This window comes from Alnus glutinosa, chromosome 11 (assembly GCF_958979055.1).
Source record: "Alnus glutinosa chromosome 11, dhAlnGlut1.1, whole genome shotgun sequence".
NCBI classification, from domain to species: domain Eukaryota; kingdom Viridiplantae; phylum Streptophyta; class Magnoliopsida; order Fagales; family Betulaceae; genus Alnus; species Alnus glutinosa.
In genome coordinates this window covers 17,277,370-17,349,458 of record NC_084896.1, presented here as the reverse complement: position 1 = coordinate 17,349,458, position 72,089 = coordinate 17,277,370, and the positions used below count along the sequence as shown (strand labels likewise).

The 72,089-nt window shown below is 37.7% G+C and overlaps 2 protein-coding genes and 1 long non-coding RNA gene across 4 annotated transcripts; 1 reads left to right on the top strand and 2 right to left on the bottom strand.

The window, feature by feature from the left end:
- The first annotated feature begins 17,600 nt into the window (after positions 1-17,600).
- LOC133881765 (metacaspase-1-like) lies at positions 17,601-38,618 on the top strand. Of its 2 annotated transcripts, none has more exons than XM_062320792.1 (5): positions 17,601-18,131; positions 18,258-18,588; positions 19,077-19,197; positions 30,843-31,037; positions 38,463-38,618. In XM_062320792.1, exons 1-5 carry the CDS (start codon positions 17,693-17,695, stop codon positions 38,520-38,522), a joined length of 1,146 nt encoding a protein of 381 aa, XP_062176776.1. In that variant the 5' UTR covers positions 17,601-17,692; the 3' UTR covers positions 38,523-38,618. The 2 variants fall into 2 exon arrangements, with proteins under 2 accessions (XP_062176776.1, XP_062176777.1); XM_062320793.1 differs by lacking the exon at positions 38,463-38,618 and adding an exon at positions 32,961-33,091.
- Positions 20,178-20,991, bottom strand: LOC133881766 (uncharacterized). The gene is made up of 2 exons (XR_009902586.1): positions 20,515-20,991; positions 20,178-20,437 (listed from the first exon to the last, which is right to left on the bottom strand). It is a non-coding gene; the product is annotated as an uncharacterized LOC133881766 (long non-coding RNA).
- A 9,895-nt stretch (positions 38,619-48,513) lies between the features above and the next one.
- Positions 48,514-54,254, bottom strand: LOC133880830 (uncharacterized). Its single transcript, XM_062319796.1, has 2 exons — positions 53,395-54,254; positions 48,514-49,015 (listed from the first exon to the last, which is right to left on the bottom strand). Exons 1-2 carry the CDS (start codon positions 54,191-54,193, stop codon positions 48,675-48,677), a joined length of 1,140 nt encoding a protein of 379 aa, XP_062175780.1. The 5' UTR covers positions 54,194-54,254; the 3' UTR covers positions 48,514-48,674.
- Positions 54,255-72,089: the final 17,835 nt, after the last annotated feature.

The following is a 72,089-nucleotide window of genomic DNA, read 5'->3' as shown; positions in this document are numbered from 1 at the left end:
TCTTAAGCCTTCTAAAGGTGTTGGATAGTAGGTTGAACCAAGGGGGGCAGCAGTTTAAAGCAAAACAGAAAAAGTTCCACTCTTTTTCTCAAGTTAGTCGTGTGACTCTCCTAAGAAACATCTCTCTCTTTTGCATGGATTTTTGAGTTTCTGAAATAATACAATGAGGGCCAGTATTTCAAGGAGGGCCAGCATGCTCTCTATTTATAGAAGACCAAAGGTGGGGGGGTTCGGAGAAGAAATCAAGCCAGGTAGAGTGCTAGAAAGACAGCTGGAATTTAAAAAGCAAGATAGCCTCCATTGTTGACAAAAAGTCTCTTTCACACTCAAAAGTCCAACTTTTTGTCTAACTAGACCTAGCTTTCAACTGGATTGCCTAAACTAAATAAATATCAACTTGTCTCAGTTCTGGAGGCAGTTAGGACCGGCCACCTTGGTCTTTTAATTCATTTCTGCTAAACATTTGACAGTTAGGTCATTTGGGCACCAATTTTGGCCAAAAAGTCAACTACCACCAAATTGAATTCTGACTTCACAGAATTCATGTATTAACTACATATAATATATATTGAGTCATTATAAGCCCCAAAAATACATTTATCACGTCCAAATTTATAAGTCAAATGTTTAGCAAAAAGTGCCACTTGGCACCTAAATAGTCAACTATAAATTTAGAAAGTCAACCAGTGGACTTTTAACCAAATTTTATCATGTGGTAGATATTTCTATTGTTAGCATAACAGGCTTTGAATCGACTAAATCTGAGTTTGTTTGACCTATTTTTGGTTCAGACAAAGTTTTAAGTTTAAATGCTAACTTTATGTTTTAAGGGTTTTAGGACTTGATCATTTAGCTTTTTAACAACACTCTTGATTAGGTTATAAAAACTTATGGATATTGTATTCCCAACAATATCAATGAGTTCTTAAGAGTTTGAATTTGCTGGGCATTACATTAATTGTGAGAACTTCGAATTAATATTGATGAACATGGAATATGTTGTTATGATTTAGTGGGTGTGGATTCCAAAACCTTAGTACCTTTTTTTGTTTTGTTTTATTTTATTTTATTTTATTTATGTTTGATTTTATTCACAAAAGCAATCTCTCAATTTTTTGAAATTATGTTTAGACATAAATTTTCCGATTTATACTAGGATTGCTTTATAATTTGACTAGGAGATTGAAGTACAATTTTTATGGGATCTCTAGGGATTCTAGGGTTTGTTTGCTCCCTATAAATAGACTGTTAAGCCACAACAAAAGGGAGGAGGAGTCCAGAAACAAATTCCACATATTTTCTCCCTTATAGTTTAGTTTTTCTTTAGGTTATGTTTTATTTTTCATAATCATGTGTAGTTAAATTCTAAACTAAGGTTGAGGATGGAGCCTCATCCATGAAGAACAACAATACTTCCATGTAAGTCTTTATTATCCAATTTTATTTGGTTTAATTTTTCCAATGTTTTACTTATTTTCAATGTGTGGAATGATTCTTGGATATCTTTTGTGATTCAAGGATACATTTGATGATTTGAGATAATTTCACATAATTGATTGCTTGGCTTTTATTTATAAAACAATTGGATATCCCTTGTGATTTATTCCACGGATACAATTGATGTTTTGATTTAAATTGGATATCTTGTTGTGATTTACAAATACACTTGATAATTTTATTTAAATTGGATTTCTTTTGTGATTTGTGTAAAGAATGGATACATGGGATGATTTTGATTAAATATTTGAAGCATATTAAAACATACTTAAGATTTTAATTGTGAGAACTTCGGATTAATATTGGTGGACATAGAGTATGTTGTTATGATTTGGTGGGTGTTGATGAGTGCCAAAAAGTGTATATTTGGACCCCTTAATTTACATTAGTTAAACCTTTAGCTTTGTTATTTTCTAATGCTTTGGTTAGTTTTAGTGTTTTTATATTTTGTAGGACAATAAGAGAGAAATGATTAAATTTACCTCTTCCTATCAGCTTAAGCTTTTGAGATAAGTGGTGATTTAACATGGTATTAGAGTCAAAGGTGTAATGACCCACCCCAAAGGACACAATATTGTCCGCTTTTGGCTCCCCCGAACTAGACTTCTTAGGAGGTCACCCATCCTGGTACTACTCTCGCTGAAGCACGCTTAACTGTGAAGTTCTGATAGGTCCATGGCCTAAATGGCTTTAAAACGCGTTGTGTAAAGAAGGGTACAAATATACATATAAGCACATCCCAATTCCCATACCCAGGCGATTTTGGGATGTCACAAAATATCTTGAATTCAAACCATGTCTCATTCGTTTACCTCCCATTTCAATTAAATATTTCGCATATTGGGCTTCACTTATCAAAAGAGTTTGATCCCACACGTGAGGGAATGTTCAAGTATTGATTAAATGATTAAATTAACCTCTTCCTATCATGTTAAGTTTTTTGGACAAATGGTAATTTAACACTCGCTCCAAGTTGTATAAGTTTGTTCGCTTTGGGTTAAGCCCACATTGTTTGGTTCTTGGGTTTTACTACAAAAGGCCTCATACCATTTAGCGAGAGCATTAGGGGTGTAAACCCAGAGCTGATTCCTAGCTATTGGCCAGTAACCGAGAACGGACTCCGGGGTCCCTGGTTATTGAGTATCAATAACCGAACCAGTTACTTGAAAAAAAAACCGTCTATTAGATCTGGGCCATGAACAGGCGAAGAAAAGCCACCAGAACTCTCCAACTCACTGATGTTGATTAGATCTGGGCCGTGTGAGTACTAACCAGTTCATTGATGTGGATTTTTTTCTACTTCAATAATAATACCACTCGCAATAGAACGAATCGTTGTAGGATAATGTCTATATTGAGGGTGTCGATCCACAGGGAATGTATTGGTTGCATGCATCAAGCTTTAATAAAATCGGTCCAAATTTATCCTTTGGAAAGTATGTTGTTTTTTAGTGATTTTCAAATTGTAAACTACTAACAGAAATTAAATTCTAAAAAGTAAATTAAAGTTGTATGAAATGATATGGGAAACTAGGGAATTGATTTCACCACTATCCTTGTACCAATGGCTATCATGTTAACATGGGACGTTCATTTTAGTCATGATATTACCCGTGTGTGGTTGTCAATCACACAACAAAGTGTCAAGAAAATACCATCATTAAAAATAAGCATACCCCATCTTAAGACTAGTACGGATCATCTACCTAAGCTAGGGTGTAGCATCATCCGTCTATCCTAGGCATGAAGTATCAAATTTATTAACTTAGTTACATGCAAACAATGATTAAGTGTAGCCCATCTTAAGATTAGTACAAATCATCTACCTAAGCTAGGGTGTAGCATCATTTGTCTATCCTAGGCATGAACTATCAAAACCTCTTGTTGCATGTTCAAAGAATACCATTGCATAACCATTACACTTATCATTTTTTTGGATGACAAATATAATTTGAGTACAATCAAAATGATAAGCTTTCTAGATAAACATTTCATCATGATTGCATTTAACTTTAAAACCAATTACAAAAATGTAATTCTTATAGTTATACAATCATCAATGCCCAAAATAAATATCCCAAAATAAAACACAATTAAGCCATTGATACTTGGATAGGGTTTATCAAAACCCTAGGAGGAGCTTAGCTATGCATGGAGAGCCTTTGAAAATTTGGTGTTGAAAACACTTCCATCCCCTTGCTGTCCACCGAGAATTTCTTGCCCAAAAATTCTGCCCGAAAAAAATTCCTCCCTTACAATTTTGCCCGACTCTCTTTTATTCACTCCCTTACTCCTGATTGGTCTCCTTTGTTTTCTTTTGCTTCTCCCCGCACATGTACTGCTGTCCTTGGGTATGAATGTGTGATGGGAGACAAGAGTGGAGTGATTATTCTCTTAGTGGATGCAGCCAGCAGGTCTTGGAAGTGGGAGAGAAGTTGCTGCCCATCACGAAGTGCTGCTGCCTAGTGTGCTGTGTTGCTGCCTAGTGTGCTGTGCTGCTGTCATTGGTGCTTTGTGTAAAGTGGAGCTGCTGTCTTCCAGGTGAAACAGGCGTGCATTGCTGTCCAGGTGAGAGGAAAAGGTGCAGAATGGTGCAGGAAGCTGCCAGGCCTGTCTTGGATGGTGCATGCTGGCCGAATGGTAAGGTGCAGCCCATGCTGCTGTGCTGTCCAGCAGCTTTGCAAGGAGAGGTGGGTTCGGTTGGTGCTGCTGCCTTTTCATTTCCTTGATTGTTTATTGCAGGAGCTACAGGTCTGGCTTGGGCGTGAGGTGCTGCTGGCGTGGAGGAAGCTGCCAGGCGTGTCCTGCTGCCCATGCTGTCCATTCGGTGCTTCAGCTCCCAAGTCTTGTGCTGCTCTTCACGTGTTGTCCAAGTGCAGAAGAGAGTTGCTGCTGTCCCCTTGAGTGGAAGGAGGGATGTTGTTTTGCTGTCCATTGAGTGGATTGCTAGCCGAAAGGTGGGAGGAAGGAGAGACTTTTCCAGCAGCACTCGAATAAGTGCTAGACAAGAGTGCAATTCAGTGCATGGGTTTTGGAGGTGCAAGCATGCATTTCCTTGTGCTTCCCTTTTGGTTTCACGAATTGCTATAGCCCAAAGAACATTCTGGATTTCACCTCCACGTGCACTACTTTTGGTTGCCAAGTTCACATCCGTAATTGGGACTTAATCCCATTTCTTTGCAATTCCTTCATAAATACCATTATTTTCTTCCAATGACCTAAAAAACACTTAAATACTAAAATTCGCACAAGACATTAGAAAATAATAAAATTAAGGGTTTAACTAATATAAATTAAGGGGTCCAAAAATACAATATTTGTGACACATCATTCATCGGTGAAGATTAGATTGGTCGAAATCATCTTCGACAGTTCACTGGTGAAGATTTTTTTTTACATGAGTAGATTGCCACAGGCTCTAAGATAAGTTAGGGACTTGCTATTTAAGCTCGTGGTCAGTTTAGGTCAAGGTGCAACGATAGGGCTCATGACAGTGCAGAGTGTGATCATGGAGATTACAAGACAATGACAGTGAATGAAGAGAATATATTTTCTTCCGAATGCAAAACTAACAGGAAAAAGGAAAACCATGTTCTCTTTTTCAACACAAAGCATTCCCCACTTCTTAAATTGCACCACAGACTAAAAACGAAAACTTTTGTAAGCTGAAATCAAGAAGTCTTCTTTGTGAAGATTCAATAGAAGAAGAAGAAGGCAGGGAGCGCAGCAGTCTCGCAGAAGGGTGAAAAGAAAAGGTGGAATGTGGAAATAGGAAAGGCAGAAAAGGTTAAAGGGTAGGGTGTAGTGTTAGGGTAAAGGGAAAGGGAGTAATTTTACTTTTTTTAATATATTATATACCCAAAGCCGGTTACCCGGTTATAAATAACCGGGTACCAAACTGGTTTTTTGGTTACTTGGAGCCGGTTTCCCAGTCGGTTATAACCGGTCCAAAATTACACCCTAGAGGGCATGCTCTATATAAGCACATCCCTTTCCTACACCCAGGCGATATGGGACGCCACAATCAGTCCCTTTTGGGACCCAGCATCCTCGTTGGCTACCTTCGTAGGCTTGTGCACTCTTCCCCCATCTCAGGCTAGACTCTAGCTCTGATACCATATTTAATAGCTTGCTCCAAGTAGTATGATATTGTCTTCTTTGGACCAGGCCCGCATGATTTTGTTCTTGGGTTTTAAGCCAAAAGGCCTCATACCATTTAGAGAGAGTATGCTCTATATAAGTGCATCCCCTTTTCTAGACCTAGATGATGTGGACACCACAATAACCCCATTTGGGACCCAACAACCTCACTGGGGACCCTTATGCACTTGTGCACGCTCCTCCTATTTTAGGCTTGGCTCCGCTTTGATATTATATAACAACCTAGAAAAAAACAATAGCCACATCTGCGCTATCACTCCAAAAGGACTGATCAATTTGGAGCTTTCCTAGAATCCCTTATAAAGCCCAGTTTCACCTAGTAACTAGGTAATGTGAGACTTAGCACCTATGAGTATCTTTATAAATCACTCACTCTATGTGAGCTATTCATCTCTTCCCAATATGGGACTAGGGTGTTACAAACTCCCCTCTTAAACCCCTGACGTCCTCGTCAAGGCCACGTCATGCGATACTCCAGTACCACATGACTTAGCGTTACTAGGTGGCTCTGATACCATTTGTAACGACCCAAGTAAAAGCGCTAGCCACATTTACACTATCACCCCAAAAGGATTAGTCAATTTGGAGCTTTTCTAGAATCTCTTATAAAGCCCAGTTTCACCTAGTAACTAGGCAATGTGGGACTTACCACCCATGAGTATCTTTATAAACCACTCACTCTATGTGAGCTATTCATCTTTTCCCAATATGGGCCAGAGGTGTTGCATACCATATGTAACAACTAGCTCAAAGTGGCATTATATTGTCCGCTTTGGGCCAAGCCTGCGCAGTTCTGTTATTGGATTTTCCCAAAAATTCCTCTTAACTTTAGAAAGATCATGCTCTATATAAGCACATCTCTTTTCCTACACCCAAACAATGTGGGACGCCACAATCACCCACTCTTGGGATCCAACATCCTCGCTGGCAATCTTTATGGGCTTGTGCATGCTCCACCATCTCAGGCTAGGCTCTGATTCTATTACCATTTTTAATGATCCAGAGAAAAGCGCTAGCCACATCTACGATATCACCATAAAAAGACTAATTAATTTCGAGTTTTTTTAGAATTCCTTATAAAACCTAATTTCACTTAGTAACTAGCCAACGTGGGACTTAGCACTCATGACTAGCCAACGTGGGCTAGACCTTATCTTCCTAATGTGGGACATTGGTGTTCCAATAAGTTCTTACCAGTTTGGACGAAACAGTGAAAGTGGTAAACTGAAAATTTCCAAAATGTTCCATTCCAAGTCCCGTTCCATTTCAAGTTTGGTCGAAAGAAGATCAAAGCCTGACAGAATGATATGTTCCAAGTCTCGTTCCATTTCAAGTTCGGCCAATAGAAGATTGAAGCTTTGTAGATTGCTCCGTTCCAAGTGTCGTTCTATTTCAAGTCTGAACAGATGATTTTTAGAGAGCTCTGTTCCAAGTTTGGATCCAAATGGAATTCGGATGCGTTGCTCTAGAAAATCTTGTTTTCTCATCTAACCTAATTTAGTTCGGGCAAGACACTTATCAGTCCGAAGGGGAAATGTGATTTCTTCAATTTTTGAAATCATAACTCTTTCTTGAAGGCCAATTTTTCTCTAGTATATTTATAAAGACTTCTTAAGAACGATTTTTTAAGTATTCTCAAACTAGAACTTAGTGTGCTAAGAGAGAATTTTATGTTCTTAGACCGATCATGTTTCTTCTATCTTAGAGTTCTTTCTTTGTAAACCATGCAAACTCTTCATCAACAATTGAAGCCTATCAGAGTTCCAATGAAGGAAATGAAGTAGAAGAATTGTCCAGAGGTTCTGGGGGTCTACTACGGTAGAAGACAAGTGGATCACTTGCCAACTTCAAAGATTTTTTGAAAGTGTGAACATCTTGTATCCTTTATTATTCTATAATGGATTGATTTCTGAGTTGATGACCCAGAATGGTTTTTCTCTTTGAGATGCGTAAATAGTTTCCACCTCATCACCAAATTCCTTGTGTTGATTGGTTTATTGCTTTAATTATAATTGGTGAATGTTTGTGTAGTTGTTTATTTTAAAATTCCACGTTATTTTGAGTTCCACCTATTTATGAATAAAGTTGTTATTCATGGATCTATTTTTGAGTATATGACATATGTTATTTTACATCTTTAGTATTGTTCTATGTATATTTTGCATGTGAAATGCCATTGGATTACATTGAATATAGTCTATGGCGTGAGTAAAGAGTTATCACACAAGATCTTAGTCCATAATTCTTGTAGTCTTAAACTTATGGATAGTTCACAGTCGGTAATAGAATTGGGCATTTCATTTGCAAAGACTGTAACACATCGAATCTTTGTGATTTATGTTGATTAGGCGAAGTTGGAGGCTTCGGGTTGATGTGTAGGTGTTATGCACTGAACAAACCTTGATTCTAAATCCTGAGAGAATTGTTTACTAAGATGTGAAGTATACATCACTTTGATGCATTTATGGGTGAGATCAAATTGATGGTATACATACTCGATGCGTTGGGTGATCACAATTAACATTGTGAGAAAGCTTTTCTCAAGAAGAAATCCAAGTCCTTTATTAAAAGGATAAGAAATTCCCCCTTGAGATTGATTTTTTGGATTGGATAATTCTTAGTCTCAGGTCGGAGCATTTTGGTATGAGATATTGAAATATAAAGTACATGTGATATGTGACAACCCATTTTTTTTTATACAAATATCAAAATGAGTCATCACAATAGTATGACTACATGTAGCAAAGCCAACATATGGTACATACCCCATAATATGTACCTGATATAAAAAGTCACATCTATGCAGGGGAACATATATAAACATAAACTAAATAGCGGAAAGCACATCTATAAACATAGCTGTTAATTACACAAAATAACCATTACAACGTTTATCTATTTAAGGCTTAAACACAACATTAATTACATACCAAAAGAGTGGCTTCACAAGTACACGTATCACAGGTGACACGAGCCATATACAAAAACTACAAAAGGGGACCATCCCTATTTCTCAAAACCAAGTCTAAAAGGAAGGGCTAGGTTTCACCCTCGCTACAGTGTTTCCCAACTCGGCTTCTCAAACTTGGTTTTTCTTCAAAACGAAGTCTCAATGGAAGGGCTGGGGGTAGGCTATCACCCCAGTAAGGATTTCCTGACCCGAGCTCCCTATTTGCAAAGTTTTTTCTTTCATTTTTCTTTCTTAGTCCAAGTTAAATCATTATTTTGCCCCAGCTATTGGGGGGTACACATACGTACTATGAAACAAAACTCAAACACACAAAAAGAACAATCGGAAAAGCAAATGGTCCTTTTTATTCATTGTTCAAAATATTACAAAAAAGGGAGAGATACATAGTTAAAAGACGGGGGCAGCTTCGTCTTCATCCTTAAAAGACTCCTCGGGATTTGAAGGAAGCAAGGGAATCTCAATATCCTTTGGGTAATTCATGTGGATGTTGTCCTTAGGGACATCAGGGAACAGTTGTGCCCCGACCTCAGCCAATTCATCAACTGCATCCCGAGGCACAGGCAGGAAGTTAATATCCACAATTTTGAACTCCCACCTCCCTGAGAATCGAATCAAGGTCTTGAAGGCCCTGAAACCTTAATGGAAGCCTCGAGTCCACGCTTGATCCCGGAGGCAAAGCACGAAGGATAGCTGCTTCATAGCCCGAAGAGCCCCAGCCTTCTAGAACTTGTACTTTGACTTGTAATGGTTGTAGGCTCCCTCGGACTCTTGGAGCAAGACCTGGGTAGTAGTCAAGGAATCTTGGGCCTTCGTCAAGGAATCTTGGGCTTTGTACTGGGCCATCTCAGACGCGGCTAATTGATCCCTCAGGCGACCCATTTCCTCCAAGGTCCAGGCATGCTCATCAGTTGCCTTAATGGCGGCAGAGGCGACCTTCTCTGCCACAGCCAACAGTTCCTGGTTCTTCTTGGAGCAACTATCTAGCTCATCAGCCCGAGTGGCCTTCTCCATCAACTTTCGATTCTGCCTGATCAGCTCATCAGCTTGAGCAGTCTTCCCCACCAATTCCCCATCCTTGGCAGCTAGAAGGGGAATCCCTCGAGGGAATTTACCGGAGGCTCCCAAGAGACACCAACCCAGGGGCAGAAAGATTGGGGAGGCAGGCCACGGTTGGTTTTGGGGCAACTTCAGGGCCTTTTCTGGGACTGGAGAAGGGACCAGAACGTCAGAGTTCTTCACCCCGAGGAAGTTTGGTCGGTGAAAAGAACTCTTGGTCCCTGAAAGAAGGCCTGCGAGTTGCCCAACCTGGGGTTTCTTCAAAGACTCACTGACCTTGGTCTTCCCCTTGTCAAGCTTGCATTTCTTGGCAAGACAAGGCCAGACTACGAGCTAGACTGGTGTACGACTCTCCCCATTATGTTGGGACCTTGGAGCATCTTTCTGAACAAAGTCGCTCAAGTCCGGGTCGAAAGAGATGGTCACAACATGCTCTGGCTCACTGTCGTCTCGGCCTCCTAGGAGTATACCATCAAGGTGTGGAACTTGATGAATTGCAAGATCAGACTAACGCTGCTTTTGTTTAACCTTGCCTTCGGGGATTTCATAACCGAACATCTCCCGGAGGGCAGCATTGGTGACAATGACGTCATAGTCCATCTTCTCCAAATTCTCCTCAAGTCGGGAGAACTTGATGGCTGCTTTGACGCACTTCTTCTGCCTGGGGGTTAGGTGGGGAAAAAGCTCCCACTCCTTCAGAGTGCCCCATTGTCAGGGAACCATGTGATCCTCAAAAAGCTTTTCAATCGCGAGAGACTGCCACGCCCTCGAGACAAATTGTGGATTTATTCTAACAAATTGTGGCTTCACCCTGATGATGAAGGCCAGGGTCCCGACCTTGTTATAGAGGGGCCGATAAATGGCGAAGAATTCTGGGATGTTTATTTGGTTCCCGGGGTCGATCTCCGGCCATATCATGTATAAGGCGAGGACTAGCCTCCACCCAATGGGCAACACCTGGAACGGGGAAAACTGGAGGTAGTAGAGCAGCTCTCGGACGATAGGTTGGATGGGAAAGCTGGCACTGACCATTAGCATCTGCTTATGGAGACAAATATCCCCAGAGCCAAGCTCCAGGAAGACGTGCTAGTCAATCTCAAGAAAGTGAAGACACACTGATGCCGGGATGTCATTGTTGTGTCGGAGGAAGGACTCGTCCGCCATTGTATACTTGGAGCGTAACCAGCGGGCATACTCCATGTCCGGAGGAATATCTTTGGTGACCACAACCTCGTTTGTAGCCGAGGTTTCGCTGCCGTCAACAACCCCCACGGGTTGATCTTCACCACAGAAGGCGGGACTGGATTGACTTCCCCGAAGATGGCGCTGCAGGAGAATGAAGTGCTGTTGGAGGAATACATGTTTTTCGATGAATAGAAGTAGGATTGCAGAACGTGAGAGAAGTGAGAGAAAATTTTTTGAAAGCAAAGGAGAGGATTTTGGAAGGTAGGAGAGGGTATTTAAACTAGAAATCTTCGAGACACATGGCAATGACTAAATGGCTGACATTTAATGCCTCGAGTGAATACTCGGACTGTCGCATCATTGGTAGGCGTGACGGTCGGAATGCCAGGAGTCGGGTGACGTTTGAGGTATGGAGACAGCTCACTGAGAGGTGTCCGTTGGACTCCCGGTACACATGGCAGTAATATGATGGATGGTGGCAGGCAATCATTAAATAATAAAGACCCGGGCCGTTGTACCCCAAGAAGTATAACGATCAAAATGTCAGGAATCGGGTAACATTTTGGGCATAGAGACAGCTCATCATGACCTACGGCCAAACCACCTAATAATGGACGTGTGTCCCGGGTGATGTTATGGACATAGAATCCTAAGGATTACAGCTGGCAGGAATTAAAAGCATCTTCACGTGGGTGCCATGATGGCACGTTATACGAAGTAGCGACAAACTGTTTGAAGCCCTAGGAAAAACCGAGACCTGAATGATTAAAATGACAAGAATTCTCATTATCCGAGCTTTAAGCTAAAGCTCGGACAAGGGAATTGGGGGGTAACTGTTGGGAATAATCCCACTTGGCCCGGCCCATGTCAAGAGCTACGGGTCTCTGAGCCCATGTTAGCTCATGTGAAAACATGGGCTAGTGGGCCAGCCACATATGAGTCCGTATGGACGGTGATATGGTCTTTTGTTTACCAAAATAAATCAATAATAATAATTACCACTCGCAATAGGACGAATCCTTGTAGGATAGGGCTATATTGAGGGTGTCGAACCTCAAGGACTGCGTAGGAATTGCTATTAAGTTTTTCAAGTTTAAATATAACTTAATTAAAAATATGTTTGATTTGATTTTGTTTATAACTAAGTTAAATCCATAAAACGAAAGACAAAAAAATAAATATTAGACTAATGAGAGAAAGAATAGGGGATTGATTTCACTACTCACCGCATAACAATGGTCAATTATAAATTAACAAGGTAAATTCATGCTATGCATAATATAGGGCTCGTCTCACTTGAGTAGTCAAGAAATTATCTCTAAAGAATAAGTATAATCCATCTTTGGTTGGCACAGACCGTCCACCTAACCACTAAGATGCGGTACGACCCATCTTCCCTAAGTATGGATTAGCTACGTCTTAATAGGATACACATAATCAATGAAAAAGTATAACCCATCTTCGGTTGGTACGAACTGTCTACCTAAATTATACTAAACTAGGGTATAGTACAATCCGTCTTTCCTAGGTATGGTCTATCTAACCCTCTTGATCATATGTCAAATAAACCGTTGTATAACAATCATTCACATAATCACAGAAAATATGAAGGATTGAGTTCAATCAATATAAAATACTTTCTAAGACAAGATAAGAAATTCATAATGATTGAATGTAAACATTAAGATCAATTCTCACAGTTATACAACCATCATGCATATAGAAAATACCAAATTAAAATACAATTAAATGATTGTTACTTGGAAAAGGCTACATCAACACCCTTGTAAGAATTTAACCGCTCATCATGGTGCTAGGATGGCCTTCTGACCTCTTGGTAGGTCATAAGCAATAGGGGCTTGGGATTCATATGGCGTATTGAGAATAAGAGTGGATGATGAAGGAGCCACAGTGCTCACTTCCTCGCCTTTTGCCCGATGTAGAGCTTGTGGGGCCTCAATTTGCTCCTCATTCATCTCTTCCACGTGAGTTTCAACCACTTCTCCATTCTTCATTGTGGTGATGGCTTGCTCATGATAAGAAGTACTCTCAACCACCATGTAGTGTCCATCAAGATTGGCCATCGACTGTCTTTGAAGCTCTTCTTCTTCTCTATTAAGGTAGTTCATGATTTGTTCAAAGTGAGCATCCATCCTGGCTTCTATCTCGGTTAAGGATTGAGGAGTATATTGTTCCTGTTGAGACTGTTGTTGTGGAGGCCAGTAGATGGGAGATGGCTCCTCTTCGTGAGCTTCTATCTTGGCAATGGATTCAGAGTGAGTGTTCAATGGCTGACTGAGAGAGGTCACTGTCTGAGTGAGTTTCTGATTGATCTCACCCATAAGTTTCAATATCTGAACTTGAACGTCAGAATCTGACTGAGGAGATGGTGTAGCCTGAGAAGAAGGCTGCCAGTTATTCTCAAAGTCAGCACAATATGGAGATGATTGCCATTGCTAGTGGGGAGGATGAAAGTTAGATGGTGAATAGACCACTTGATCATTGAACTACGGATATGCCTAATGGTATAGTTCATGAAATTGTGGAGCATAATTTTCAGGAGCTTGAGCTTGCCACGAGATATTAAACTGGTTGCTCCATCCCGGGTTATAGGAATCACAGTACGGCTCATTCCTCGGTTTAGAGAACTGTGTATTCATATGCTCATAAGAATAGTTAGAAAAATGTCCTGCAGTAGGACAATCTTTAATATGGTGATAAAGACTATAGCAATATGAACATGGTCCATGGGGTGTTGAAATGCCTCCCCACATGAACTAAATTAACAAAAAATAAAAAAAGGGAAAAAAAAATTGAAAAAAAAAAAACCAAAATTAAAGAAACCAAAATAAAAATAAAAAATAAAAACAGAAAAGAATCAAGTTAAATTCAATCTTTAAAACTTAATAACATAACCGTTTGCACTCCTCGGCAACAGTGCCAAAAATTGATGTGTCTACCTAAATTATACTAAACTAGGGTGTAGTATAATTCGTCTTCCCTAGGGATGGTCTATCTAACCCTCTTGATCATATGTCAATTAAAACCTTTATATAACAATCATTCACATAATCACAGAAAATATGAAGGATTGAGTTCAATCAATATAAAAGATTTTCTAAGACAAGATAAGAAATTCATAATGATTGAATGTAAACATTAAGATCAATTCTCACAGTTATACAACCATCATGCATATAGAAAATACCAAATGAAAATACAATTAAACCATTGTTACTTAGAAAGGGCTACATCAACACCCTTGTAAGAATTTAACCGCTCATCGTGGTGCTAGGATGGCCACCCGTCATGTTCTTCTCCTCTTCAACTTGTCAGGCCTTCAAGAAGAATTTTCTGTCTAAAGCTAAGAACAAGCACAAGTACAAGCACACCTTCTCTTGAATCTTAGGGGTCTATTTATAGAGACTAGGAGAGGCCTAAAAGCTCTTGGAATTCCAAAAAAAATCTTCTATTGAGTCTTCTTGTCCAAGTAGGAGATTGAAACTTCAATCCAAGTAGGAAAAGGATTCCAAATTCGTCCAGAATTGCGGTCTTTTAGTGCGTGACAATTTTCGCATAGTAAACTTCCGAATTAGAGAAAAGCTGTTTCTAATATATTTGTTGTATTACTTATTAGCTTTCGAACGACACCAATTTTATTGCAATCTGATATCTGAACTAAAAGTTATGATCAAAACATTGAGACATGTGCAGAATTCGAATTTGAACCCAATCCGATTTTGACTCTTATTGGATAAATTCCGATTTAATCCTTCATTTGATTTGATTAAACTTAAACACATCATATAGGTCTTCTATTATGATTAGTTAAGCTTAAGGGATTTGATTCATACACAACACCATCACAACAACCACACCACAACCCCTCACATGAGGGTGGACCCCAATGTGTGGGACTCACCCTCATGTGAGGGGTTGTTGTGTGGTTGTTGTGTTGGTGTTGTAAATTTAACATTTTTCTAAGCTTACACATATCTTCTAGGTATTCTCAAAGTGTGCTTTAAGCCCAAAATCAATTGAATTAATTGTATCTTTATTTAAAACCTGAAAACAATAAAACAATACAAAATCAAACAAATAACAATGATAAGGAATTAGTATATATACATAAGTTATGGGGCTTGAATGTGCAACTTTCGATGCTTATCAGACGGGTATCCGAGAGTCCTGGGAAGGTATCGTCCTGGGACTAGCACAAAGGATTGAGAATCTATTACACACGATCCTAGATATTTCAAAATCGCGCCCCGTCCCTAGAAATTCGAGATTAATATCAATCTCAGATTTGTTGCCGTAAATGGTTTGGAAGGTGGATGATTCCAAGTTGAGGTAGGATTCTAGCAACGCTCCTAGGTTAAAGGAGAAGAGAAGAAGCGAAACCCTAATACGATGAAGGTATCTATCACTAAGCCTATAAATAGGCTAGGACCTCAGGTATTATAAATGGATTGATTTTATTACGCATGAATGCATTACTTAAACACTAACTTAGGCATCAAAGGGAGGAATGCCGGCCAACCCCCAGCGTATTCTCTTAAGTTTTCAGGTATAACAATCGGAGGACGAGATCACCGACGAAGAGTGAGTTGTTACGGCCATACCGAAAACTGTACCAACACGCTTGAATACATTATACACTCAAACATTGACTTAGGCATCGGAGGGAGGAATACTGACCAACCCTCAATGTATTCTCTTGTTTTTTCAGATTCTGCAGCAATCGGAGGACGAGATCACCGACAAAGAGTGAATTGTTATAGCCATACCGAAAATTGTACCAACTAACATCATTTCTTTAACACATTCTTAACACATTTCATAACTCAAGTAAAGCAATCAAACTGCAATATAATTATCTCACAAAATATCGGGATTAACATCCCAAAAAGTATTAAAATATTCCATGAATCGGTGATAATCTTTTCTTCTTTTTTTTTTTTTTTTTTTTTTTTTTTTTTTTTTTTTTTTTCGAGCTGTCGATAATCAGTTGCTGCGTGATAACATTTGACATAGGTGTTTCTAACCAGACCCATTTCGACAGAATCGAATCCTATATTTCTCACCATTTCAAGACATTTTAGTTAGCTTGGGAATTGACCCAAACTCCACCAAACTCGATTTAGATTCGATTTGTGCACCTCTCAAATCGAATCTAGGTCCATATTCTTCAAAATCGGCAAGGTCGGTTTGAGCATCACCATAAACAATCTTTTCATTCTAAAATTCAAGATGCATGTTTGGGGATAAAATCCATCATAAGTCTCACTTAAGCAATTCCGCTCAAACTGTACACTACATAGAAAATAACTGCCCATTAAGTGAATATTAGAGTAATTCTAATAGTACATTAAGTATCTATCAAGTGTCCATTAAAAAATGAGATGGTTTTCAAAATCACTATTTGATCAAAATCCTCATTTGATCAATCACATGCTCAATAGTAATTTTAAAAGCCACCTCATTTTTTAATAGATACTTGATGGATACTTAATGTACATGTAGAATTACTCGGAATATTAGCACAGAGATATGATATGTTTATAACTTCCGTACAACTATTGTACAACTCTAATAACTTTGTTTAAGATCAACCATTAAATATATAGGACCTACATGAAAAAAAAAAAAATAGATCCAATAGTTAGTTTAAAAAAAGAAAAATTGTTGGAGTTTTACAACAATCATTTCTCATTAGCACAAGCCCACCAAATGGGGAATAACTGCCCACTCTATGAAAATAACAACACTCTCAATACATGGAAGATAACAATAAATTATTAGACACGAATTTTCTACTAACTGGTTTGTAAAAAATTTATACTAATAAGTCTCTAAAAGCAACATGTGTCCTTTAAGTTATTAAATAAACATGTAAGATGCACACAATTAAAAAAACGTGTATTTCTTATATGTGAGAGACACATATTACTATTAAAAGATGTTTTAAATGAAATTTCTTGCAAATCATTTTGTATGAGATTTCTGTCCCAAATTTTTCTAAACCTAAAGCAAAATCCCAAAAAATTGGGACCGCTAAGCATTTACACAGATAGCAATTAGAGACAACAATATAAAAAGTAGCGTAGTACCCGTTAAAAGAGGGGTTTTGGTCTCCTAGCCTCCCAAAAACTTTGCACTACACAGAAAATATTTTTCAAACACGAAGCTAACTGAAGTATCGCAGTATTTCCGATCTCCTTGAGACCACACGACCCGATAACCATTTTTTATAGGTAACCCAGGCCGTTAAAAAAATTGCATCAATACAACATATTTAGGGCATGTTTGGAATTGAGATTTCGTTGAGAAAAAATGTGATTTTAAATTAAATCGTAGAAAATGAATTGATTAGGAATTGCATTTTTAAAAATTTTCAATTTAGAAATGCAAAAAATTGCATTTTCAAATCATAGGTAAATGAGTACTTTTTAACAAAACGCAGAATTTTAAAAGTTAACCTACAATTTTAAAGGCCAAAATATGATTTTGTCAAATGCTTAATTGCGTTTTTAAAAATCAAATTTTTAAATCACACATTTTAAAATTTTTATTTTAAATTACATTTTTTGAAATCAAAAATCTAAACGGACGCGGATAATCTCAGTTAAAAACCCCAGCTAAACTCAGAGAGAATCCCATTATAGAAACTTTATCCATTAAAGGAAGGAGGGAATCTGATTCTCCACCATCCCCTCAAGTGACCGAATATTGACAGGATGGAAACGATCGATGCCACCGCCCACATGCTAGCTGCTAGATCTATTTAGCACCACTGGTTTAGTATACAGAAATTAAAGCGAAATGGCAGGTAGAAGAGAAACGTGCAGTTGGTGTGGGTTGCAACTACTGGTGCCACCGGAGGCTCAAACCGTTCAGTGTGCTGCGTGCCAAGCCATCACCCCGGTTCGACCAAATGACGCTTGGGTTCAAGTCCACGACTCAATTTGCCATGCGGCAAATCGGTTTAAGAGCCTCGTGAATTCGGCGGTGGGCGCCGCTTCTGGCAATAGATATCCTGCATCGAACGCACCCGTTTATGGTCATTATCCTCAGCCACCAGGACCCGCGCCACCATTGACGCTGCCTAGCTCGCATGGGAGGAAGCGAGCGCTTCTATGTGGAGTGAGCTATAATGGACATGGGAACAAGCTCAAAGGAAGTGTGAATGATGTTCGGTGCATGAGATACTTTCTGGTCGAGAAGTTGGGTTTTCCCGGTGATTCCATCCTCATCCTAACAGGTATTAATGGATCAAATGAATTAGAATGGCAGTTCAAAATATTGGCGCGCGGCTTGAATTTCCTCATAATAATTCCAACATAATTATTCATTCTCCTTGATGCTAAATTTTTGAGCCAAAATGTAGAGGAGGAGACCGATTCATTTAGGATTCCAACAAAGCATAACATCCGAATGGGCTTGAGATGGCTGGTCCAGGGGGTTCAGTCAGGTGACTCGTTGGTCTTCCACTTCTCCGGTCATGGCTCAAGGCAGCGCGACCACAACATGGATGAGATTGACGGTTACGACGAAACACTATGCCCTGTCGATTATAGGACCGAGGGGATGATAGTTGATGACGAAATTAATGCCATTATCGTTCGCCCACTACCCCATGGCGCCAAACTTCATGCTATCGTCGATGCCTGCTATAGTGGAACCATGCTTGATCTACCATTCCTGTGCAGGATGAATAGGTCTGATACTTGCTTTATGCTCGCGACTTTGTTTTATCTATATATATATATTGCAAAAACTTCACTTACATGCACCTTTTGTGTTACAAGTTTTGCAATGTTATCTCGAATTGTCAAAAATTGCAGTAGGATTTTTTGGGTATGCCAAACTAATCAAAATACCTCTTTTTTAATAATTGTTTCTTTTTTTCTTTTTTTTTGAAAAAAAAAAAAAAAAAAATGAACATTGCTGACCCACGACCAGTCATGGATCTTGTTTTTTTTATTTTTTTTAATAAAAGTTTGATTTAGCGAATAACTCAAATGGTAAGGGTGAAATTAAAACAATTTGAAAAATGACACCCACATTGTAGCTTTTTTAATTCAAGATTAAAATTGCAAAACAAGTGACACATCATGGGATGTAAGTGAAATTCCCCTCACTTTCTTTTTTATTTATTTATTTTCTTGTTTATAATTTTGACTTGTGAAAAATTTGATAATTGTAGGGAAGGATCCTATGCATGGGAAGATCAAAGATGTATGTCAGGTGTTTATAAAGGCACCAGAGGTGGGCTTGCGATCTCATTCAGTGCCTGTGATGATCACCAGACCTCCGCGGACACAACGGTCAGTAATTACTACTTTAACATTATTTTTTTTGCATATCTTGATAGATAGATCGATCAATAGATAGATAGGTATCCCAGAAATAATCTGAATGTCTAGAATCAGAAAGGATAATCAAGAGATGTAATAGATCGACGAATCAAGAAATTTGATAATTGTAAAAATTTGAAAGTTTGTATAATTGCATATACATCTTGCATGCTCAGAACTGCATATATTTAGATTAATGAAGTCGAGAAAAATGAAAATGCTCAACAGAATAACTTACTCGAATGTACTTCTCCCAGTTGTTTCAACAAATTGTGAGACCATCCTAGGTCTTACTTTAAATCCGACACAGGACCGTACATCTGAGGTTGAGTTTGAGTAGTTTGATGATCGGTTACAGTCCTCGTTGAAGACCAGTAGACCAATATAGTACTACAAGCATAGCAGAGAGCTACCGATCAAAGTACTATCAAAAGATTGGTTGATTGTCACTTCGACCGGTGATGCATCATACAAAAACCTGAGAGTAATGCATCATAACGATTCTTCTGTAAAAAATCTTTGTTTCCCTCAACCAATGTTGCCTCTCGGAATTCTTCTAAGAAGAAAAAGGGATATTGCAGAAAAAAATGCAGGCCCCAATGGTTCTCACCAAATGCCTTCATCTCACTTCAACAATCATTCCAACGGTGGGAGAGGTTGTGGCTGTGGTGCACCTCCTAGTACCTCCTCAAAACTTATATGCCAACTTTTATATTCACTCCTCAATCAAACACAGATCTAAATTCGTCCCTCGACATGGGCTACAAATCATGTTACCTATCTTATCTTGGAAATCTCAACATTCACGCTGAAAAGTACTCTATGTGACTACCCGTTTTTACTTTATATTTTTTTTTTTAAAAAAAAAACATATATCCCATAACATTTACTAATATTTAGAGTTGCATCTAACACAGCGGGGTATAAATAATAATGTACAGGGAAACACATATCAAAAACGGAAATACATCGAATACATAACAGTTAATTACAACAAGAGTCATTTACATGTTTATCTAGTTAGATCTTATAAAACATATTATTATAATTACATACCAAAATACAGGCTCAGCAAATACATGTGCCAAGTAGGACACGAACCATAAATTAAATACCCAAAAGTTAGGATTTGAGAAAAACTTACCAAAATTTCACCAAACCAAAACCCATGACTTGGGTAACTTTAAGCAAATTCCAAGTAATCCATTACCTAAAGAAAAAAACTAGATTAAGCCCACATTTCAAGATTTTAACCAAAATCACAAAATCATGAGTTTAGTGTTTTACCTTAAAATAATCGAAGAAACGTACATCCTTTCGCGTTGCTCACGTTTCCGAAGTCGGATTTGAGTTTGGACAGGAGAGGGTTCTCATTCTTTCATAAGAAAGAAACTTAGATCTACGAAGATCCAACCATCCAAACTCAAATCCGACTTCGGAAACGTGATCTACGCGTAAGGATCTACGTTTTCACCGATCATTTTAAGGTAAAACATTAAACTCAAGATTTTGTAATTGACCCAAAATTACAAAATCGTGAGTTTAGTGTTTTACCTTAAAATGATCGGTGAAAACGTAAATCCTTACGCATAGATCACATTTCCGAAGTCGAATTTGAGTTTAGACGGTTAGATTTTCGTAGATCTAAATTTTTTTCTTATGAAAAAAAAATGACAACTCCCCTTTTTCCATTTTTTCTTCTCTCGGGGGTCAATAGAATGCCTCTTTTCGTTTTTTCTTTTGAGGGACGCACGTCTGTGCGCCTCTCCCTTTTTTTTTTTTTTTTTTTTTATTCGTGAAGGGCCAGGTGGCCCTTCACTTTCTTTTTTGAACCAAGGGAGCGCCTCTCTTCTATCATTTTTATTTATTTTTATTTTATTACTTTATTTAATTTTTCTTTTCTTTTCTGATTTAAATTCTTTAATTCTTTTTATTTTATTTTATTTTATTCTTTAATTTCTTTTGTAATTTCTTTTCTTTGAACATAAAAATATTCTCTTACATTTTTTTAAGGACACTAAATTAAGTTTAATCAATTATTTACTCAAATTTTATACTTTAATTATTAAAAATGTCTTGGACATTACACACTAAACCAGATCCACTCCGTGTTTTTTAAAGGGCAAAATTTGGATATTGAACATTTTGGTTCATCTCATTTAATTTATCCCCATGCCACTTCTGTCTTAAAAAATTGTCTACATGTTCCTAATTTACAAAGAACTTGATCTTTGTTTCTCAGTTTAATTGAGATAACAATGTTTTCGTTGAGTTTCACCTTTCCTTTTTCCGTGTTAAAGATCTACTCACGGGAGCTACTATTCTTCGCAGAAAGAATGAAAATTGTATGTACATGTTGCCCTTCAATTCTCCTCCTTATCGGATTGCATTGTTGGGTGAATGTGCTTCTCTGGATCATCGGAACTATCGACTAGGAGATCCTTTTCATCGGATTGTTAGTCAAGTTGTTCGCACAAATAATCTTCCTCACCTCGATCAAGAATGTAGTTCTTGCTATCTGTCATGCCTATAGGTTAGGAAAAAAAGTTAGGATTAAATATTCTATTGTTATATGAGTTTTAAGCTTTTTTAAATTTAGTATCTGAGTTTTTATTTGTTTCATAGGTGGTACATGAGTTAGAAATAAAAATCCGTTTGGCACCTCTGTTATATTTTCCGTCCAAATATTAATGGCCAGCCACATGTCAACCGTTGAGGTTGACACGTGCACTATATAAAAAAAAAAGTAATTAAAAATGATAATTTAAAAAAAAATTGAAAAAAAAAAAAACAGAAGATGGGTGGTTGAGCCACCCCACTTGGCCACCATGGGGGTGGCCAGCCAACCCCTTGGCCGGTCTGGGGTGGTTGAAACACCAACCACCCCATGGCAAAAAAAAAAAAAAATATAAAAAAAAATGATGTGTTTTGGCCTTTGGAGGTGCCCGAACCACTCCCATGAGCCACGGGGGTAGTTAGGCAACCCCCAAGCTAGGGCCAAAACCCATAAAAAAAAAAAATTTTAAGGAGTGGTTCGGCGACGCCCAATGGCTAAAACCCATCGATTATTTTATTTTATTTATTTCTGCCACCATGGCCAAAATGGAGGTGGCCGGCCATCCCTTTGGTGGCCAAGGGGGTGGCTAAGCCAACCCTCATCTTTTTTTATTCTACTTTTTTTCAATTTTTTTTCATTTTTTTTTAATTTTATTATTTTTAATTAATTTTTAAAGATTTTTATTATTATTTTTTTTTATATATAGTGTCACATGTCAACCTCAGTGGTTGACACGTGACGGGCCGTTAATATTTGGAAGAAAAATGTAAGAGAGGTACTAAACGAGTTTTTACTTCTAATTCAAGTACCACTTTTGAAATAAATGAAAACTCAGATACTAAATTTAAAAAGGCTCAAAACTCAAGTACCAATAAGGTATTTAATCCAAAATTTTGTGAACTACCCTTTCATTTGTCGACCTCTGTTTCTCATCACCCTTTAGAACTGATTTTCACAGATGTTTGAGGATCTTTCCCCTTCCCTTCTATTAATGGAAATCTATTTTATGACTGTTTTGTTGATGAATTTAGCAAATTTGTATGGTTGTCTCCTATAACTGTGAAATCTGATGTGCCTACAAATTTTCTATAATTTCGACATCTTGTAGAAAAACTTCTAGCTAGATATGAAAATTAACGTGCTTCAATCGTATTGGCGGATTAATGTGCTTCAATCATGTAGAAAAACCTCTCAACCCCATGGTTTCTGGGAAAGGCAGCACTCATCAAGTTTCCTGCCCTCATAGAGACCAGCAACAAGCTAGGGTATATATGTTAAAGAAAATACCGACACCTAATTGAAACAGGTTTCTCTTTTAGCTTCTGCATCCATCCCTTTGAAATACTAGGATGAGGCATTTTAACTGCATTATTGATGGTGCGCCCCACTGTCTTTTCCTTTTACTGTTTGGTTGTAAATTCCTTGTGTGTCTTGTATTTGGAAAAGTAGCAGACTAAACTCTTCTACTTGAAATTGGAGTATTTGACCAACAATATTATTATGTATATTCAGCCCTTGTGATTTTCGACAAGGGTGCCACAGTGAGAGAGAGAGAAATAGAGAGAGACCGGCCGCTATTTGTCCCAAGCAACAGATAAGTTTGTACTTTTGTTTTCTTCCTTAGAAAATAGTATTTATTGTGTGATAGTGAGATTTGAGTTTATTGGAGCTTTGAATTCTGATTTTTTTTTTTTTTTTTTTTTTTTTTTTTTTTTTTTATCTCTAATATTTTGTACTCCATCTTTTATAGTGAATTTATTCGTAATTACCTCCGCCAGTGAGCGTACCTCACATTGAACAAACTACTTAAATTTTGGTATTACTTATGTGTGCTTGCCTTATCTTATTTACTGTAATTGTGATCTTTTGCAAAACATGCATGTTTCTTAATAATCGCTTACCCTCACCAGTGAGGTGCAATAAGCCTCCATTTGGATGATTATAATTTCTTGAAAGTTTTCATGTGTGCCTATTGGCCTCACGTACACCCCTATAACAACCATAAACTTGAATTTTGGTTTAAGTTGTGTGTTTTCTTTGGCTATAGCTTTCAACACAACGGATATCGCTACTTTCATATACCCACTAGATGTGTCCTTATTTCACTTCAAGTTGTCTTTGACGAGTCTATCTTCCCATTTACTTTTCCTTTCTTTCTTTCTTTCTTTTTTTTTTTTTTTTTTTTTTTTTTTTTTTTTTTTTGAGAGAATAAGTAAAACTATATATTGATAGAAAGAATCAACTAGCTGTACAACAAAAGACTAGCTTACAACCCAAACAAAAGAAACCAGAACAACCAGAGAAAACACTCTAGGAATATCTACGCTACACTCATGGACCTAAACCAAAACACCCAAAAAAGCAGCCCTGCCCACAATAGAACAACTAATTCAAAATACAAGCATCAATGTTCCATTTGTGACAAAGAATGATCTTCTCCATAGTTTTTGGGAATTTGTCATTTCCAGAAACTTTACACCGAACTATCCAAAAAATTTGCTTCAAAACCTGCTCTTTGGTGAGAGGTTGTCCACCAACTTTTAACTCGTTTCAAGCTCGCCATAATCAATACACAGCAGAGCTCAAGATAAGTCTACAAATTGTCCCCATCAAACTCTTACCCTTCCAGGTTCTGCATCCTTCATCAATCATTTCACTCCAACTTGTATAACAATTTAACAAGCTACATCGTTGCAAACAAGTTTTCCAAACTCGGGAGCTAAAACCACAAGAGAAGAAAATGTGGTTTCGGCTCTCAGTTCTAGCCTTGCAAAAACCACAATTGACATCGCCTTTAAAACCCCAAGCAAGCAACCGGTCCCCAGTAGTTAGCCTATTATGTATATATATAGCTAATCATAGGATAAAAGCTTGTTTAGGAATAGCAAAAGAATGTCAAACCAGCAGCCACCACCTCATAGCCTCCTTTTTCTTCCTTAGGTGATTCCAAGTTTCTACACAAGTGAACACACCAGACTTGGCAAGAGTCCAAACAGGTTTGTCAATTCCACCAATTGGCACATCCATCAATCTACTTTGAATGGCAACAAGCACGTCGGCCTCCAACACCAATTACCCTGCTTAAGAACAGTATCTAGCTTAGCATCCAGTCTACTATTGGAGTCATACATAACTCTAAAGCCAAATCTGTCAAAAAGAGCTCCAAAGGGGTGCCAATTATCTACCCATAAGGGGATATTGGAACCATTCCCAACGTCAAATCTAAGAAAACCCCAAGCTAAGCTCCTAATTTTTAGTAACTTTCTCGAACACCAAGAGCTGTTATTAGGGATGCTCACATTCCAAAAGCTTCTCCCTTTCACCAGGTACTCATGAACCCAAGCAACTCATATGGATCCAGATTTAGCAAAAATACTCCAAATGTGCCTCATCATGGAAGAGATATTCAAAATCTCAACATCTTTCAACCCCAAACCCCCTTCCTTTTTAGGGAAACAAATATCATTCCAAGAAATTTTTGCCTTCTTCTGAGTGTACCAAGGTTGCACCCGCCACATCAACTCTTCCTCCCATTCCTTTTCGGGTTCCAATGCAAAGCCTCCTCCCGTGTCCCTCTACATTGTCTGGTTCTTCTCCTCGATCTTGAAAAATTATATTCTCCACCATCGTTTGGGTCTTCACCTTTGCCGATTATGGAGCCTTCTGATCCTACATTGTTCCCTTGCATGGTAACGTCATTTGATCTTTCTGAAGTAGAGCCAACTTCTTTTACTATTGCCTTTTAGTGTTTGAAATGGATGGAGACCATGAGAAATGAGTTCAATGCCCTATTGAAAAATGGAAAGTGGAATTTGGTTCCAAGAAGGCCTATACGAACCTGGTTGACCATAAATACATTTTCAAAATTAAACGAAATCCTGATGGTGGTAATCTCTCAAAAACAATTGAGAAACTGGTGCTCTTCACTTCTGGAAGTCGTGGGTTATGATACTTATAAAGAGAGGTGAAAATTATGGTTTTAGGTAAAATTTGGCGAAAATTAAAACAGTTGGCAGCTGGGTTGGGTCTACCGAGTCATAACCTCGAACAATTGATCACTAAGGTTTTAGGCTTTAAGCCCTACATTGACCGCGACCTTCTCGAGTTTTTATACTAGTGATGTTGCACGTTGCTCAATCGATTGAGTAAGGCGAAGGGATCGACCGAGCCTTTGATCTTAAACTTGATTTTCGATGCCGATTCAAGTGCAATTAAATTCCAAATCAACTCTGAACCTAATGCTTACAATTAAACATATTAAGTCACTGAATTTGCCAACTAAAAAACCTAACTGTTAGGATACACCGAATTTGTGAATTCAAACAAATTAAAAAACAGTTTTTCTCCCATTGCGATCAAACATTTTGACTTCCATAATGATTACCTTTTATGGAACAAAATAGGTAGCATCAAGTCATTGACTTCCAATTGAGAGAGTATGGTATTCTCAACAGGTCTTTTGGGAAAATGCTTTTTGTTGGAAAGTAGAGATGATATACTTTTCCTTCAACAAAGTGGTATATATTGGTTTTTTTTTTTTTTGTTCACTTTGCATTTGAAATTGGTCCCAGCTTGAGGCGGGTCTTTTTCCAGCTGGGGGAGTTTGACACAGAAGTGTCGGAAATCAAATTTGAGTATTTGATGGTTGGTTGAAGTTCAGAAATAAGATTGGTCTACCCAAGAGCCTTAGGGAGTATCCGAGAGCAACCGATCAAAGGGTTGTGGAAGATCGAAGGGTTGTGGAAGATCGGTTCACCACCACTTTTATCGGTGATGCATTATAAAAACTTCAAGAGCATCATCCAAAGTAAGATCAAAGTTGGATTGGCCAAGAATGTTATAGGGGTACAATTTAATAAGGTGTTTGACCGACACTTCGACTTGAACAAAGACAACATGGTGGTTAGGGTTTCTTCATATGTTTTTATTATGGTTTCTTCACATTTTTAAGGGTATTTTCTTCCAATAAAATTACTAGATTAGGGTTTCATGATGTAGCCTATTTGAAGACATTATTTTGACTTTTCTAGACATGTTATGAGATTTAAGATATGTTTGAATTTATTGTAGGTTTTTATCTCTAGGTATTTCTCAATTGAATGGTAAGCTTTATGACTGCTCTATATTTATCTTATAGTAATTATCGTTCAGCAATGAGCGCTTTTAACTCTGTATCCAATGGGTGAATTTCTTTATAGTTATTTTTATCATTTTTTGTTTGTGCATATTTTTATAATGATAAAAATATGCACCAAAATATAATTGCACCAAATACCCCGTTTCATTATTACCAAACAATATAATACACTTAACGTATTGAATGCAAACATACAAGCTATTGAAAGATATAGACTTTTATATTAAAGTGTTAATTAAATTAAATTTGTGACTTAACATGGTATGAGATCCAACTATTCAAAGTCTTGAGTTCAAACTTTGAGTTCATAATTAATATACGTTTCAATTACAATAGTACATGTATTGTCTTGTCCCATGTGAGGGGAGAATGCTGAAGTAATAATTGAATAATTAAATTTAACATTTTCGACCGGCTTAAGTTTTTGAAATAACTGTTGATTTAACATTTTGTTCCTTCAACCACTTTTGTTTGGTATCCAAATTCTATACAGTGTTTGAATATATGATTGTCATTGCTTGAAATCAAATCATTCTGAGTACATATCATTTCCTATCAAAACTGATTTGATATTGTAACGCCCCGCCTTTTACAAAAAGGCGTAAGTGAAAAATTTTCGATTTCCACGTGACATTACTACAACATCAAAGTTATAAATTGGTAGCGGAATATAATATATCCAACAGGCCTGGATTAAATAACACATTAGAGCTTTTAAATTAAATACCTCTAGACATTCATTAGAAAATACTTAGAACAAATACATGGAAACAGGTGTCCATAGTGACACAAGAGAATACATGGAAATTATTAGCAATCTTGTCAACATAAAATGTTATAAACACAGAAGACTACAAACAAAATACAAACTATATATCTTTAACTGGAAGACCACTCGAGCTCTAATCTTTGTCTATAAACCTGCACCAATGTATATATATATATATAGAAATAAAAACACAAAACAACCTAAGTGAGTCCACTGTTTCCCATAATAATATGAATGCTGATTTATTTAATAAAATACCACATAATGCAAATATGGTTTTATAGTCACATATATACGCAATATATAAACCGTGGTAGCTAATCACAGTCATATATTAAATGTATACCTAACCATAAAACAGTAATATGACAGTTTTAAATGCAAGGCTTAATTATCAATTTTATGCACTCCTCTCGTGAAGGAACCAACGGTCCGGATTAGCGTGTCACGGGAGCCAACGGTCCTAGTTGGTAATACCATCAACACCCCAGCTGTATTAGCCAACTCTCACATTTATTAGTTTGTTACTGGAATCCAAAGGTCCCAGCAGACTATGAGCCAAAGGTCATAACCCCAGTTTTAAATGCAAGGCTTAATTATCAATTTTATGCACTCCTCTCGTGAAGGAACCAACGGTCCGGATTAGAGTGTCACGGGAGCCAACGGTCCTAGTTGGTAATACCATCAACACCCCAGCTGTATTAGCCAACTCTCACATTTATTAGTTTGTTACTGGAATCCAAAGGTCCCAGCAGACTATGAGCCAAAGGTCATAACCCGTTTAATTAATTTAGTGTCACGGAAGCCAAAGGTTCCACTGGCAGCCATCACCCCCCGCTGCATACCAGCTTTGTTATTAACCATTTTAGTTAAAAATAGAAAACATGTAAGAACACATGCGCAAACAAATAAATAAAGCAGTAAACACAATATCATGGAAAAATCCACCAGCTTCGTCCTCAGTAAGTATAGAGATACTTACAGTTCTCTGCTACAAAGAGAGATCCACGGAATAAAGACTGCACAGTTATATACATTTGATAATATATTAGTATAAAATACTAAGAACCTATTTGAACATTTTATCCCTTTCGACTTACAAATCACTAATCCCAATTTCTAATGTCGCTTAGATATTATAACGGCATAAAATAGGTTAATTATATTACCACATATTTTATGCGGACATTATTACGGCATTTATTAATTAATATCCACAATATCCTTTTAAGTAAAACGGTATTATAAAAGCTTATCTGTTTTTGTACCAAATCAACATAGTGACTCGATTAATATAATTAATTGGTTTTATATTTTAAGAGTACCCAAGCGGTACAATATAAATAATCCTTATTTTAATCTTATAAAATTTAGGTGAAATAACAGCATTAGTGTTACTAATGCCTAAAAATACTTCAAAAGTATTTGGGTTGCGTAACGACGCTTTTATAAAATATCTCATTTTTATTTGGACATCACAACAGCGTAATTTATTAATTAAATACGCCACTTGAAATACCCTATTAAAATACAACTTACGACATTATAATATTTTATCTTGAAAATCATAATAACTAAGATATATCACAAAATATATCATTTTTAAAATATACTTTATATATATATATATATATATAGCCATCATTAAATACATACACACACATCACGCTTCACCCATGATTAACAACCACACACCCACTTTTTTTATCAAATACACACGTCTTTCACTTACACACACTCACATCTGCATACAACACACGTTTGTTTTACTTACCAAGTGTTTCTAGAATAAGCTAGAATTTGTCTTTCTTGTTTGCTGGATGTTGACCGAGAGTGAGAGAGACTTTTCTTCTGCGGTAGAAGTGGATTAAACCCACTGTTAGGCTGAGACAAAGACAGAGGAAGAGAGGAGAGCTTTTGGCCAAAACAGAGACAAAGAATAGGGAGATTTCTGCAGCTTCGTTAAAGAGAAAGAGCTGCTGTTCTTTTTTTCTGCAGCAAAGAGGAGAAGTGCTGCTGGTTTAAGGGTAAAACGACAGAGGGAAGAGGAGAATCGGTTTATGGGTCTCCAACTCAATTTCTTCTCTCCATCTCACGGTCTCTCACTCTCTCGTTCAGACTCCCTGTGTCCCTCGGGAAGAGAGGGTAAAGGGAAGAACGGGAAAGAAGGAGAAAACGTGGAAGAGGAGATGCACCTGACCTTGGAGAGGCTTGGACGGTCAGGATCCACTTGGATTAAACCCATCCAAGGCTGAAATAAGGGCAGATGTCCGGTGCAGGTTGAAGGAATTAAAACCAACAAATATCTCTTTTTATCAACAAATTAGTACTTAGGTTCTAACGAAACTGTAATCTTTTGCTAACTAAATTTTCCTTTGCCTTTCTCTTATAGCAAATGGATTGGGCATCACGTTGAGGTTGGCTGGGTTTGTAAAACATGTGGGCTACGGGTCTTAATGAATAACAATGGGCCCACAAATCATTATTAAATTTTCGTCCAATTCAGAGGTGTAATTTTTCGCGGATGTTTTCGGGTATTAAACGGAGTCCAAAAATTATGAAATTCGGAGGGTAGTTAGAGGACTTCGAGACGAGCGTTCTGGCTTTTGAATCGACCAAAACAGAGTTTGTTTGACCCTGTTTCCGTTATTTCAAAGTTTAAAGTCCGTTTGAGTTTTTATCAAATTAAAACTATAAATGCTTCTAAATGAACATTTATTTTCATAAATATTCATATATATATTCTTTTATCATATTACTAGGTCTTAAATCATATTTTAATATATTTTATTCAATATATTAAAATATGGGGTATTACAGATATTATCTCCACCTACAATATTGGCATTATATATCTTGACGTACACAATTCTCCTATAAATAAAAGTAATTTGTTATGTAAATGTCATCACATAATTTGATAGTATCTGCACCTGCTACATTTGTATTATCTTTAGTTATCCTAATTCTCTTTTAAATAGGAATTATTTGTAATATAAATATCATCAAGAAATAAAAGCATAATGTATACTTATAGGGCTTTTCTCTAGTGGTAAACGTAGGAGTCTAAAACTGAACTACTCAAAAATATTTGTCTTTATTTTTCTGCTGGTTTCTTTATTTTCCATTTTATTATGAGTTTCTTCATGCAGGCTTTTACAAGTAAAGTGGCAACGGGTGCCTTGACTTATAGCTTCATCCAAGCTGTGCAAAATGAACCTGGATTAACTTATGGTCGATTGCTTAATAGCATGCGTTATGCAATTCGTGAGGCCAAAACTGGAATACGTCTAAAAGGCCCAATTGCATCTCTTGTTAATAGACTATTATGTGCAGAGTTATCACAGGTAATCTTACTATTTGTATAAGGGTTGCTGATTTCTTATAAGTGATTTCTGAATACTCAAAAAGTAGTTAATCTATTGATATCAGGGATAAATTTTAAGCTTTGTTTGTTTCGATGTGAAACATTATTTTAGGTAAAAAAATGATTTTTAACTCAATTTTTCTTTTTAAAAAAAATTATACTGATTTCCTAGTATTTAGCTGTCACCTGTAAAATGTTTTCTTGAAAGCATTTTTCATTCGTATGAGGCCTGTGTTGGTTGGGGTGGCTCCAAAAAAGGGTTGGTGCCGGTAGGAGAAGGGGTGGCTTTTGTAGTACGTATGCCATGCTGTGGTGGAGGGTTGAACACATAAGTTATAGATGGAAATTTTTTTTTGCTTTAAATAACATAATTAAACTCTTTTTTTTTAAAAAAAAAAGAAGTGGGAGGTTATACAATTGACAAAAAATGTTTTTTGATTGATTAAGTTTTCCAAACGCAATTAAACATTTAAAAATACTGAAAATGTTTTACATGGAAAGAAATGGTAATTGGTTTAATTTTCACATACTGTGTGGAGTTTGTTGCTTTACATAGCCACCCTTTCTATGTTGGATTTTTTTTATTTTTTTTTATTTTTATTTTTTGAAGAAACACCCTTTCTATGTTGTTATGTTAAAAGAAATTACAAGAAGAATTACATATGCAAATTACGAAATGCCATTATAATGTCCTTTTGCTGTTATTTAGTATATACATTAATTCTTAACCGAATGCTAGCCTTGAATTAGTAGACTGTCCAAACGTGTTAGTAAAAGTCTTGAGCCCAAGAGGGAGGGCTAGCTGAGCCGCAAGGAGGGCTATGAGGGCTTTTCCTGTGTTTGGACACGTACAGAAGGGCTGATGAGAGAAACTGTTTTAATGATTTTGCTTTCATAATTTCTACACATGCTCGGCAGAGAAAGAGTCTCTGATGGCAGTGTTAAAGTTGATTTTGAGAGCGGCCGCAGGGGAAGGGACCATTTTTCCACCAGAATTTTGAGCTTATTCTTCCAAGCAGCATGGTACTCCAAAGTGACTTCTTAGATGGTTTTTGAAAAGGAAATAGCATCAGTGGAGATGTTCTCATGTAAAGCTTTGTTCTTATTTAGCCAAAGAAGATCACTAGCAACAACCTAAAAAATTTGAAAAATGTGGGTATCTTTAAGGGGAATAAAGGGAGATCTCCCTAGCTAGATAATACAATCCAATTGGCCATCAAGGATAAATTCAGTGCCTGAAAGTCTAAGGGCCAGAAAGATCCTTTACAAACCACCCGAGCAAAATGCAATAGAAAAAAAGGTGGGGAATGGAGTGTGTTTCGTATTTGCAGAGGAGGCAAAGCAAATCTGTGGATAGGGTGGCGTTGAGGGAAAGAATTCTAGCTTTGGTGGGAAAATTGTCCAAGGATATTTTCCAAATAAACAGTTTGAGCCTATTACTAAGGTTGAGCTTGCCAAGGGCATTCCAGGTTTTGTTAGGGAGGGGGGAAGGATGGCGGATGTTTTCCTGTAAGAAGTTGGAAGGCAACGCTGGTGGTGAGCTTCTCTAAGTAGGAGGGAATCCAAATGAGTTTCTTTGGAGAAAGAGAGGAGATACGGATTTCAGGATATCATGGGCACAAGGAGGTTCAAAAAGGGTGTTCATGAGAGGGGTATTCTTGAAAGATTTGATAGGGAATAGTTTTGATTAACTTAATCAGAACCTAAGTATTGATGTAGTATATATAGAGATGTTACAAGAGTTCATGTTGAACTATGATTCTGTACATAAGTAAAACCACCTAACAGAATTACACACAAGGATAATTGAGTTTAAAATACACATGAAGATAACTAAGCTTCTATCCTTTCTCTAATATTGAATTCAAATAAGTTCCATTATCTGAGGACACTATCTTTCCAGGTAATTTGTTGATGACCGTGTCTTGTGGTATATTGTTGATGTTGATGAGCTGATCGGCCTGCAGTGTCATACATGATAAAGAGTTGCATGTTGAGTTGGAGTCTTTAGAAACTGAAGATGACGTGGAGTTGATGGTTGGAGGAGATTCACTAACAGTCTCCCGCAAGCTGATGGGTGGAGAATCAACTAGAAGCTTGGATTTGAGAAAGGTGAACCGAGCTGTTGAGAGACCCTTTATAAAAATGTCAGCTATTTGATCAAGAGTGGAGATGCATTTAATCAAGATATCACCATTGATGACCTTTTCTCGGACAAAATGATAATCGACTTCGATATGCTTTGTCCTAGCATGATGGACTGGATTTGATGCCAAGGCCAAGGCACTCACATTATCACACCAGAGAATTGGAGCATGAGGAAGAGGGATTGACAAATCTTTAAAAAGCATTCTTAACCAATAAAGCTCCACAGTTGCTATGGCCAATGAACGGTACTCCGCCTCTGTACTAGAATGGGACACAACCGGTTGCTTCTTAGCGGACCATGAGATTAAGCAATTACCAAGAAATACACAAAAACCAGATGTTGAACGGCAGTCATCGGGGCTGCCTGCCCCATCAGAGTCACAAAATGCTTGCAGTTGTAAAGGTCCTTTTGAGTAAAAGAGGCCATGTGAACGTGTAGCTTTAAGATATCGAAGGACTCGCTTAGCAGCAGTCCAGTGTGTAGTAGTTGGAGACTGCATGTGCTGACAAAGTTGATTCACAGAGTATGCTATCTCAGGTCTTGTGAGAGTACAATACTGTAGGGCACCTACCACATGCCGATATTCAGAAGGATCTAGCAGAGACTCTCCATCAAATTTGGATAGCTTAGCACCTGAGGAACATGGAGATTTAGAGGGTTTTGCACCTAGCATCCGAACCCTGTGTAGAAGATCTGAAATATACTTTGTATGACAAAGATGAAGTCCATGTGAGGAGAAGGTAGCCTGGACACCAAGGAAGAAATGAAGAGGACCCAAATCTTTGAGAGGAAACTGCAATTGAAGCTTTGAGATTATAGAGGAAATAATCTTGTGAGTCCCAGTAATAATGATGTCGTCTACATATATTAAAATGAAGATTTGAACATCACCATGCAGAGAAATAAATAAAGATGTATCCACAAGAGAAGCATGAAAACCATGACTGAGCAGGGCACCCGAGAGACATGTAAACCATGCTCTTGGTGCTTGTTTAAGACCATAAATAGCCTTATGGAGTTTGCAAACCGAATTTGGTTGATCTTTATCTTGAAAACCCTGAGGTTGTTCCATGAAAACTTCCTCCTGCAAGGTGCCATGTAAGAATGCATTGGAGACATCCAATTGTCGAATCTCCCAATTAAATTGGACTGGAAGAGCCAACACAATTCGGATGGTGGCTATTTTGATTACAGGGCTGAAAGTTTCTGTGTAATCCAGACCACACTTCTGATCAAAACCCTTAGCAACTAAGCGTGCTTTGAAGCATTCAATGGAGCCATCGGCATGGTGCTTGACCTTATAAACCCATTTATTTCGAATGACATTGGTATGTAAGGGTCTAGGACATAGAGTCCAAGTACCATTGGCCATAAGTGCATCAAATTCAAGAGCCATAGCAGATCTCCAACGTGAATCAGTAGCAGCCTTTGTGTAACAAGTAGGTTCAACTAGAGATAAGGAAGTATGAAGAGCAATAGGTGGGTGCTTAGATGTGTAGAAAAGTTGAAAATCAGGAAAGGATTTTGGTTTCAAGGATCTTGTTTGGGATCGTGTGACCATACTATGATGTGGGTGTGAAGAATGAGAAGTAGAATCAAATATAGGCAGTGAGTCAGAATGAGAAACAAGCACAGTTTGAGGTAAAGCTGCTACGGAGTCAATATTGGCAGGAACATAGTTAGGAACAGGTTCAGGAGAAGGAAATCATGTAAAATAGATGATGTAGGACGTGAAGGAGGATATACCTCAGTAGAGTCCAGAGTTGAATCTGTGAAGACATGTTGAGTTGGAGCTGAAACTAGTGCAGGAGAAACCAAAAGGAGGTCATCTGGTGGAGGAGCAGAACTGGGCAATATTGGAGTAATGCTTGGAGGCAGGGGAAAGAACACATCAGCAGAGGCATTGAGCTTGGAAGGCAGTTGCTGCTTGGCATGATCTTTTGCAGGAAAAGAGCTCTCATCAAACACAACATTCCTAGAAAGAAAAACTCTATCAGATGTGATATCTAGACACCTATAGCCAGCATGACTATACCCTAAAAAGATGCAAGGTTTGGATCGAAATTCCAATTTATGTGCTGTATAAGGACGAAGTAAGGGGAAACATTTACAACCAAAAACCCTTAAAGATGTGTAATCTGGAGGAGTGTTGAACAATTTCTGAAAAGGAGATAAATTTTGTAAGACCACAGTAGGAAGCCGATTTATAATATAAGTGGAAGTAAGAAAGGAATCAACCCAAAATTTGTTGGAAAGACCCGAATGAGCAAGAAGAGTTAAACCAGTCTCTAAAAGGTGTCTGAGTTTTCTTTCTGCGAGACCATTTTGCTGGGATGTGTATGGACATGACTTGCGATAGAGAATACCATTTTGAGAAAGAAAAGTTTGAAACTGATGGGAGGTATATTCACCCCCACCATCAGATTGAAGACTCTTGATTTTGCAGGAAAATTGATTCTCAACTAAGACCTTAAATTTGACAAAACACTGAAAAGCTTCGGACTTAGCGTGCAAAGGATAAAACCAAGTATAACGGGAAAAATCATCAACAAAGATGATGTAATATTTGCAACCACTGAGAGAGGTCACTGGAGATGTCCAGAGATCCGAATGAATGAGTGCTAAAGGAGAAGTGGAAACACGAGTAGAAGATGAAAAAGGTAATGACTTTCCTTTACCAAGTTGACAGGAATCACAAAAGAACTTTTTATTGGATAAATCACCACTTAGAACAGGTAAGTGATGAGATTTGATTACATTGGACACTGTTACAAATGAAGAGTGACCTAATCTAAAATGCCACATGGAGGGTGTGGTTTTTAAGCCTAAGAAAGCAGTAAAACAACGGTTGAGTTTGAAGAGAGACTTCTGAAACCGCAAAGGGTACAAGCCATTTTCACTCCTGCCTTCCAGCAGAATCTCCCAAGTCTGATTGTGCTTCACATAGAAATGAGAATCGGTTAGGATAAAGAAACAAGCATTATCTTTGCAAAATTTCTAAATAGATAGTAAATTGGTAGAAGCAGAAGGACAATGTAAAATGTCTTTAAGTTTAAAGGGAGGAGTGGAATATGGAGAAGTAGTTGAAAGAAGAGTAGATGAACCAGTATTTTCAATGACTAGACCATCTCCATTCCCCACTGCTACTGAATCAGAATCCTGAAATGGCTCCTGAATGGTCAGATTTTCAAGCTCGTTTGTAATGTGAGCATTAGCACCACTGTCAGCAAACCATTGCTGATCTTCAAGAGCTGTGTTGTGCTGAGCAACCATGGCAGCCAGTTGTGGTGGAGGATGGCGTCCCTGATATGCATAATCCATTCTGTGGAAACAGTCCAAGGCCTGATGACTTGTTTTTCCACAGATTTGGCAGGGTGGTCGACTAGAAAAACTAGGAGCAGATGAACCATGAGCAGGGCTAGAAGAACCATTGGGGCCTGAATGACCAGCAGGACGAGGTGAACTGTTGTGATTCCGAGGAAAAGAAGACAATCCCATAGATGGCCTCCCATTGTTATACCGAGGAAGATACCTTTGAGGATACCTCTGAGGATAGTGAGGTCGAAATGGGCGGGGGCCAGGAGAATTGCCACCACCTGGTTTCTGAGCAAGAAGAGCAAAACTACTGTTGACAGAAGGAGCAGACTGCTGATTGAGCAGAAGTTCATGATTCAGCAGTTCATAACGAAAATCAGCAACTGATATTGGGGCTCGACGAGTCGAGATCATGATCACAGTAACAAAAGAGTTGAAGGAATGGTTTGAACCACTCAGAACATATGATATGAAATCCTCATCAGCAACAGGTTGGCCAATAACAGCAAGTTGATCTGCATAAGATTTAGCAAGTTATAGAAAAACAGTACAGGTTTTGGAACCCTGTTGTAAAGTCTGAAGTTGACGCTTTAAGTGAGAGACACGCATCTTGGATTCAGAGGCATATTGAGTGGCTAAAGAGACCCACACTTGCCTGGAGGTGTGCAGTCCATAAACAGTAGACAACACTGATTCAGAGAGATTGAGATTGATCCAACTCAAAATGTATTGGTCAGTTTTGACCCAGACAGAATATGCCGGGTTTGGAATATGCTTGCCATCAGCATCGGTCAAGAATTCTGGGGGGCATGGGGTAGAACCGTCCACAATACCCATATGATCATGTGTTTTCAAAATTGGAACCAATTGAGAAGTCCATAAAAGATAGGTGGTTTCGGTCAGCTTGATAAGCTGAGTAGGAGTGGGAAGTGCAGAAGCATTAAACACATTAGAAGAGGCCATTGGGATACGAAAAATAAAGGGGTTAGCCTAGATAGGCTTTGATACCATGAAAGATTTGATAGGGAATAGGTTTGATTAACTTAATCAGAACCTAAGTATTGATGTAGTATATATAGAGATGTTACAAGAGTTCATGTTGAACTATGATTCTGTACATAAGTAAAACCACCTAACAGAATTACACACAAGGATAATTGAGTTTAAAATACACATGAAGATAACTAAGCTTCTATCCTTTCTCTAATATTGAATTCAAATAAGTTTCATTATCTGAGGACACTATCTTTCCAGGTAATTTGTTGATGACCGTGTCTTGTGGTATATTGTTGATGTTGATGAGCTGATCGGCCTGCAGTGTCATACATGATGAAGAGTTGCATGTTGAGTTGGAGTCTTTAGAAACTGAAGATGACGTGGAGTTGATGGTTGGAGGAGATTCACTAACAATTCTAAGCAGAAGTGTTAGGATCTATGAGGTCCGAGATAAACAAAGTTGGATGGGAGAGGTTGCTGAATGGTAGGGATCCAAGGGGACGACCGAACAAGGAGGGGGAGTTGCTATGACCGTTCTCCTTAAGTTGTGTATTCCTTCGGCACTATAAATAGTCTTTTTTTTTTTTTTGGATGTTCAATAATAATTGTCTAGACTGAAAAGTCAAAAGTTCTATTGTTTAATGTCCTAAAATAAAATTCTGTTTTCGTATTAATTAGATGTGATATAATATAGTATTATAAGGACAAAATTGAATAGTAAGTGAAACAAATAGGAAAACATATATTATTCTTATTTTCTAAAATTTATAGTTTTGTAAGTAAATGGATTATCACAAAAAGATCAAATTCGATTATGAGAGTTATAATTTGAAGACTAATTTCATAATAGATTTCCCGCTTCATTGAAGTAAGTTTGTATAAAATAATTCTCTTCTCTCTCCCATGGTTGAAACAGTGATGTTACAATTACTTTGTGATTTGCAGGAGCCTCAGTTGTCGTCATCAGAGAAGTTTGATATTTATACCAAACAATTTTTACTTTAATATTTTGTAATAATGCCCACAAATCGCTAGTCAAAAGTAAATTTTACTTTCATGGGATATTCCTCTTCCCTTGCCCTGGTGGCAAAACCAAGATTTTAGTTCACAGCGGTACATAATTCGCTTTAATATATCTTTCTTATTTTTTTTTTTCAATGCTTAGCCCTCTCTTTGCAAATTATGATGGATTTTTTTTTTTTTTTTTTTTTTTTTTTTTTTTTTTTTTTATGTTAATTCTTTTAGTTTCAAGAAAATGAGTGTCTTGTATCAAACTAAGTTTCTTGATTTATCACTTGTTGTAAGATCTTGTTGGGAAATATTCTCAATAATAAGTGTATAGGCCCAAAAGTCCATTCTTAGCCATATTTAGCGGGCCCATCGACCGAGTCTCTTGTCTGAGCCCACCAAATGAGCCCCTTGTTTAGGCCCGTAAGTTGGGCCATATGAAGGCGCATTGATTGAGCCCTTCACCTTTACCCATGGGCTTGGTCCTATGATCCATTGCTTGAACCAACCAAGCCCATCCGAAAATAACCCATGAAAAGCCATGAGTGGACCGAGACGCTGACATTTTTTGGACGTATTTCAAGCACATTTCGACCCACATCCCGGTTGATCTTGCCCCGAAACATAGGCGTGCACGATCTGTATACAAGAAGGCACACCCATTCAACATGTGGAACCCCACGTTCCAGAAGATACTAAGGCCCATGTTCCGGACCGCATGGTTGCCCACATTCTGGAAGTGAAGACCCACGATCAGAGAGTCGGCTCCCACCATTTTTGGAGAAAACCAACTCTCCCTCCACTAGAAATACATGCATACAATTAGGTATTCGGCTGGCAAAAATTATTGTTATTAAGGCATTCATACAGATTATCCAAAGAACGAACTTAAGCATCAGAGTGGGACCAGCTGGCACCCCAAGTAAGCATCCTTATTGAGCTTATTGTTTTGCAGGAAATGACAAAAGTGAATTTTCATAGGCTTGCGCAACCAAACCGGAAACTGTTTCAACAGTTTGACGCCATCGATGGGAACCATTCTATTATTGTTTCACAAAAAAAAAAAAAAAACTGAAATGGTGCGCACAAGAGCTTTAGATCCTGGAAGAAACAACCCTCCACCCAAGACGGGTGGACCATCAAACAACAACAACAATGTAGTTTCTTTGGAGGCTCGGATTGCTCAAATGTCCAGGGATATGGTAACTCTCACCGAGCAAAACCTGCGGCTATTGGAGAGATTCCCGGGAGGATGAACCCGAGAAGGATTGGACGAAAATAAGGGAGACGGGAGCATCAGAGGAAGGCAGAGAATCAGAGGGCGTCTTGGGATGATCAGCCCGGGGATAACTCTCAGTTTGAGGAAGGTGGAAGGAATCATTGCCAGAACAAGAAGAAGAGACTAAGTGAATTTGTGGCTTCCCTTGACGAGAAGTATAACCGCCTCCAACAGCAGGTCCACCAAAAGGAGAAAGGCAAAACCTCCTTGGTAGATCACTTGTTACACGGTATAGCTTCACCATTCATTGACCAGATCACGACAGTTCTCCTCCTCGAGAAGTTTAAGATCCCGAGCATTGAGGCGTTCACCGGGATTGAAGACACAACCGATCACCTAGACAATTACCGGGCTCTCATGGACCTTCATGGGACTCCAACAGAGGTGATGTGCCAAGCTTTCCCCTTGACCTTGTCTGGTAGCGCCTGAGATTGGTTCGCGAAACTTACCTGAGGTCCATTGACAGTTTTGATGACTTGGGAAGGTAGTTCCTGGTCCAATTTATGGTCGGGCACGTTCGAAAGAAGCCTGCGGGTCACCTGCTATCTATACGCCAGCAAGAGAATGAGTCTTTGAGAGACTATGTCATGAAATTCAACCAAGCAAAATCGTCTGTAGAGAATGCTACAGAAGAAATGGTCTATGTTGCCCTATACCAGGGATTACGACCTAAGGGGGCACTGATGGCCGATCTTGCTCGCCGAGAGCCCGAGAATTTGCTAGAATTTATGGATAAGATAGACAAGTACATAAACAAATAAGAAACCCTCCAAGACATGATCGACTCCCGAAAGGCTCAGGCCTCGGGTTCTCAGAATCCCGAGAAGAAAAAGAATCCTCAAGCGGAGCAAGCGACCAAGGCAAAACCTCGCAAGTAGTTTAAGGATTATAATTTCACACCTCTCAATGCGTCAATCCCAACTATATCCTTCCTCAAAAAATTACAAGAGAACCATCGGAGAAGAACGAGGATAAGTATTGCACTTATCATGATGCAATGGGGCATTATACAAAGGGTTGTGTGTCCTTGCGGCTGATGATTGAGAAGTTCATCAGAAATGGGAAACTTGTTCGTTTCCTTACGAAGAACCATGCTTAACCCGAACAGAACCAAGACAGACAACCCCGGAATAATCTACCTCAGGATTACAGAAGTTGGGCTCCATCCCTTCAAAGGAATCAAGAGTACAAGCCTCGGGATCATGATTAGAGAAGAGAGGAGCCACGAAGGGAGGAGCTGTGTAGAGAGAGAAGCTGGAGTAGGAGTCTAAGGCCACCCGATCGTGTCCTTACCGAGATCAGCACAATATCTGGAGGTTTCGCAAGAAGGGTAGAAACAACATAGTTAGGAAGGCCTACGCTAGGCTATTAAAGAAGTGGGAGGTCTTGGCAATTGACCGACCTCACAAGTCCCTGAAGAAGAAGACCTTGGCTGTGGGATTCTTATAAGCCGACTACGTGGGAGTATCTCTCCCCCACACTCATGCTCTCATCATCACCTTCTAGGTAGCCAATCACCTTATTCATAGGATATTTATGGATAATGGAAGCTCTACCGATATCCTATACTGGTCAGCATTCTTACACATGGATATAAGCCAAGATAACCTGATATCCTCTGATGGATTTTGCGGGAGAACAAGTCATCCCGGTCGAATCCATTGAGCTTCCGGTCACAGCAGGGGAGCACCTGAGACAGAAGACCATAATGGTCAAGTTCTTGCTGATAGACCGACCCTCGGCCTATAATGTCATCCTCAAAAGAATGACCCTCAATCAGCTAAGAGTCGTGACTTCTACATCACATTTGAACATGAAGTTTTTAACCGAGCAGGGATTTTGAGAAGTAAAGGGAGATCAACGAGTAGCACGATAGTGTTACAACATTACACTGAAGGATGCTCCTGAGAGGACATCTCCAGGGTTCAGGGAGAAAAGAAAAAACAATCACAGTCAGGGGAGCCGACTAAGGATATGGAGGAATTCAAGATTGGGAACTTGGGAAGAAAAATATGAATCGGATCTCAATTATCTCCTCCTCTCAAAGAATCCTTGATGGCTTTCCTCCGTGATAATGCAGATGTGTTCACCTGGAGCCATGAGGATATATCGGGTATTGATCCCTCGATATTAACCTACAGGTTGAACGTTGACCCGAGCCACCGTCCGGTTAAGCAAAAAAGGAGAAGCTTTGCTCCCGAGAGGAACCAAGCCATATATGAAGAAGTAGAGAAACTCTTGCAAGCCAGGTTCATCTGGGAAGTCGACTATCCCGACTGGTTGGCAAATGTAGTGTTGGTGAAAAAGGCAAATGGCAAAGAGAGGATGTGCGTCGACTTCACCAATCTGAACAAGGCATTTCCCAACGATAGCTTTCCCCTTCCTCGGATGGATATACTGGTTGGCTCCACCTCGGGACACAAGCTCCTCAGCTTCATGGACGCCTTGTCAGGATACAATCAAATTCATATGAATGACATTGATCAAGAGAAGACCTTCTTCATTACTGACCAGGGACTATACTGCTACAAGATGATGGGTTTCAGACTCAAGAATGCCGGAGCTACCTACCAAAGGCTAGTCAACAAAATGCTTCGGGGCCAGATCGGGAGGAATGTGGAGGTGTATGTAGATGACATGCTAGTTAAGAGCATACAAGCCACAAATCATATAGTAGACATTGAAGAAACCTTCAATACATTGAGGGACTACAAGATGAAATTGAACCCAGCCAAGTGCGCTTTTTGGGTATCCTCGGGAAATTCTTGGGATTCATGGTCTCACAATGAGGAATAGAGGCCAATCCCGAGAAGGTCAATGTAGTGCTAAATATGCAAGCTCCCCCAACAACTAAACAATTGCAGCAGCTAACAGGGAGGATCGCAGCCTTAAACCAATTTATCTCTCGGTCAACCGACAAATGCCTGCCTTTTTTCAAGATCCTACTGAAAGCATTTGTCTAGAGCGGCAAGTGCGAAGAAGCATTCAACTAGTTGAAAGAGTATCTGATCAAACCTCCCTTGCTAAGCTGAGCCATTGAGGGAGAAATAGTCCATCTCTACTTAGCTGTCTCACCCTTGACGGTAAGCTCGGCCTTGATCTGCGAAGAAGCCGAGACGTAGAAGTCAGTGTGCTTCACTAGCTGATCGTTGCATGGAGCTGAAGAAAGGTATCCCCGGATAGAGAAGCTGGCATTCGTATTGATCATCTCGGCCAGGAAGTTGAGACCGTACTTCTAAGCACACGCCATATGAGTACTCACTGAGTATCATTTAAAGAAGGTGTTGCAAAAACCTGACCTCTCAGGAAGATTAGTCAACTAGGCGATAGAGCTCAAGGAATGCGACATTGAATTCCATCTGAGCACAGCGATCAATGGGCAAGCATTGGAGTGAAGAATTACCCAAAGGCGAGACCTTGATAGCCTATGTGGACGGGTCTTCCACCGAATCTGATAGTGGATCAGGAGTCTTCCTAATCAATCTGGACAAAGATGAAGTCTCGGTAGCCATCAAGCTGGATTTCCCGACGACTAATAACAAAGCAGAATATGAGGCAGTCTTGGCAGGACTCGGGATAGCAAAAGACCTAGGCTCGAGAAACCTTAAGATCCATAGTGATTCACAGGTAGTGGTAGGCCACGTACAAGGAGGATTTGAGGCAAACAGAGAGAAAATGATAAAGTACCTGGCCAAAGTCCACAACTTACGAGACCAATTCGATCAAATGATGATCACACAAATCCCGAGGGCCGATAACACACGAGCCGACTCACTGGCCTAGCTAGGACTAGGCCCGAATAAAGATATTAAAGCATCAAAGCAAAAGGTGATATTTCTGTCCCTACCATCCATAGCCGTTCCTGAGTTGATAATGCAGATCGAAGACATCTATGATAGCCCCGACTGGGCCAAGGATGTGATTGAGTACTTGTGGAAAGGAAGGCTACCTGAAGACAAGAAAGAAGCTTGGAAGGTACGGGCGCAGTCTGCCCGACATACCCTTGTTCGAATGAGGATCGAGAGAGATGACTATAAAAGGGATGAAATATGAATTTTAAGTCATTTTTCACCAAAGTCTCTCTCTATTGCACATTTTTCTTTCTTCCCTCTCTAGGGTTTGAACCCAAAGCTTGGGTATTGAATCAAAAAGTGTTCTTAAGCCAAATCCCTTGGTGCTAGAATGTCATTATCACAGATCATTTTGAGGTAAATCCATAAATCCTAAGTTTAGTCAAGTTGAGCTACATTTTGAAGTGTGATGATTAACTTTAATGATTTCTTTAAGGCTATTGCTTATTGAGGACTTCTTGATTTTGAATAGGTTTCGAGTTGAGATTTCATGACCGAAACTTCATCTCCTTTGTTTAAGCAAGGTATATAGCCAAACCCTATTTTTGTAAAGTTGTGTAAATTTGCTATTTTGAGTGCATAACCCTATAAGCATGCATTCCATAACTTATGATGATGGATATGTTAGAAATTTTAAGGGTTTTCATGCTAGATCTATCAGTACGTATATGTACTTGAATGAAACAGAGCATATATATACCATTACACCTAGTTGCATATAAGGTTTTCATACGTTCCATGATTGGAGATGCTTATATGTTGGTGTTTTGCTACTCAAGGGGGCGGGATGGATGTATATGGGTGTAATTGATTTATTATGTTCTATGGTTTCATACTTAGATATGTTTGTTTACTTGTATTACGCTACTCAAGAGGGCGGGACACGTGTATTAGTGCAGTTGAGTTGTGATGCTTTATGTTACCATGCTTAGATGTGCATATATGCCTAGGTTTCGCTAGTCCAATGGGTGGATCACATGTATATATGTGTAAGTCAGCTATGTTGTATATATGTACAATGTTATGACTTAGATGGGGTCGTATGTGTATGTTTTTTAGCGTGGAACACGCCCATATACGCTCACCTACAAACCATTTTCTAAACTTAGTGGATTTTACATTTAATGGTATAACACCCGAGGAATTTTAATGTCTCTAAAATTCATCTATACAAATTAATTATAATATTGAGAAGATATTATCATTTGGATTCTATAGTTGTTTTAGGAATTAAGGGAACTTTCCAAATCAAGTTATAAGTTAAAAATCGATTTTTACATTAAAACTTAAAATGAGCAAACTTAGGAATGCAAACTCGAATTGAGTCTATTCCAAGCTCATTATGCTTGTATTTAAACCCTCTACCATCTGCTAGAATTTTATAAAATTTTATTTAAGTCAAAAGTCCAGACATAGTGGGGGGCACTAATCACTCGCTAAAACGGTGTTTTCACTGATCACCACGTTATTTATAAAATTGAGGTTGACCTGCTAGATTTCTTGACAAATTATGACTCATTTTATTAAATAAATGGTTTGAGGATCATTTTGGTGAAATCATAAGTTAATTTGGACAAAATCTCAGTTTTAGCCTAAAAAATGGTGTACTTGAGTTTCTAACTGTCATCAAAAAAGCATAAACAACCTTTAATTCACTGAGTAGGACCAGCTGCAGAGATTCCCTACCCTTTTTGTGTGATGGACACATGCCCTCCTAAAGAAAGATAAAGCAAGGGTAAAGTTGACTTGGAGGAGACTTTGTGAAGACTTTTGGTTTATTTTCTTTGTCAAGTAAGCTGAAACTTTGTGAGGGTAAAAACTAAGTAAAAACGAACTCGAAATAAGTTGAACTAAAAAGAAAAAGTGTTCGTCTTGGAGTCTTATATCTGCCTTTAAAGTTTCATGTCCATCAGAGTAAGTTTGGACATGTAAAAGTGGGTCTAAGTACATTGACCTCTATCTAGATGGAAATACTAATCAAATAAATTATGATATAAGGAATACTTATCAAGCAACTTAATACTTTTATTTCATTTTGCACCCCATAGCCCTTGGATGTCCTTATATAAACAGAATGCCTTGCCTTGTCTTTTGTTCATTCCTCCAAAAGCTAGAACACTTTGTCTTAGTTTCATTGTCTTCACTTTCTCTTGATTGTTTTGTGTGCTTTCATGCCCCACTTTCCAGCAGCTTAGTACTACTTTAGGAGAAAGGAAAAGAGTTGTTTGTTTCACCAAAAATAGCCTAGAATGCCAAAAAGTAAGCAAAGCATCACCTTCTTCCAAAAAAATAAAAATAAAAATAAAAACTCACCCATTCAGCCTCCTAGAGGGATTTTGTGGGTTTTCTTTCAATTTACTTCTAGGATATGAATTTTGACACTTTATGATTTTTTTTTTAGTTTTTATTTTTTTAAAAAAATTAACAAAGAGATCGCTAAGTTAATTTCAACTCAAAAGAGAACTAGTTGAAGTTATGCTTTGAAAGGATGACATATTTCCTTTAAGTTTCCTTTGTAATTCTTATGCTCTATTTAATTTTTATTATTTTTATAATGACCCAACAAGCTTATGGATTAAAAATTAAGTAGAGAAAAATGGTATTAATCGTCTCTAGTAGTCCTTAAGACTTCCATCGAGATACGTTTTAGCACCATAAACTGTATTTACTTTCAAATGTTCTAATAATGTATTCTGCTTAAAGGTTAATGTTTAAACATTATGTCACATGGCTTTATGCTTGTTTCGCTGTTTGAACATAAAGCTTAGTATCGAAATCTTGTAAGTGATCGTCTTTACATGTCTTTACATTTCATCATCTAATTGTCTGTAAGACTTTCATCAAGCGACTTTGTTCTCATTAAATAGCATGAGTTGATCGTTGTTACTTTTATTATCCTTATGATATATCTTAATCCTCAAAGTTCGTGTTTGGTAATATTGGTCTGAGGGTTTGTTTGGGTTTACGATTTTAAAAAGTGTGATTTAAAAATACAATTTTAAAATATGATATTTGAAAAAGTGATTTTTAAAAATATAGTTAAGAATTTGGCAAAATCGTAGCTTGGCCTTTAAAATCGAAGATTAACCTTTGAATTCTACGTTTTCAAAAGGTATGCCGACGACATTTTCCATCTCTGTACAACAACGAATTAAGTTAGGAATAGCCTTCCTAAGTCATCGAAGCTAACAACAGGCATAGGTGGAAGGCTTCCAAATGAACTCCGAGCAGCTCCCTTGAGAGTAAGCGGGAATGCTTGGCAAGGTATCTCATCTGGAATCACGTGAAGGATCAGATGTGGCCAATAGGTCTCAATGTGCTCCATTGGATCCTTGGACCAATCGTACATCTCGACTTGTAGAACCTTGAACTTTTCCGGCTGCAGGTACTTAATAATTACTTTGTTTGTGAAGGGCAAGTTAGTGGTCTATAAGGATTTTTCCACCGCAAATTGTTTTCCTTTCATCTTCCAGCTCCTTAACATGAGCATTAAAGTGGTTTCCTTCTCCATGAGTGATCACGAAATTCGACCTTGAGTCTTGGGAACTTGGTGGGCGCCGATCATGGCCACCTTGGTGCACTACAACACTCTATTGATCTAGTCAAGTCGATCTCTTCTTCCCCCTCTTGGTCAACATGCATTGTCTCCTCTTCGTCCCGAGAAGGCTCTTGCCCCTTCAAATTGTGTTGAACCTTTTGTATGGTCTTTTGATTATGCTACATTAGGGCCTCCATATGCTGGGATATCTACAACGGGCAGTCCTCAAGTGCAGCCAGATGCTGATCTTGGGGATTTTCGGGATTAGAGGTCCCTGCCCCTGGTGTCGTCCCTCCCCCGGGATGGGTGGTTTCTCCGCCATTATTCTTGGTCCTCCTTGATCTACTGTTCGACATGCTGGATTTTTGTCTAGAAACAATTACTTGATTCCCACCATGGCGCCAAGCTGCTATAACAGTTTCCTAATGCCAAATGCTTTACCAATTCGCACATGCAAGAAAGAAAGAATGTAAGCAATAAAGCCCACCAGGGGGTGCCAACGGAGGATAGCTATGATACTTAAGGCAATAGTGTTTTAAGAGAAAATCAAAATGTACTAAAGTATGATTTTGAGCTTAGGGCCAAAAGTTCATTTTTTCACCTTGCTTTTTTTTTTTTTTTTTTTTGGATACAAGGTATCCCCAGGTCCTTATGGCTGCAGTGTACCTCGTTCGCTGAACGATTGGCCCACCGAGGTGGTAGTCAGACCTTCCGAGCACATTTACTGCCTACCAAGACCCAAGGACTAATCCCTGGCTCAATGTCCGACGTCACACCAGGCATTGAGCGTTGAAACACCAGCAGATGGTCAGAGGCCCAAAAACCCCCCCCCCCCCCCCCACACACAACTGGGGTGGCTGGCCCCATGAGATTGTTTGCACCTAGATGGAGTCGAACTTGGGACCTCAAGGGGTAATACTCCCTAGAAGCCACAAGCCTAACCATCATGCCAACCCCATGGGGTTTTTTTTTTTTTTTTTTTTTTACCTTGCTTGGACTTACCTTTTATAGTGATTTTGATGTAACTATCGCTATGTCCCATTCCAGCCTAATCGTGGGGTTACCCCCCATAATGGCCTAAGCTTAAGCATCTCGTAATGCATAAATTAAGAGTGTATATATCTTGCATGGGCTTGAGTACGGTTATTAGGCTTGGAGTGCATTTCACTCGTATTGGAGTGGATCTCATGCTACGTGTGGCACAATAGAACTGGGTCTATGGATTGGTTTCGAGCCTTTGCATGTGAACGTTATGGGCCGTGTGCGTTTGTTGGCCCAATTCCCCACCGCTGTGAATATTGTTTTTTGGAATAAAATTACTAATAACAAAAATAATATGCACATTTGTTTGAAGGTAGAAAGATATATATACACCCTTCTAACACATAATCCTAGACCTAGTCTTAAATTGTTGAATTCAATTTTTACTAATGAAAATAAGACGGGAATATATATATGATTATTTTGTTCCTCGTTAACTTTCATTGGAGGACCAAGAGCCTGCGAGAAGCATTGCACCAGCGAGCATAGGAGGCATGGAGGTTGGGCCAGTCGGAGGATGGGCAATGAGTGAAGTGGTGGAGCCACAGAGAGAGAACCTGTTCCTGCTCTTCCTGTTCCAGCAACTCTATGGTCTCCTCCAACACACTCTCCAGCTCAGCTCGTTCTCTGATGCTCAGGACTGGTACATCCGTGCCATTGCTTGCTCTACAAAGCAATGGCAGCCACGAAATCAGCATCTTCACCTTTGTGTGCCTTTGTTGCTCCTGGCTTTCTTCAGTTTCGTCCACTCCTATATCTTTGGCTTGCTTGAAGAAGAATGCTGCAATTAAGTATATAACTTAGTTATTTGTTAAAGATCTAAGGAAACCCAAAGAGATAGAGAAGAACAGATTCTTATAGTAGATAACTAATGAGAAGTTGTCTACACACCCAAAAAGAACAAAAAAAAAAACCAACTATTTTTGAAATCCATCACATGATGTGACCATTTAAAGTGTCCTACAGAGCTCAAGTGCATTCTTAATCATCTACACACGACCCGTTGGGAACAATTTCTAAGACAGATTTTTACTTTTTTAAAAAATAATAATATTAACAAATAATTTTAAAAAAAATTACAATTTACTTTAACCTTTAGGTTCATCACAATCAAAAATAAAAAGGTAAAGACAAAAAAGACCATACAAAATGTTTGTCAAACAAGCCACAAATCATCACAATCAGCCTAAGGTCAGCATCCCATCAAATTGTAGACAAAAAGTTGCTCGCCCCATGCACCCAAGCTAATCATTATTCGTATTTATAGGAAATGCTATTTTTCCAACACAATTCATGTCTTTTTCCGATCAATCGTTGAATTGTACAACCCGAAATAACAGGTCGAGTAAGAAAAATAAAGGTCAATTCATTGATGGGATAGAGAAACCAATCAATATTGCACGTATCATACAACTATTAAAGAAACCAGAGCCGTTCAATCAAACAAGTACGTCTGACAAACCATAATCGTTCTATTAATGCGATTATGGTCTACCCCGAACCAATGTCATCCAACGAAAGGTGTAACAATTCAGAAAAAAAAAAACGCTACTTGCATTTAAGTTATCATCTCAGAATAATTAGTTGATTTAGAGCTTTTCAAAGAATCTATTATAAAGATTAATTTTACTTAGTAATTAGACAATATAAAACTTATCATGCCACTCACAAATATTTATATAAACCACTCACTCGATCTATAGGAAACCGGAGTATTACAAAAGGACTAGCTCATGTTGCGATAAAATTGCATTGCAGACAAAATTTGTTCCTAAATCAAACCAAAAGTGTGTTCTTTTGCGGGAATTTGTTCAAATTTGTAAGAATTTGGATAGATAATTGTAAGAGACGATTTATTGATATTTATCTGACTGAATAAGTAATTGAACAGCTTAATTTTCATCCAGTCAAGTAAGTCTTATAAATAATCTTTATAATCACCTATTCGAATTTGAAATAATTTTGGAAGATTCTAATTCAAATGCGTGAGCTTGTATGATATCTGGCCGGGGAGTTTTGGCGGGTGAATATGCCTAGCTTCTTCTCTATAGGTATCCATTGAAAGTACGAGTTTGTATTCGTGTCTTAGACCTCCTTGAATTTTAAAGGTTGTATCGAATAATCTTTTCGGTAAACAAGGGCATTGTTGCTGGAATTTAAAAACAATTTCAAGGTTGGTTGATATGACGGATCCGGCTTCTATGCGGTAGTTTTCATGATGTAGTGTAAAACTACGTCGTTTTAGGGTTTAGGGAAAATGTCATAATTTTATAACTTAACGCCGTTTAAAGCCCACGTCAACAAGGCTTGACTTGAGAATCCAACTAAGGTTCTGTCTCAAGCCTTGCATTACGCCAGAGCCTTAACTTCAATCGTTTTTCCTTTGCATTATCTGAAACACCCATCGTTACCAACAACATCAAGTCATCAACAAGTGAGCCTACTTCTTCCTCATTTCGCCATCATCCGATCCATATATTTCCTACAGTTGACCTGATCGACCATTTGCTTATATTGAGGGACACCCCACCTCCTTGTTTATGCCTTTTGATAAATTGTTTTAAAAACCTCACTAAATTCATCATGTCGACTCTCCCACTGGAGCTAATCATCAAAATGGGTTGGCTCTCCTCGTCACAATCTCAACCGGGCTAACCTATGATGGGGAAAACATTGAAAGATTATTATTCTCATGTAAGAACAACAACACTTGCCCTGTAATTTCTTTCCTTTTTGAGGTTTCTCTTTCCGCCATGTCCGTGTGGGGTATGTAGTTTGATAAGTTAATGGGTTTTGGGATTTCTATGATGAAACCGAATTTGGTGATGATTTACTCAGCATTTCCGTGATTGATTATGGGTTTGGGATTTCTGAATTGGGGCATTGATTTTGCGGCTCGGTGGCTCCGGGTGATTGATCAAATGTACAGGTTTTGATTTCAGTTCGAGTTGTATTTTTTTGTTGAGAATTTGTGTTGAGTTACTCTTTTTTGTGATTTTGGTTGTGATGGTCGATTAAGAGGAATTTTGTGGGTTTTGTTGTGAATCAATGATGTGGTTATTTTGGGTTTTCGGTTGGGGGTGATTCTGTTTGTATTGATTTCAGTTTTGGAAGACCGATTTGAAAGTATAATTTTCGGCTGGGTTTAATTTGGGGGGTGATTTGTTGTTGTTTTGCTTAAAATGGTTATGAAGAATTTGCAGAAAGAGAGAAAGTGAAAGTGTGCGAAGAAGGAAGAGGAAAATGTTTTTGCTCCCATGCCGGATCCTTTTCGCATAGGCGTAGACTGTAGCAAAGAGATAAAAAAAACAAACGGCGTGTGTTGACGACATTTCTCACAAACTTGCTTTTTGACTTTATAATGACATGATCACATATGAGCCGTTGGAACAAATCACAGCATTTATGTGGTAGTTTACACTACCGCATAGAAGCCGGATCGCGATATGACACGTTTTTCTAACTAGTTGGCATTGCTTTCATCTCACAGGAAGAGGAGGAGTTGGCCATAAAGGGGGCCGCCAGGGGCCACTCCCTCTTCCACCATTTTTATTATTATTATTATTTTAATTTTTAGCTTTAATTTTTTCAATTGTTTTTAGTTAAAAAAGAACATTATACAATCTTTAATTTGGTGAAACGTTGTAAATTGAGTATTATATAATTTGAGAGACAATATGTATATTTTTTTATAAATTTACTAGAATGACTTCTTTGTATGTTGTTGAATTTTCAATGTTGTATGAGTACTCTTCTCTACCTGAAAAGTCAAATCAGGATGGCCGTAGACGGTCTCTATTTAACCTGCCATTCCATGCTTTTTTTTTTATCACAAGATAAAAGGTCCTGATTAAATGATGCAACATTTAGTATGACCACCTATGATACAAATATCTGTACGTGATGAAATCTAAAACGTTTGACTCTTGGAAGAAGATGAGGAACACACGACAGCGGCCCACTAATGACGTAACATTATGCATTGATGTGGCTGCTTTCCCATACACATAAGAAAAAGGCAAAATTTTCCTCAAAAAAAAAAAAAGAAAAAAAGAATAAGGCAAGTTGGATTAGTACTATATTTTTGGAATATGATCCTGGTGGATTATTTATTTAAATTTAGAAAAATTTAAATAGGGGATTGTGAAAAACTATTTATAAGATTTATTTGACCGAATAAATGGTTAGAAAACTCTATTTTCATTTTGTTAGGGTCTCATAAGTGATTTCTCACAATCACCTACTTAAATTTAAAATAAATAATTTGAGAACGAGAATTATGATTCTATATTTTTATTTAAGCTTTTAAATTTAAAAAAGTGACATTGCGACCCTAATACAACCGTGTGTCAAATTACACGTTTTTGGGTCTTGCCCTTGAAAAAAATCTTTAAGTTATTAAAAAATAATTATTTGAAAAACAAATTTAAAATTATAAAAAAAATAAACAAAAAAAAAAATTAAAATGTCAAAGAGGGGTGAGTACCCTCTTCATATTAGCCCCTAATTTTTTATCTTTCAAATGATTATTTTTATTTTTCAAATTAAGGGCCTTTTGAGAATGAAAACACAAAAATAAATAAATAAAAGTCACTTCTTAAAATTTAAAGACATATATAAATAAAAATGTGAAAGTAGTTCAACAAGTAAAGTATATTTTCCCTTTTAACAATTACCCACCAATAAAAAAATCCTTATCCTAGTAGCATATTCTATTATTCTCTATTTAATTCTCTAGCGGTGAGCCAACATATATAATATTCGTTTCAACTTTCAAGCATGACTACTTCTTTCTTTCTCACTTTTTCATTTTTCAAGTTTTCAATAAAGGTTTTATATATATTATTGCTGTATATTTAGTTTGCCCAAAGGTAACTATCAGTTATTTGCATCATAACCAATAAGCAACATTCCAGCAAACAAAAAGAAACAAACAAATAACAAAGAAGAGAACAAAACGACGAAGCCGCGCGCTTCAGAAATTGTATAAGAGAATGGGAAATGCTACAATTCCCACCACTATCCCACCTCAATCCCACCACTCCTAAGTGTAAGAAGTTGAAAATTGATTTATTAAATAAAAAAGCAAAATCACTTTAGTGTTGGTGGGATTGGGGTGGGATGGTGGTGGGAATTGTAGCATTTCTCATAAGAGAATACCTGAAATCTTGACGAGGAAACCTTGCAGCCGCGGCTCAGCCCACAGAGCCAGCCTAGCCAAATCAGACGCCGCTGCCCACCTCAAAAGAGCTTCTTCGGCGCCCCCACAAGCCGCCAACTTCTGAGCCAGCCACAGCAGCTCAGCCGCCAGCTTCTCAGCCGAACTCTCCGACCGGCCCATCTCGTCCCTCCCGCTCCCAACCCGGCTCCTCCCCGCTTTCGCAATTGACCGAACCGCCCTTACAACACGGTTCAACCGGAACTCCACCGGTCCGGTCCCCCAGCCGGCCTCCCCAGCTAGGCCCTGGCCTTGGTCTACCGCGGTGGATTCAAGCTGGCTAAGAGTTCTTGCAAAAGCAGATGAAAGAGCCGTACGGTTGACCTCGCGCAAAGCCTCTAGACCCTCCCTGTTGTTCTCGTCAATGAGCCTCTCCGCTAAAGATCGAACAACTTCATACTTCCTAGAGCTAACCGGGATGTCATTGACTATGGCCAAAAGCTGCGAAAGCGCTCGACCAATACCGGAATCGCAGCCACCGCATGCAGGGACGTAGTTATCGGTTTTCTTGGTGGGTTTAAATGGGTTTTCGAGATTAGGGTTAAGGGAAGGAAAGAAAGAAGGAAGTACGCGTAAAAGGAAAAGGAAGGAAGTGATTAGGGTATAGCGAATTGCTTCAAGAAGTTTGTATTTTTCGGCCAAGTTTAAAAGGGATTTGTCGGCGTAGATGAACATAGAGGTTAATAGGTTTCGGAGGAGCAGGGGAGCTATGGCGGTCGGAGAGCCTTCCATCATGCCCATGCGATTTTTTTTATTTTTTTGACTCCTTTTGATGTGGCTTAATTGGGTGAAGAGGTTTTTAAAGCGGTAATGAGTGATTGGAGAAAGATTAAAATGCGGTGCGTTGGTGAATGGTGACGTGGACATTTAGCGGTGAGGGTCACAAGGACAAGTATACGTGTTGTTTTGGACCGCATAGTAGTTATTACCAGACAGCGATGCACATGGGAAAAGTTGTCTGGTGGGCGTCTCCAGTTCGGCTAATGCTCCGTTTGTTTCGGCGTAAAATGATTTCCGGAAAATGATTTCGGTATTTTACGGTGTTTGGTAGGGGCGAAAATAACGGTCAACGAAAATCATTTTCGGTTTGACCGTAAAACCTTCTTTAAGTTTAAAAACCGTAAATCGTTTTCCAAAATTATATTCTTCGTCCTTACACGCACGTTTGATATCTGACTGTCCAAATCCTACAATAGTCGGTCGTTCGAAAATAGGCAGCACCGGTATCCGGCATCATCAAGTCACTGGAATAATGCCGGCGTCGGAATCCGACCACCGGAATCCTGCCGGCTGCCGGAATCCGGCCGACGGAATACCGCCATCCGCCGGAATCCGGTTGCCGGAACACCGCCGGCCGTCGGAATCCGGCCATGGACAGAAACCTGCCGGAACCCGGCTTGATCTGACCGGATCCGGCCACTGATCCGGCCGGATCTGGCCGAAATGGCCGGGATCCGGCCGGATCTGACCGGATCCGGCCACTGACCCCGCCGGATCCGGCCAAAATGGCCGGAATCCGGCGGAATCTGACCGGATCCGGCTACTGATCCGGCCGGATCTGGCCCAAATGGCCTGAATCCGGCGGGATCTGACCGGATCCGGCCACTGATCCTACCGAGATCCGGCCAAAATGACCGGATCAGGCCGGATCTGACCGGTCCCGGAGGTGTCATGCCGGAATCCGGCAATTTTGGCCGGATCCGGCCAAACATGTTCGCCGGATTCCGGCGACGGCGACCGGTCGTCGCCGGATTCCGGCGACAGTTGCATTTTCCCTTTTCGTAATTTTTTCGTGCGAACCAAACGCCGAAAAATATTTTCGAGAAAATAATTTCTTTTGAAATTGATTTCGTCGAAAATATTTTACGACGGAAACCATTTTACGTCGAAACAAACGGAGCATAAGATAAATCTATTTTCTGGTACAAGTTAACAAATAAATTTACGCAAATTATTCAAAACCCAATTGTGCTTTACCCGTTTTGTGTTTCAGACATGCTGTATGTAATTTTATATATATATATACGAAATCAATCATTAGATCTCTGAACATAAATGTAACAATAGAATTTCTCTTAAAGTTGAGAAATGATAGGGGTACTAAATTCTTTTACCAAAAGATGGGTATCAAATGATGTGGAGTTTATTCATTGGTACTTGTAGCATTTCTTTTTATTAATTGTTTTGATCATCTCCAATGAATAAGCTCCACATCATTTGGTACTCATCTTTTGGTAAAAGAATTTGGTACACCTAGCATCCCTCCTTAAAGTTTTGTCCGCGACATCAAGGGCACAGTTTTCTTAATCCATTAATAATTAATTTTTAAAAAAAATGTACAATGACAAAAATAACATTCCCCCTAGAGTTTTGTCCACGTCATCAAAGGAAAAAATCTTGGTAGGTTAACCTTGTCAAGCTAAAACTGAAGTACTAAACGATCAACATGGTGTCGTTCAATCAAATCATAACAGTCGTTCGATCAAACCTCGAGATGACTCATGGAGCCATTTGATTAAATGTATGTCCGGTAAGTGTTAGATGAACAAACGGCTGCGGGGATTCGGCTGTGTGGTTTTGGCCTTTGGAGGTAATTCGGCCGCTCTCGAAGGCCAAAATCTCCTCCTTTAATTTTTTTTTTCCTTTGATCAGAGGTTGTTCGGCAACTCATAGGAGATGGTTCGGCCACCCCAAACCGTTCAAGGTTTTTTTTTTCTTTCTTTTTTTCAATTTTTTTTGTCTTTTAACATTTTTTTTTGTTTTATTATTTTTAATTTTTTAATTAATTTTTAAAGATCTTTATTTTATATATATATATATATATATATATTTATTGTGCAACGTGTCACATGGCAAGACGTTAAAATTTGGACGAAAAAATAGACGGAGGTACTAAGTAAATCTTTTGCCAAAACCCAGGTACCATCTGTGAAGTAAAATGAAACCGATGTACCAGAAAATATAATTTTGAAACCACAGATACCAAATATGTTTTTAACCCTATATTATAATCAATTATACAATGGTTTTGCAGATCAATGAGAAGGGAAAAGCATAAGAAATGACTAAAACGTAAAGAAAAATATAGTCTGTACAACAATGATAATAATTTTGAAGCAGAAATAATATGTTGTCTCCACACCAAACCAACCATGCATCAAGTCTTCAAACAAACCAACTATTAGTTTCCCATACACCACACCAAACCAACTATCAAGTCTTCACCAAACCAACCGTCAAGTCTTCACTCAAACAAACCAATCAATCCAAACCATAAGTTATCCTCAACCAAAATTTCGTTACAAAACACAACCATAACTCCCAAGAGAGAACCACAACACTAAACGCATCAGCTTTAATTTCAGAATTTGCAGGTACTAATATTTACTAGATTTGGATTCAATAAGTAAACAATTTAGAATCAAAACTCTAAACTTATCATTTAATCACCACAAAGAATCAAAGCACCTATTCATCCAAACAAAATATCCCATAAACTTCAAATGCCAACAAGATCGAGTTTTAGCCGATATAGGATTTTTCATCCACCAAAATAAATCTCCAAAACTAATCCTCTTAACACATAGGTAACAAGGGCAAATCACAATATTCAACAAAGAATCAATTTACTTAACACACAATGCAAAGCTCCAACCCGCAGCCAAAACCAAACCAACCAAGATATGACCAACATCGACAAGAGTTGCAATATCATTCCAAATTCTAGTGATAATCTATTAAGGAGAAAAATAATAATAGTGAAAATATAATATTACCTCATACGCAAAAAAAGATAGTTTCTCATTTGGTTTCGTCACCACTATCTTCATGACTGAGCAATGTCTGCACAGCATGCTCCACATTAGCTGCGAATGATAAAACAAACGCAATCAGCACACAATATGAAAGAGTTATATATTTATACATTCAAATGTTTACATCAATATGTATAGGGTAAATTGGTGCACATACATCCTCATGTCTCACTCTCGCAAAGCTTTTTGTCCCGCTACAGTGAGGAGTATTGTTCAATGCTTGCAATCGCTTCATATGAGCAGCATACTTCTACACAATTAACATTCTTAATATGTCATCCACTAAAAGAATTACATGAAATTAATGAAACGACACAAAATAGTAATATAACTCATGACCTACATTATTCTCCTTGCTACACCATTTTTCCAACAACACCGTCAAGTCTATGGGGTCGTACTTTTCGAGGTGTTCTTCCCCCTTTCTTGCCCATATCGATTCTGACGTATTGTCCGGTTGAATTTTAAGCGACGCTTTTACAGTGTCTCTAGTTCCTTAGCTTTTGGGCCATATCTCGAAACATGTCACGTTTTACCAATTGTAGATCGCACATTGGCGGGATGTAGAACTGTACTTGCACAATTTAAAAGTTGATAAATTAAAAAAAAACAAAACAATATATATTTATATATAGTCGACCCACATAATCACATAGTTCCCGCTTCTAATTAGCTTACTGGTCTCCTGTCTAAATCTATTAGTGCTTTGTCTTACGGGTTGGGACGCTTAATTTTACTCCACTACAATCTTTTTCCCCATGAGGATCCCCAAAATATTGTCTCTATTGGTAGTTATCACCACTTCAATTGAGTGTTGCCATCTGGATTTGTACCTACCACATTAATTGGCACCGATCAGTGTTAATTATTCGGAACTGAATATTAGCTACAAAACATATATATCTATATATTGGTATTTTTATAAAAATATATACATACTGATCATTCGGATCTAGTCGGTGCGCAGCACCTGGGTAGTAGGGTCATCGGGCTACGCATCATGCAGGTCCTCCGACCCCTATGTTTCATCATTGTTGTGAGCCCCGGGATGCTCCCAAAATAGGGGAAGTCCTGTACCACATAACCAGGGGGACACACCCCTAACTGGCTAATCAACAGCGACAGAGACATTTCAAATGAATCAAATGTGTCGTCCGACCCATGCTGCTCGTACTAGTACACCAGAGGATCTTGGAGTACTGATCGGTAACCATCGTCTGTGTGTTGAGGGTCGCTAGATCCCGACCCTGGGATGAAGACTGCTTGGGCTGGTGTCGGGGATGATGAGCTATTGCGTATTTTTCCCTGAAACTCATTGTAACTTGCGAAATACAACACGCACCCATATTAATATACTTATTTATACATTAATGGATGGAATATGCACAAAATAATTATTACCATTTATAAATGATGTAATAATTAGTTAACTAATTACCAATCAATGTAGAAACAATTAACACGTCTAGGAACATGACAATTAATTAGCGACTTTATAAGTATTCAAATTTTATTGAATAACATACGCTTGGATCGGAGGTACATCGGGTCGGACATCGTCGAAGTCATCCTGCAGATCATTTTTAAAAATTTTGTTACAAAATTTAGGTTTAGTTGGAGCAAATTACCCACATTATTTTATTTGGAACTGATCTATGAAAACAACTAAGCAATTTAAAAGGCTATTCATAATACGCAATCAATGCGAATAAGCAGTATAATTTTTTTTAAAACTTTGAATTATGCATTCGCTACTATCAATGAAGTTTTTTCAAATTTAATTTTTGAATTCAATTAAAAAAATATTTATTTAAATGCAAATTCTTTTCTTATTTTGTGATAAAGCTTAAAACAGTGATATTCCCATAACAGAGTATATCTTCCAATATGCTAAAGATTATCAATCAATCACCATAAACACCACAAAACAACATGACAACCCAAAAGGATAAATATTGATAAATATATAAAATTCTGTGGTAACTAAAATTCACAAAAATATTCGATCTAATGTTTTTTCTTTTAATTATTAATATTCACTATTTTCACTAAAGCAATAGAAGGAAAAAAAAAAAAAAAAAAAAAAACACATGTTTTCTCTTAACTACAACAACTACAATAGCATATTTTAAACTACAATTTTTTTTTTTAACTAAAGAACGCAACAAAAAAAAAAAAAAAAAAAAAAAGCAAAAAAAATAAAATTAAAGCTAGCTTCAACCCACTACTCTCGGCTTGCACAAGCGCGCAGAGAGAGAGAGAGAGAAAGAGAGAGAATCATACCGAAGGAAGCTGGTGCATGGTCGGAGGAAGTAGTGGTGGCCGACAATGGGAGAGAGAGAGAGAGAGTGGATTTTTTAGAAATGGAGGGGAAATTGCAAGCTCCCAATTAAATTTTCCTAGAAGCCCACACGGGGTTTTGTAGGAAATTAATTAGTGATGTGTCAATACTGACACGTCACTATTTAGTGATGTGCCGGTACTGGCACATCACTTTTTTAGTAACATGTCAATCAGACACACTAATGAGTGACGTGGTAGTACCTGCACATCGCTAAATAGTGACACGTCACTAATAATTTAAATTTCATTTTATATATATAGTGACGTGCCAAATTTGCCACGTCACTAACTAGTGACTTGTCAAATTGCACACGTCACTAAAAATTTTAGTGACACGTCACATTTTGACAGGCCACTAATTAATGACGTCACAAAAATTTAGTTACTATAGAAACGTCACTAAATGGACATTTTTTTTTCTTTTTTCTTTTTTCTTTTTTCTTTTTCTTTTTATTATTATTATTTTTTTTTGTAGTGAGTTATGGTGGAAGGTAAAACATAACCCATTTTGTTCTTCATGGGACAAGTAGTTAATGGTATGTATTTGTCAAAAAGAAAAAAGAAAAAGAAAATTCTGGTCCTCTTGTAGACTTCTAGTTAGAAAGTAATGTGGTATGAGTGAAAGATTTGTAAATGCTATGGAAAAGGACAGTTTTTTTGATCGATTTTGTGTGTGGTGGTGTACGTGTTACTTATGTGGTTTCTTTTAGATGATCTCCACAAAATTGTGGTCCTCTTTTAGACTTTTAGTTAGAAAGTAGATGTGGTATGTGTGAAAGATTTATAAATGCTTTGGAAGGGACAGCTTTTTTGATCCATTTTGTGTGTGGTGGTGTACGTGTTATTTATGTAGTTCTTTTAGATGATCTCCAAAAAGACATTTGTGGCTGCATGCATCGTGGCCCACTGGCCCTCTTTTTCTCCAACAAAAATAGATTTTCTATATAGTGAAGAGAAATATGATGAAAAATGTCCATTTTACCCAACATGTCCATTTTACCTCATTCTTCCGAAATCTGAATAATATCCTCCCCGGATTCTTTTCTGTCCATGATCTCTTCATTGGTGGTCCTCACTAACAAAAACAAAAACAAAACACAATTTTTAGTGATAGATATTTAGTGGCGTCTCTCTAATGTGAAGAATCATTGCGTCATTAATGGGGATTTAGTGACGTGTCAAACACTAGCAAGTCACTAATTTAATGATGGTCAAACATTGACACGTCACGAAATTTAGTGACACGTCACGAAATTTAGTGACACGTCAAAATATGACACGTCACTAAATTAGTGACGCGTCAAAATATGACATGTCACTATATCTAGAAAAAAAAATTATTTTTTTATTTTTTTTTATTAATTTTGCTCTCTGGAATATATATATATATATTAATTTTTTTGCAATTAACCTTATAGACAATTTACATTTCCATCAATTCATCAATAATCGCAACAATTTACATTTTCATCGATCATTAGCAATCACAACTATTCAAAATCAAAACACCAGTTTTAACAAACATACAGTCAATCTGTCATATATATGAACAAAGTATATATATTACAAACCACAATCTATATACAGATTACAAAACAAGAACAAAAAATATAAGTACTGCATGATCATCACCAACTTTTAACGGTAATCGTTGAGTTTGAGGACATGTCCAATAGCCTTCATTCAGCCACATCTAGAAGAATGGATGATCATAAGTCTGCAAATCAATACAAGTATTAAATACATTAGAATCAATTATACAATGCACTGTATAAGAAATGACTAAAACATAAAGAAAAATATAGACTTTACAAAGATGATAATAATTTTGAAGTAGAAATAATATGTTGTCTCCACACCAAACAAGCCATGCATCAAGTCTTCAACCAAACCAAGCATTAGTTTCTCATACACCACACCAAACCAACTATCAAGAATTCACCAAACCAACCATCAAGTTTTCACTCAAACAAACCAATCAATTCAAACCATAAGTCATCCTTAACCGAAATCCCATTACAAAATACAACCAAAACTCAAGACCTATTTGCCACACGTTGATACTAACGAAGATGACATCCTTGATGCCATTCCTATGACATCAAAATGAAATACAAATATCATTGAAAGAAGAAAAAAAAAAAAAAAAAAATCAGCTAAGATAAATAAATTGTAAAAAAAAAAAAAAAAAAAAAAAAAAAAAAAAACAGAATACATCAAGCTTGGCATTATGTTACTTAGGGGTGGAAAGACGATTACGGTTTGTGGTTATTGGCTAAACTGCTAATCGCAACTGCCTAGGCGGTTGGTAGTTATTTCATAATTGTCGTTTAGTGGTTATACTATATAACAGCTAATTGAACTCGCTAACCGTTTTTTTATTTTATTTTATTTTTTGGATCTTTTGGCCTGTTGGACTTGTTTTGTACCTTTTTTTGGCCCATTTTTTTTTTTCATTGTTTTCAGTTTTCAGGGCTTTAAATGTATGATACATATTTTTTGGCTGGTGTCAAAATGTCTATTATGAATGGTAATATTGAATTATTTACTTGAGAATCATATAAATGAAAATTCATAACATAAAAAAAATCAACAATCCAAGACAATTATATCCATAGTCTACACACCCACACTATGACGGCCAGTTTTTTTTTTTTTTTACAAAATGGAATTGCACAGTAGCATGACGATTAGTCACCCAGCCAACTCATAGTACACGTCCCGTAACATGTACCTGATATATCAGAGATAAACATCCTTACAGTAGGAATCAAATCTTATAAAACTACCAAATGTTACTTGCAACACAGAGCCATTACAATGTCTATATGTTTAAAGCTTAATCAAACTATTATACACATCAAAAGAATGGCTGTACAAAATACGCGTCACATACAACACAAAGAGAGGGCTTGGTGGTCTTAAGAATGGTTAGGGTGGGGGGTTATCTTAAGAATAAAGAAGTAACCATATATTAAAATGTCTCTACAAAATTACAGGCTATCCATAAGTCCAACTCCTACAACCGTCGGGATATGCTTCAATCGTAATAAACCAAGTATAGCACCCAGGGTCCTCATCGACGTCTGTGGTACCTGCAGCCAAAACATTAGCATCTACACGATCATGGTGTTAACCACGTCAGCATAGGTGAAAGTATAAGTCGACCAACTCAGAAGTATAGTACACACTGGTTTTCGCAATAGATCACAAACATATAAACATTTCTAAGTTACCAACCATTAGCATCAATAGCATCAATTTAAAACATGTAACACATCATCATATTTGATATTCATACTCAACATCATTTTCATCACAATACAGATCATCGTTTTACTTTACATGCTTAACATCCATTTTCATCTCATTACACATCATAATTTTACTTTTCATGCTTGACATCTATTTTCATCTCGTTTTGGTGCCAAAGGGGACGCAGTCCAGTTATCTTTCACTTCTTAATGCCAAAGGGGATGCAACCCAGTGGTCTTTCATTTCACATTGTCAGGGACGCGGCCCAATGGTCTTTCATTTTACCTTGCCAAAGAGGATGCAACCCAGTGGTCTTTCATTTTACTTTGGCAAAGGGGACGCAACCCAATAGTCTTTTCTTTTAATTTGCCAAAGGGGACGTAGCCCAGTAGTCATTCCTTTTACTTTGCCAAAGGGGAGGCAAACCAGTGGTCTTTATCTACACATTTTCTTTCCATGTACATGCTTCCACGTGCTCTTACGATTCATTTCATTTTCAATAGCATCTTGTACTTTCTTTTCATCCAATCTCGAAAACTCAACTTACATAATGTTCATTCAAACATATCATGGCAACATATCTCGTAAATCATTCTCAATTCACATCTCATACTATTTCACACACTTTCATCTACACATGCACAACATAACCTTTTTCAATTTACATGTTCTCAAACTTAACTTCACATAAGGCTTAGTCGAGCACATTTCAAGTTTCATTTCTTATTCCAACATCATTTCATATTCACGTGCATACAATCAACTGAAATATTATTGGCTCAATTACAAATTCATCCCATAAAACTCCATAAGTTCTGAGAGTAAAATACTCACTTTGGCTGCTTGGTTTATGGCTTAACGGTGAATCCTCAATGAAAGCTTCGCAATGTGCTATTGTACCATCACATTGCATAACACATTTGTATTTCTAACTCTAAACCCCAACTAGCTCTTGAATTGCTCAAAGGCTAACTTATAAAAAGCCCATAGAATTTCTATGGTTCCATTTGACAACCCAACAACATAAAATACCAACCCATAAGATAATCTTAGTGTTGGACATTTAAAACCACAACTTAAACACTTCAACCAAAAACTAGGGTCTAAGGGTTTACCTTGATTTCTTAGCAAAATAGAACCCAAAGCTCAGAGATTGTTTAGAGTGCTCCAAAATGCACAATACCTAAATAACATTGAGAGCTTAGACTCAATCCCCCATAAATAAACCCAAACTCTAGAGAGACATGGGTTTTTAGATTTACCTCAAACCGAACGGTGAAAACATAGATCCTACTTCAAGGATCACATTTTTGGAGTCGGATATGAGATTGGAGGCTTCAATCTACCGGGATCTAGGGTTTTAGGTCAAAACTTTAAGAGAAATGGGAGGAATCGTGCATGAGAGGGAGAGAGGGCGAGAAAAATGAGCTGAAAACTTATTCAACCGATTTTTAATACACGCCTGTCCGAACACACCAATAGCTCGTCCGGTCAAGCATGAGGATCGGGACTTACTAGAAGTCCCGTCCGGACACAGTTCACTTATGTTAGTTTGTGATTAGCTGCATTCTGTTGGATAAAATCACTTTTATGTAATGATGCTTATTATACAAGGATGCTGTTTTATTCAGAGTCTACATTTCAGTTATGAGTTTCAAGAAGACTCTGTGTAGAATTCAAAACAGTTAGTTCAGTTCCCTTGCATCCGTCCGGACGACGTGGTATTCCGTTCAGATGCTCATCTGTCAAGCATCATCCGTCCAAACGACAAGAACTTTCCTTCCGTACCTTCCTCTGTGTCCAAAAGCTTCGAATTGTTCTTGGTTGCATCCGTCCAAACTTCTCAACAACATGTTCGGACTCCCTTTAGTGTTCAACAAGCAAAAAGATTTCTTTCAAAACACAGATACTGCAACCGTCCTGACGATTTAGTGTTCCTGTCCGGATGCTATTTTTGATAAGGCAAGTTATGCAGAAGACTTTCAACCGTCCGGACGTTAGACTCCATGGTTCGGACGCTCAGGCCTTAATATGGAAATTGCGTGCAGCAGAAGTGCAACCGTCCGAACGTTAGGGCAACACCATTCGAACGCGGCCCTATTAAGGAAAGAATATCAACGAATTTGGAAAACCGGTTGCATAGTTTTCCGACCGGGCGCCCTCAGCTACCGTTCGAACGCCGCCTAGAGAAAACCAAATTAGATGCGATTTTATGTTTTCTGAAGCCTGTAAATAAAGGCTTCTAGGCATGTGAATTGTAAGAATTTTGTAGTGAATTCCATAGTACTTAAAGAGAATATATTAGGAGTTATTTTGTTAATCCACCTACTCTCTAGCCGTTGCCAAGTGCCGTTGTTGTGTTCGTGTGAAGTCTATCTTAGAGGTTGGCTCTAAGGTAAATGATTCCATTGAATACCCCTTCAAGTAGGTGACTTGGCTGGGAGGCGTTCGTGTTGGGTTACACGTCAAAGTTCAAGGTACGACCACTACATAAGGTTATTTGAGTGATACTGCTTTGTAACTAACTTTGTCTTCTGAATAGTAGATATCCTGGATTTGGCTGCCCTAGAGTGGTTTTTCTTTTAATTGAGTTTCCATTTCGTCAACAAAATATTTCTGTCATTTAAATTCCACAGTTTAAATATTTTGTTGTACACTATCACACACTTGGTAAATTAGAAGTCATCTTTATTTTTCAATTGATATCAGAGCTTGGTACAATCTGCTTAGATTTAATTCTTGAGTGTTATCTTTCCTGCTGACTTCTATTTTTATTTCAATGTCTCAAAATTTTACATCTATTCCTGCCTTTGATGGCAGGAACTATGACTATTGGAAAGCTCATACGTGTTTCTTTTTAAAATCCATTGATTGTTGGAAAACTATTGAAAATGGTTGGACTAAGCCAGCGGATACGAATATTGAGCTTGTAAACGAAAGAAACGCATGACTTTCCAATGATAAAGCCCTCCATGCACTATGTCAAGCACTTTCACTGTCTGAATTTACTAAAATTTCAAATCGTGGAACTGCTCAAGAAGCATAGCAAATCTTAGAAACAACATATGAAGACACAAAACTTGTTAAATCTGCCAAACTTCAAATGTTGATTTCTAGATTTGAAGAGATTAAGATGATGAATGATGAGACATTCGAAAAGTTTTGCTCCAAAATGAGCAACCTAAGAAACTCAATGGTGAGTCTTGGGAAAACCATTTCGGATGTGAAACTCATCCGTACAATTCTAAGATCTTTGCCTGAGCGTTTTAGAATCAAGGTCATTGAAGAAAGCAAAGACTTAGAAGAGATGAAGATTGAAGAGTTGGTGAGATCTCTTCAAATTTATGAGCTATCCCTGCTCCCGGTCAAAAAGGTGAAGACCATTGCCCTTAAGGCTTCCAAGAAAAAAGTCAAAGTCTCATTTGAAGACGACTCTAAGAATGAAGAAGAAGCAGTGGCATTTCTGGCCAAAAATTTCAGAAGATTGAGGAGGAATGATAAATTCAAAAAGAAACTCTCCGAAAGATTGAAGAAGGCCCCAGAGAGTCCGAACTTGAGGAAGCTGAGAAGAAAGATCCAAGAGGCCCCAAATGTTTTGAATGCTTAGGCTTTGGGCATATATGGGCTGATTGTGGAAATCTCAAGCAGGGAAAAGGGAAGGCTTATAATGCGACTCTCAGTGATGAGTCTGAAGAAGAAGAATCTCCTGATCAAGACAAATGTCTAGCCTTTGTGGCTCCAGATGTAGAAGAGGAGGATTCTTACTACTCAGAGCATAGTGATGAAGACAGGGAAGAACTCAAGGAGGCATATAAAATCCTCTATGTGGAGTTCGAGAAGTTGAGGGAGACTCACAAGTAGCATATCAATGAGCTGAATAGCTTACAAATTGTGAAGAGTTCACTACTGCTCAAGATACAAGACCTAGAGGATAAGCTACTGGAGACACAGCTTCAATTGGAGAGGGTCACCGATGAGAAGCTGACTCATATGCTGTCAATCTAGAAGATCCCAACAGACAAGACTGGACTCGGGTATGTAGCTCCTCCCTCTGACATTTAAATTCTGCAATTTAAATATTTTGTTGCACACGAATTAAATTCTAAGTGTTTTCTTCCTATTTTGCCTAATTAATCACTTAATAAGTCTAATTAACATGTTTAACACTTAATTAATGTCTTGGACATTACACACACTCAACATATAAATGAAAATTCAAATAATCAAACCCAACATAAACATATTCACTTCCACTTCCATCCACTTCCACCCACTTCTATTCCCACTCAAGTGGATTCAAACAAAGAAAGTTTAGTCGAGAAATTCAACCAATAAGGCAATAACAACAAAAACCACTCCCATTTGGTATTCTAGCAAAATCCCGTGAAGATAAAACAACAAGAAATATTATAAACTTAAAAAAATCGAACAACTACACAATTGTATTGTAATATAAATATCATGACAAGTCAAAAAATGATAACCTTCCTCTAGGCATAAGATGTTTCGGTCCTTGAATTTGAAGGTTGATTGTGAGCCATATACAATAGAAGAAGTTTGAGTTAAATAAATAAATAATGAAATGTAGGTGAAATGAATTTATAAATAATTAATTCATAAACATTTATCAAGCTCATCATAGCTATCCAAAAAGTCCTCCAACTCCTCCTCATTGTTGATTGAGCAGCTCTTTAACCAATCTTGTATGCAAATCAAGGCCTCAATGGTAAGTGGAGACAATGAACTCCTAAAGGGATCCAATACACGTTCTCCGTTACTAAAGGCGGACTCATAGGCAACGGTGAAAATAGGGATGACCAATACATCACGGGCTATCTCTGTGAGAGTAAGATATTTTGAATTGTGAATGTTGTGATTGGAGGGAAGGTGTAGGGCTTCCTATATCTGCAGAGAAAAGTGTTCCATGATTGTCCTCTACTATAACAGGATTGGTTACTTCACTAAGAGTGTCCTCCATCTGTTATCAGATAGATAATAAAATGTATTTAACAACCAACCAGCAAAACATATTAGATACAACCTATTATACTAATAAAGTCTTGTAATTAGATAAGGGAGCTTCAATAAATAATTTGACTAAATTTTTAAATGTGTGTTTCTTAGAAAAACATAAATTTTTAAATGTGTATTATCAAAAATTAAACACCAGCAATTTGATTAGAACCATGGTTGCTACATAAAACCAAATAAATAAATAAATATTATGATGGAAAATAAATAAACCACGAAAAAGCACCCATGTTGTTTGATAAAGAACTGAAAAGCCATTCCATATTTCAGTGTAAAATTAGCAAATCACACATATGCATCTGGGAGAGAATACTATAAAATTGACTCATATTTTCATACTTGAAAAATGGAGGCAACTAGTAATGGTAAAGTGCAATTAGAACAGGTGCAGTAAACTTGATTGCTGAAATTATTTATACAATTGGCAGATATGTTCATTTTACACTGTCCATGATGCACATAGAAAATAAATTGGTGAACCATCTTGCCTAGAAGTTTCCATGAAAAAGATCTCTGATTCCCAACAAACTAGAACGACCCTCATCGAATATTTTACGTACGCTCAAAATTTGCCTGAATCCTGATAAATAGGACAACTGCTACTAGCTACGATAACTTCAATACATATTTCAAACCAGAATGAAGATGATTTTTAATTTGAAAAAGTTCATGTTTTACACAGATTCATTTTTCTGGGGATCATGCTAATCAAAGTATGCATAGCAAAATACCAATCACAAGAAAAAAAAAAAAAATCAAGATAAACAAGGCTAGATTAATTAAACTAACATGTTCAGAATACTTACAATCGAAATCGGTATTTCCAAGGCTACTAGAGCCAGTTGACTTTGGTTGATTTACTCATTGCATGTTGATGGTGAAGAACATGTTCTTAACTCAACCTCCAGATCTTCTCTCTGATGACTGAATATCACAGTGAATGTGAACTTACAACTTGAAATAGTAAATTAGTCAATAATACTCTACTATGGCCATTTATTTATAGACTTGGATTTACACTCATAATAGGGTTAAGAGATAAGATAGAGCTGTAGCATAGATAAGACTGGAGTCATAGGAGAACTACAATTCCAATCCCTACTATCTATGTGACGACCCTTTTTTTTTTTTTTTTTTTTTTTTTTTTTTTTTTATATATAAAATGGAATCACCAAAGTGGCATGACGATTAGTCATTAAGCCAACTCAATGTACACATCCCATAATATGTACCTAACACATCAGAGATAATAAACTATGCAGCAAAGACTACTATCATAAACTAAGACATGTTAATTACAACTTCAGAGTCATACATCTGTCTATCTGTTTAAAGCTTAATTAGAACATTAATTACATCAAAGAATTACTATACAAAATAAGTATTACATGTGACACAAGCCATATACAAAATGTCTACAAAAGGTGGAGTATCCGAGTGCAACACACATACGATCTAATGTTAATAGTCTCAGTTGTAGTATCCTCAATACAATGCCACAGGGTCCTCATTGACGTCTACGGTACCTGCAGCTACTAAGCATCAACATCTACAAGACCGTGGTGGTAACCACATTCGCATAAGTGAAAGTATGAGTTCACCAACTCAGTAGTATAAAACACATTGAGTTTTTACAATGAGCCAATCATTTTATTCCTACCATATGTTTACAATAACAGCTATTACCAACATGATGTTTCTGTTTTTAAAACGTTTCTTAGCTATTAAGGGTACTAAACATAGACACTTATAACAGAAGAAATCTTACTATGTTATACACTTATACATATATATCAAGTGACCCAACTATACTCTTATACAATCATTCCACAACTTTGGGGAACACAAGCATACATGCATCTCTAAATGTAAAAATCAGTGACCTCATAGCCTGGTTATACAAGCGTATAGATATTCCACTACTTCGGAGAATACAAGTATACAGGCACACCCAAACTTGAAAAACAATGACACCCAAAATCTGGTTATACAAGCATACATATATTCTATTACTTTGGAGAATATAGGTATACAGGCACATCCAAATTTGACATATCTCAATCAAATAAGAAAACCATTGACATCACAACCTGGTCATGCAAGTACTCCATTACTTTGGAGAATATAGGTATACAGGCACATCCAACCATGGTATCACTTAAATCATCATATGCAATCTATTTAAATAGAAATATAAATATGTTATTTCCCATTAAGATTCATAGGTATATTAATAGGTTTAGCATGAAATACCTCGTAAAACATCAACAAAACTTTTCATAAACTCATGTCATGCATGAGATCATAATAGGAGGCAACTTCAACTCCTACACTTTCATTATAGAGGCCAATTCGGCTCCTATAGTTTCATTATGGAGACAACTTCAACTCCCTTTACTTTTACTATGGAGACAAATTAGGCTCCTTAATCTCTTCATACATAACCGTACTCATACTTCCTGCTTTCATACTTTTATACTTAAATAACATCATGTTCTTCGTATACTTTTTTCAAACATCCCATGAAAACTTAACTTCTCATAAAACGATAAAAACATATCTCACTACATCACTTTATAAACATATCTCAAAACACATAAATCATTCTCAAAACATTTCTCAACATAATTGAAAGTATTGAAAATATTCACAAGCATATATCCTTCTAAAATAACATTGGTGATGTGTGCTTTAATGAGTACTCGCAAGCGCACGAATCGTTTGCAATATAGTGTGTGCAAGTGCGGGTCGAATCCACAGGGAAATGGTCAAATATTGATGTCTTGTTTAATCAACCTCATTTTAACCTAGTTCCAAAGGTTTGAGAATTGATTCAAGAATAAAAGACTAAATAAAAGAGATGAAATGAATTATACAAATTAAAAGGAACTAAGGCTAAGGAATCTACCAAACCAAATCCAACAACTCACACTCTTGATTTCCACTTGAACACCCAAAGAACATTAAGCTTTGGATGTCATTCAAGTTTCTTAACCACTAACTCTAGAACCATTAAATGAATCCAACTCAAAGATAAATCACAAAGAGTACCCATTTGAAATCAAATCATCCAATGTATCCATTCAATGAACAAATCACAATGGATATCATCATTCAAACCGATAAAACAATGTATCCATCAGTTGAAACACATTAAATGTCCTATATCTACCACCAACCACATTCATTGCAAAAGATGAAGCATTAAATGAATGAAATTTGAACAACAAATATGATATATCATCAAATGTGCAAGTAGTATAACAAGAGTGTGAGTGTCATCAATGGAAAGGTTTTATCCTCAACCTTAGTTGAGGTTACTAGCCTTCCATAACTAAGAACACCACAAGAAAATGAATAACAAACATTGAAATAAAAGAAAGGCTTTACAAAGAGAAAGTGTCTGAGAACAAAAGCTATTGGAAAACACTACAAAATGCACAAAATTAAACCTATCTACTGCTCTCTGGACTCTCCCCACAAGGAGGCATGGCTATGGCATTTATAGAAGGAAATTAGGGCTAGAAACCCATGTAAAATGACTCCTCTAACCCCCTCCAAGGTTCCTTTCTTGCTAGAGACAACCAAGGTCACGAAACCAGCGTGTTCTGCTGCGAAAATCAGAGGGAGAACTGCTTTTTGTCATGGAGAAGCTCCTGATTAGGTGTTCTGGCACGCTTCTGCAAAAGTAAGTTCTAGGAAATTTCGATCAATCGATCGACTTCGGGCAAAATTCTATCGATCGATTGAGTTCTTTAGAGCTTCTGAATTTTCCAAGTAATTCCACATGAATTTTGCCATTCCTCACTTATTGACCTACAAAACATAAAAACACAAAAACTAACCAAAGCATAAGAAAATAACAAGGCTAAAGGTCTAACTAATGTAAATCAAGGGGTCCAAATACACAATATTTGGCACTCATCAATTGGCGCAAATTTAGAACACTATATCGTTTTGTGCCAACAAAATTATCGAAAATTTAATATTTTTTCTTAGTGAGTAGAATACTTACTATGGCTGCTCGGTATTTGGCTTCAAGATGGATTTCCAACGAAAGCCTTACAATGTCTCACTGCATTATCACATTGCATGACACATTAATACTAACACAATATTTCTAATTCTTAAAGTCCACTTAGTTCTTGAATTGCTCGAGAACTAGACCCATGAAAAACCCATAGAATTTATAG

Excerpts from the sequence above, each read along its gene's own strand:
- LOC133881765 (XM_062320792.1), top strand. The coding sequence starts at position 17,693 with ATGGCAGGTAGAAGAGAAACGTGCAGTTGGTGTGGGTTGCAACTACTG. Across the intron at positions 18,132-18,257 it reads TTCCATCCTCATCCTAACAG|AGGAGGAGACCGATTCATTT; the intron begins GTATTAATGGAT and ends GCCAAAATGTAG. Across the intron at positions 18,589-19,076 it reads TTCCTGTGCAGGATGAATAG|GGAAGGATCCTATGCATGGG; the intron begins GTCTGATACTTG and ends TGATAATTGTAG.
- LOC133880830 (XM_062319796.1), bottom strand. The coding sequence starts at position 54,193 with ATGGGCATGATGGAAGGCTCTCCGACCGCCATAGCTCCCCTGCTCCTC. Across the intron at positions 49,016-53,394 it reads TTTCCTCGTCAAGATTTCAG|CATTCTTCTTCAAGCAAGCC; the intron begins GTATTCTCTTAT and ends ACTTAATTGCAG.